We start from the raw sequence: 72,089 nt of genomic DNA on the forward strand, positions 1-72,089 counted from the left end.
AAGAGCGATATAGTAAGTGGGCCTTACCCGCAACTTAAACAATTCTTTAAAATAGTTTCTAGCTGGTTCAGCTACCTTCATCCTCCCCAGTGCTGATTTAATCATCTTTTTTACTTACACACCACACCAGGTAACTTCACTTGAAGGCAGTCTACCTACGCGAAAACCAGAATGTGTTGGGATACAAGGCCACCACCGACGACGTTGTCTGTAGCCAGGAATCAAATCTAGCTCGCGGGGTTCCGAGCTGCACACATTTCTCAACTCTGCAAGCCATGCAAGCCAAAAATTGAGATTCATTTATTTCCTGTAACAAGCTATATTAAATATTCTTGTTTCTTTCGGTAAAGTCACGTAAAAGGGAAATAATAAAAATAAAACATAATAAAATAAAAATGAAATGTATTTTATTTTTATTTAAATAAAATTAAAATGAAATTTATTTTATATGTATTTTATTTTATTATGTCTTAGCTGTATTAAAACCAATAGCCCATCATCCATAAGCCATATGCCTGCAGGTATTGAATGTTTATGGGTATCAACATCACAAATCCCTATCATCACTGTCGCAAAGAAGAAGTTCTCCATTGTGCCAATTTAATCCCGACAGGTGCCGTTGGCCCAAATCTGTGAATCCGTTTAGAGTATTTGGCGGCTAAACGTTCCCACGCGCTAAGCCACTTCGTTGCGCTACCTACCATTTGTGGGCAGGTCGCTTCTGAAAGAGCGATATAGTAAGTGGGCCTTACCCGCAACCTAAACAATTCTTTAAAATAGTTTCTAGCTGGTTCAGCTACCTTCATTCTCCCCAGTGCTGATTTAATCATCTTTTTCACTTACACACCGCACCAGGTAACTTCACTTGAAGGCAGTCTACCTACGCGAAGCCCAGAATGTGTTGGGATACAAAGCCACCACCGACGACGTTGTCTGTAGCCAGGAATCAAATCTAGCTCGCGGGGTTTCGAGCTGCACACATTTCTCAACTCTGCAAGCCAAAAATTGAGATTCATTTATTTCCTGCAACAAGCTGTATTAAATATTCTGGTTTCTTTCGGTAAAGTCACATAGAAGGGAAATAATAAAATAATAAAAATAAAACATAAACTCAAAATGAAATTTATTTTATTTTTATTTAAATAAAATATAAATGAAATTTATTTTATATGTATTTTATTTTATTACGTCTTAGCTGTATTAAAACCAATAGCCTGTCATCCATTAGCCATATGCCTGCAGGTATTGAATGTTTATGGGTATCAACATCACAAATCGCTATCATCACCGTCGCAAAGAAGAAGTTCTCCATTGTGCCAATTTAATCCCGACAGGTGCCGTTGGCCCAAATCTGTGAATGAAGGCAAAAATGAATCTGGAACATTTCCAAATTAACTGTTTTGGGGCCGTCCAGAAATGACGTCACGCACCTGGGGGGGGGGGGGGTCAGACATTTGTGACGATGTGTGACGACTGGGGGGGGGGGGGGAGTTTGATAAATGTGACGTCACATCAAAATGCGCAACTTTAAATATAGACAACACGTTCCACTTAATTAGACTTTTTAATGTTTTCTCCTACAAGATCAGAGTGCAGCGGCACATTAAATACGCACTACAATGACAACAATAGTTTAAAGCGATTTGAAGCGTGTTTTTTTTTTGCGGGGGGGGGGGGGGGTGAGGGGGGAGGGGGCAGAGCTTTGTGACGTCATATTTGAGGGCGGGGGGGGTCAAAAAAATCGTTCAGAATCACGTGATGTCATTTATGGACGGCCCCTTATGTGGCACCGCCGGGCTCTTTGGCCGGGTCACGCGCCGTCTATGACCAGCCGCGTCTCATTGCCCTGTGACTACCGACCCGGCTTCAACACTTGATTTTTGCACACAGCGTTTTAATAAGTTTTTTTTGTGTGGAATATTTGCTGGTTTATTCCAGAATGTTTCTGTTACGCGTTGTCGCTTTAAGATGTTCTGTGTTCAAATGTTGTTTGTTGCGGTTGCACCCGACTTAAGAGCCGCATGGCTCACAGGGGTATACCTAATAAATGAAACTTGAAACTTGAACACGCGCACGCACCGAAACCACGAACTTTTTCAGGTCAACGGGGTTAATCGCGCGTTCGTGTTGGCATAGCTGTCAACCCCTTATCAGTGCCCCTAGATTGTTACAGATCGATTCAAACCCTTATTGGTCACCCCCTGCCCTTATAAACATCAACGTTTAGCCAACGAGGTCCCGTTGCCAAGGGAGAAACGCAAACAGATGGACGAAACAATGTGTGCCCGTATTGAAACGGCTGTGCACCCAATAACCTTCGTTGAAAAATACTTGAAACCACTGCGACCCAGAACCAGCAAGAACAACAACCTCAGAACATTCGTGATTAAGCGGGTGACGAGTTGAAGAACTTTGCCCCAGTACAGCTAGAGGCGCCGGCCATAAATGACGTCGCGCGATTTTGGACGATTTTTGCCACCCCCCCCCCAAAAAAAAATATAAAACATGCTTCAAATCTCTTTAAACTATTATCATTGTAGCGCGTATTTAATGTGGCGCTGCACTCTGATGTTGTAGGTGAAAACATTTATTAAAAAGTCTATTTAATTAAGTAGAACGTTTTGATTTAAAGCTTTCGTGACTGCAGGGATCCATCTTATTGGTTCTTTCGGTAAAGTCACGTAGAATGGAAATAAAATAAAACATAATAAAATAACATTTTATTAAAAAATCAAATAAAGTAAATAATAAAACATAATAACATTTTATTGAAAATTAAATGTTATTGCTTTATTTTTATTATTTTATTTCCATTCTACGTGACTTTACCGAAATAACCAAGATAAGTAGAACGTGTTGTCTATATTTAAAGTTGCGAATTTTGATGTGACGTCACATTTCTCAACTCCCCACCGCCCCTCGTCACACATCGTCACAAATGTCTGACCCCCACGTGACGTATCAATGGCTGTTATTTTAAACATTTCTGGGCAATTCCCACTGAGATTAAGGACTCTCTTACAAATCCAGGTTAATTGAAAACGCAAAAGTACATACAGCAATCCAATACAATCATGATTTCATTTATTTCTTTTCATTTATTTTATTGATTTTTTTCACCTACGTGACTTTACCGAAAAAAAACCAAAGACTATCTTATTTGTCGTTTGAGCATCTTAACACCTCCTGTTTGATTGCCCTGAAAAGGGTCAAACCCCTCTTTAATACCCCCCCCACACATTGACCCCACGACACCCACACCAATCTGTCCAGAAGGCGACAACGTCGCCGACACGTTCACCTCCTCCTGGCAAACTTTCCCCAGTCCCAAGGCCTCCTCCTCCTCCTGCTGCTGCTGCTGCCCGAGCGAGTCGCCTGTTAGGACGACTCAAGCGGCTTCATTAAACCCCTAACCCGCAGCTTCGCGGTGTCCACAGTCATCCCGTGAACCACCCACCCCCACCCCCCAGTGCGTAACCTTTCGCCAAGACGACGGTGGAGTCGTCCGTGTTGATGTCACAGAGGATGCCCTCGTAGCGGATGCCCGCCATGGAGAGCAAGCTCATCCTGACGCCCATGCAGGCCGCCCAAGTGGCCATGGTCGCCGGCTCTGGCTACGGGCGACGAGAGGGGCTGGTGGGGCCGCCTTGGTGGGGCCGGGCAGGAGGAGGGGGGAACTTGGCCCGGATCGTGAGACGACGACGATGATGATGATGGTGTTGGTGGTGGTGTTGATGATGGTGATGATGGTGGTGTTGTTGATGGTGGTGTTGATGGTGGTGGTGTTGATGGTGGTGGTGTTGTTGATGGTGTTGATGATGTTGGTGGTGTTGATGATGATGGTCTTGTTGATGGTGGTGGTGTTGATGGTGGTGTTGATGGTGGTGGTGTTGATGGTGGTGTTGATGATGGTGGTGTTGATGATGATGGTGGTGTTTATGATGATGGTGTTGTTGTTGATGGTGATGTTGATGGTGTTGATGATGATGGTGGTGTTGTTGATGATGGTGATGATGGTGTTAATGATGGTGGTGTTTATGATGATGGTGTTGTTGTTGATGGTGATGTTGATGATGATGGTGGTGTTGATGATGTTGATGATGATGGTGTTGATGATGATGGTGTTGATGATGATGGTGATGTTGATGATGATGGTGGTGTTGATGATGTTGATGATGATGATGGTGTTGATGATGATGGTGTTGATGATGGTGATGTTGATGATGATGGTGTTGATGATGATGGTGGTGGTGTTGTTGATGATGGTGTTAATGATGGTGGTGTTTATGATGATGATGGTGTTGTTGTTGATGATGGTGGTGTTGATGATGTTGATGGTGTTGATGAGGATGGTGTTGATGATGATGGTGATGTTGATGATGATGGTGGTGTTGTTGATGATGATGATGGTGTTGATGATGATGGCAACAACTCACGGCGTATCCCCCACGTGTTCACGGACACGCCACTGGCACTGCAATGCACTCTGGGTAGCGCCAAGTGGGCGGGATTGTGGGGGGAGGGGGATTTGTTTCTCTTCCGCTCAACGTCGTGGGTTTTTTGCTTTGTGTTTCATTTTAGTCATTTTTTATTTAATTTTTATTTTCTATCTACGTGACTTTACCGAAAGAACCAGGAATGTGAACTGCATGAAATATAAAGCGGGTCACGTGCATGCCTCTCGACCAATAGAAATACGCGGCGTTTTTTTAAACCGAGGGGCATTTCCCCACCCCGCCCACCCTGCCCCCCGTCCACCCCGCCCCTTACACCCCCACCCCGCCCCCTTACACCCCGCCCCCTTGCACCGCCCCGCCCTCTTCCACCCCGCCCCGCCTCCTTCCACCACGCCCCCTTCAAACCCCGCCCCTCCTCCACCCACGTCTCTCCGTGACGGTTTGAAGGCCCAGTTCAGTTTTCAGTTTATTTTAGCCCTGTGAGCGATTCGGCTCTTGAATCGGGTGCAACCACAACAAACAAAAAAAACAAAAACACGAACAAGAAAAACATCTTAAAGTGACTATGTGACTGTGCAAACAGAAAATCCATGAAAAAAACAGCAAAATATTCCTGAAAAAAGTAGCCGTACACCAACGCTGTGTGCAAAAAATCCCAGTGGGATGCAAGTCAAACAACAACCACAAAAACTTAGATTAAGGCCATCAGTTTAACTCCGTACTACAACAAAACAAACATGTCCAAACCTCAGTTTAACACGTAGGCTTTCGCGACCAATATTATTCATAATAAAGGTTTTTGGGTTAGATCGCGTTTATTTATAAATGTGTCGTAACCCTCCACCACCCGACACGGCCAATCAGCAAAGAAAAGTGTCACGTTGACAAAAGACAAATAATTCACTACTTCAGCCCACCGGTGTGTTGAAGAGTTAATCCACATTTACAGTTTGAGTACGACGTTTCGCTGGTAAATACTTCCAGCATCATCGGGCAATTCGCCAGAATGGTAAAGCCCTCGCTTGCTCCCGGTTTTATATAGAGCAGAAGAGTGACGTCATCACTTAACTCATCAGGTGCAGTGATTAGAGGCGGAGGGGGGGGGGTAATGTAATTATATAATCGATTAGTAATCAGTCATTGGTTATGATTAGTAATGAGTTGTAGATTAGTAATTCTTTAAATCAAAATGTAATGTGTATTATTTAATAATACGCTTCCAGGCCGCACTGAGCCGGTAGCTGTCAGAGCGATTAAAGTTATTCTTGTTCCTCTCAATTTCAATGGATTCTCTAATTAGTCTTTGCCAGTAATAATTAGTTTTACACACCACTGCAACATTGTCAAAATCAATTGAGTGTCCTTGTTGACAAGCATGTTCTGCCACTGCCGACAGTTGTGTTTGAGATAATTTAATATTTCTCTGATGTTCTTTTAGTCTTACGCTGATGTTACGTCCCGTCTGCCCAATGTAGCAGCTGCCACATGAACAATTAATCCGATATACACCTTCTGTTGATAGTTTAGGTAATGCGTCTTTAGTGCAAGATACTAGTTTTTGAATTTTGTGTACTGTACCAAATCTTACTGTAATGTTTTGCTTTTGCAAAACGCGGGCTAATTTGTCAGTTACTCCTGAGATATATGGAATTTTTATTGTTTTAACAATCTGGTCGCTTTCAGTAGTATTGCTTTGCGATCGTGATTTGGCATTCAGTGCTCTGTTAATTTGAGCATTATTGTAGCCATTCTGTCGTAGTGCGTCTTTAACGTGTTTAATCTCTCTCACTAGACTCTCACCATCTGACACTGTTTTCGCCCGATGCACGAGCGTCTTAATAAGAGAGGATTTTTGAGCTGGATGATGATGTGATTCTGCATTCAGATAGGCATCAGTGTGCGTTTGCTTTCTGTAAACGCTGTGTGTTATTTTACCGTTTAGGCCATGTCCAAGCAAAATATCTAGGAATGGGAGTGTATTATTCACCTCCATTTCCATGGTGAACTGGATGGCCGGGTTTTGTGCATTGAGATGATTTAGAAAATCATTAAGTGTATCTTTACCATGTGGCCAGACAACCAAAGTGTCATCCACATACCTAAACCAAAAGGATGGTTTTAATGTGCTCGAGGCAAGTGCTCTTATTTCAAAGTTTTCCATGTACAAATTTGCTATAGCAGGGGATAAAGGAGAACCCATTGCTGCTCCTTCCTTTTGTTTAAAGAAATCCCCTCTCCATAAGAAGTAAGTGTTATTTAAGCAATGGCCAGCAAGTTTCGGAATATCTTTTTGTAAACCGGTATTCTTTACTAGTGTATCAAGTAATTTAAGCGATTCGTCCACTGGAACCTTAGTGAATAGAGAAATCACATCAAAGCTTACCAGAATATCATCAGGAGTAAGTTTAATGTCTTTAATCACATTCACAAGATGTTCTGAATTTTTTTATGAATGAAGATGTCTTACCGATGTAGGGCTGTATTTGTTTGGTTATATATTTTGCTAATTGATATGTGGCAGAGCCAATTGTACTGACTATGGGTCGTAATGGGATGCCGATTTTATGAATCTTTGGTAGCCCATAGAGTCTAGGTGGTTTTGAGGCCCTTGGCTTAATTAGGTATTGCTCATTTTTAGGGATTAATGAATTTGCAATTATTGCAGTGGTCTTACGTTCTAAAGTATTAGTTGGATCTCGTTTAATTTTAATGTAGGTACTTTCCTCTAGTAAATTTCTAATTTTATTATCATAATCGGCTCGTGACATCAGTACAGTAGTGCGGCCTTTATCAGCTGCTAGGATTTGGATATCCTTATTTACACGCAGCTCTCTTAAGGCTTTTGCCTCGTTAGAGCTAATATTTACTTTTGGAACTTTGCTATTCTCAATTATTTTAGCAACCTCATGTCTAGTCATCTCTGCCTCATTATGTGGAAGGAGTCTAACTGCTGATTCTACCTCAGCAATTATCTCATCCACTGGAATTGTGCGTGGGGTAACGGCAAAGTTAAGGCCTTTAGAAAGGATAGAGACCATGTCACCGGTTAATACAGTGTTGGTCAAGTTCAGTACAGTTTTGTTTTTACATTTTTGGTTTTCAGTAGGGATTTGTTTATTATGTAGTCTAGAAAATTTATTAATTTGGTTAGTTTTTGTTAGTTTAAACACATTATCAGCCGATTGTTGTGTTATGTTATCGATTATATTCCAATAATGCATAGATATACTATTGCTTATATCTAAGTGTAACTGCTTTAGCGATTCCGAAATGTAAGATAATTCACTCCTATTGTGCTGTATTCTCTCTATTAATAATAATTCGCTAGCTTTGTGTAGTATTTGGTTAGCTTTAGAAGACTTTATGTGATGTGTTATTTTAACTGCGTTTGGTATTACCTTTGAATCTCTGCACCTTTTGAGGAACGCCAGTGAAGATATCAATTTCATCCGCTTAATGCGAAGCTTCTCCAATTTTCTGGTTTTAAGAAAAGTATCCTCCCCATAGAGGTTAGTCAGTTTAACACGTAGGCTTTCGCGACCAATATTATTCATAATAAAGGTTTTTGGGTTAGATCGCGTTTATTTATAAATGTGTCGTAACCCTCCACCACCCGACACGGCCAATCAGCAAAGAAAAGTGTCACGTTGACAAAAGACAAATAATTCACTACTTCAGCCCACCGGTGTGTTGAAGAGTTAATCCACATTTACAGTTTGAGTACGACGTTTCGCTGGTAAATACTTCCAGCATCATCGGGCAATTCGCCAGAATGGTAAAGCCCTCGCTTGCTCCCGGTTTTATATAGAGCAGAAGAGTGACGTCATCACTTAACTCATCAGGTGCAGTGATTAGAGGCGGAGGGGGGGGGTAATGTAATTATATAATCGATTAGTAATCAGTCATTGGTTATGATTAGTAATGAGTTGTAGATTAGTAATTCTTTAAATCAAAATGTAATGTGTATTATTTAATAATACGCTTCCAGGCCGCACTGAGCCGGTAGCTGTCAGAGCGATTAAAGTTATTCTTGTTCCTCTCAATTTCAATGGATTCTCTAATTAGTCTTTGCCAGTAATAATTAGTTTTACACACCACTGCAACATTGTCAAAATCAATTGAGTGTCCTTGTTGACAAGCATGTTCTGCCACTGCCGACAGTTGTGTTTGAGATAATTTAATATTTCTCTGATGTTCTTTTAGTCTTACGCTGATGTTACGTCCCGTCTGCCCAATGTAGCAGCTGCCACATGAACAATTAATCCGATATACACCTTCTGTTGATAGTTTAGGTAATGCGTCTTTAGTGCAAGATACTAGTTTTTGAATTTTGTGTACTGTACCAAATCTTACTGTAATGTTTTGCTTTTGCAAAACGCGGGCTAATTTGTCAGTTACTCCTGAGATATATGGAATTTTTATTGTTTTAACAATCTGGTCGCTTTCAGTAGTATTGCTTTGCGATCGTGATTTGGCATTCAGTGCTCTGTTAATTTGAGCATTATTGTAGCCATTCTGTCGTAGTGCGTCTTTAACGTGTTTAATCTCTCTCACTAGACTCTCACCATCTGACACTGTTTTCGCCCGATGCACGAGCGTCTTAATAAGAGAGGATTTTTGAGCTGGATGATGATGTGATTCTGCATTCAGATAGGCATCAGTGTGCGTTTGCTTTCTGTAAACGCTGTGTGTTATTTTACCGTTTAGGCCATGTCCAAGCAAAATATCTAGGAATGGGAGTGTATTATTCACCTCCATTTCCATGGTGAACTGGATGGCCGGGTTTTGTGCATTGAGATGATTTAGAAAATCATTAAGTGTATCTTTACCATGTGGCCAGACAACCAAAGTGTCATCCACATACCTAAACCAAAAGGATGGTTTTAATGTGCTCGAGGCAAGTGCTCTTATTTCAAAGTTTTCCATGTACAAATTTGCTATAGCAGGGGATAAAGGAGAACCCATTGCTGCTCCTTCCTTTTGTTTAAAGAAATCCCCTCTCCATAAGAAGTAAGTGTTATTTAAGCAATGGCCAGCAAGTTTCGGAATATCTTTTTGTAAACCGGTATTCTTTACTAGTGTATCAAGTAATTTAAGCGATTCGTCCACTGGAACCTTAGTGAATAGAGAAATCACATCAAAGCTTACCAGAATATCATCAGGAGTAAGTTTAATGTCTTTAATCACATTCACAAGATGTTCTGAATTTTTTTATGAATGAAGATGTCTTACCGATGTAGGGCTGTATTTGTTTGGTTATATATTTTGCTAATTGATATGTGGCAGAGCCAATTGTACTGACTATGGGTCGTAATGGGATGCCGATTTTATGAATCTTTGGTAGCCCATAGAGTCTAGGTGGTTTTGAGGCCCTTGGCTTAATTAGGTATTGCTCATTTTTAGGGATTAATGAATTTGCAATTATTGCAGTGGTCTTACGTTCTAAAGTATTAGTTGGATCTCGTTTAATTTTAATGTAGGTACTTTCCTCTAGTAAATTTCTAATTTTATTATCATAATCGGCTCGTGACATCAGTACAGTAGTGCGGCCTTTATCAGCTGCTAGGATTTGGATATCCTTATTTACACGCAGCTCTCTTAAGGCTTTTGCCTCGTTAGAGCTAATATTTACTTTTGGAACTTTGCTATTCTCAATTATTTTAGCAACCTCATGTCTAGTCATCTCTGCCTCATTATGTGGAAGGAGTCTAACTGCTGATTCTACCTCAGCAATTATCTCATCCACTGGAATTGTGCGTGGGGTAACGGCAAAGTTAAGGCCTTTAGAAAGGATAGAGACCATGTCACCGGTTAATACAGTGTTGGTCAAGTTCAGTACAGTTTTGTTTTTACATTTTTGGTTTTCAGTAGGGATTTGTTTATTATGTAATAATAAACACCATGGAAATGGAGGTGAATAATACACTCCCATTCCTAGATATTTTGCTTGGACATGGCCTAAACGGTAAAATAACACACAGCGTTTACAGAAAGCAAACGCACACTGATGCCTATCTGAATGCAGAATCACATCATCATCCAGCTCAAAAATCCTCTCTTATTAAGACGCTCGTGCATCGGGCGAAAACAGTGTCAGATGGTGAGAGTCTAGTGAGAGAGATTAAACACGTTAAAGACGCACTACGACAGAATGGCTACAATAATGCTCAAATTAACAGAGCACTGAATGCCAAATCACGATCGCAAAGCAATACTACTGAAAGCGACCAGATTGTTAAAACAATAAAAATTCCATATATCTCAGGAGTAACTGACAAATTAGCCCGCGTTTTGCAAAAGCAAAACATTACAGTAAGATTTGGTACAGTACACAAAATTCAAAAACTAGTATCTTGCACTAAAGACGCATTACCTAAACTATCAACAGAAGGTGTATATCGGATTAATTGTTCATGTGGCAGCTGCTACATTGGGCAGACGGGATGTAACATCAGCGTAAGACTAAAAGAACATCAGAGAAATATTAAATTATCTCAAACACAACTGTCGGCAGTGGCAGAACATGCTTGTCAACAAGGACACTCAATTGATTTTGACAATGTTGCAGTGGTGTGTAAAACTAATTATTACTGGCAAAGACTAATTAGAGAATCCATTGAAATTGAGAGGAACAAGAATAACTTTAATCGCTCTGACAGCTACCGGCTCAGTGCGGCCTGGAAGCGTATTATTAAATAATACACATTACATTTTGATTTAAAGAATTACTAATCTACAACTCATTACTAATCATAACCAATGACTGATTACTAATCGATTATATAATTACATTACCCCCCCCCTCCGCCTCTAATCACTGCACCTGATGAGTTAAGTGATGACGTCACTCTTCTGCTCTATATAAAACCGGGAGCAAGCGAGGGCTTTACCATTCTGGCGAATTGCCCGATGATGCTGGAAGTATTTACCAGCGAAACGTCGTACTCAAACTGTAAATGTGGATTAACTCTTCAACACACCGGTGGGCTGAAGTAGTGAATTATTTGTCTTTTGTCAACGTGACACTTTTCTTTGCTGATTGGCCGTGTCGGGTGGTGGAGGGTTACGACACATTTATAAATAAACGCGATCTAACCCAAAAACCTTTATTATGAATAATATTGGTCGCGAAAGCCTACGTGTTAAACTGACTAACCTCTATGGGGAGGATACTTTTCTTAAAACCAGAAAATTGGAGAAGCTTCGCATTAAGCGGATGAAATTGATATCTTCACTGGCGTTCCTCAAAAGGTGCAGAGATTCAAAGGTAATACCAAACGCAGTTAAAATAACACATCACATAAAGTCTTCTAAAGCTAACCAAATACTACACAAAGCTAGCGAATTATTATTAATAGAGAGAATACAGCACAATAGGAGTGAATTATCTTACATTTCGGAATCGCTAAAGCAGTTACACTTAGATATAAGCAATAGTATATCTATGCATTATTGGAATATAATCGATAACATAACACAACAATCGGCTGATAATGTGTTTAAACTAACAAAAACTAACCAAATTAATAAATTTTCTAGACTACATAATAAACAAATCCCTACTGAAAACCAAAAATGTAAAAACAAAACTGTACTGAACTTGACCAACACTGTATTAACCGGTGACATGGTCTCTATCCTTTCTAAAGGCCTTAACTTTGCCGTTACCCCACGCACAATTCCAGTGGATGAGATAATTGCTGAGGTAGAATCAGCAGTTAGACTCCTTCCACATAATGAGGCAGAGATGACTAGACATGAGGTTGCTAAAATAATTGAGAATAGCAAAGTTCCAAAAGTAAATATTAGCTCTAACGAGGCAAAAGCCTTAAGAGAGCTGCGTGTAAATAAGGATATCCAAATCCTAGCAGCTGATAAAGGCCGCACTACTGTACTGATGTCACGAGCCGATTATGATAATAAAATTAGAAATTTACTAGAGGAAAGTACCTACATTAAAATTAAACGAGATCCAACTAATACTTTAGAACGTAAGACCACTGCAATAATTGCAAATTCATTAATCCCTAAAAATGAGCAATACCTAATTAAGCCAAGGGCCTCAAAACCACCTAGACTCTATGGGCTACCAAAGATTCATAAAATCGGCATCCCATTACGACCCATAGTCAGTACAATTGGCTCTGCCACATATCAATTAGCAAAATATATAACCAAACAAATACAGCCCTACATCGGTAAGACATCTTCATTCATAAAAAATTCAGAACATCTTGTGAATGTGATTAAAGACATTAAACTTACTCCTGATGATATTCTGGTAAGCTTTGATGTGATTTCTCTATTCACTAAGGTTCCAGTGGACGAATCGCTTAAATTACTTGATACACTAGTAAAGAATACCGGTTTACAAAAAGATATTCCGAAACTTGCTGGCCATTGCTTAAATAACACTTACTTCTTATGGAGAGGGGATTTCTTTAAACAAAAGGAAGGAGCAGCAATGGGTTCTCCTTTATCCCCTGCTATAGCAAATTTGTACATGGAAAACTTTGAAATAAGAGCACTTGCCTCGAGCACATTAAAACCATCCTTTTGGTTTAGGTATGTGGATGACACTTTGGTTGTCTGGCCACATGGTAAAGATACACTTAATGATTTTCTAAATCATCTCAATGCACAAAACCCGGCCATCCAGTTCACCATGGAAATGGAGGTGAATAATACACTCCCATTCCTAGATATTTTGCTTGGACATGGCCTAAACGGTAAAATAACACACAGCGTTTACAGAAAGCAAACGCACACTGATGCCTATCTGAATGCAGAATCACATCATCATCCAGCTCAAAAATCCTCTCTTATTAAGACGCTCGTGCATCGGGCGAAAACAGTGTCAGATGGTGAGAGTCTAGTGAGAGAGATTAAACACGTTAAAGACGCACTACGACAGAATGGCTACAATAATGCTCAAATTAACAGAGCACTGAATGCCAAATCACGATCGCAAAGCAATACTACTGAAAGCGACCAGATTGTTAAAACAATAAAAATTCCATATATCTCAGGAGTAACTGACAAATTAGCCCGCGTTTTGCAAAAGCAAAACATTACAGTAAGATTTGGTACAGTACACAAAATTCAAAAACTAGTATCTTGCACTAAAGACGCATTACCTAAACTATCAACAGAAGGTGTATATCGGATTAATTGTTCATGTGGCAGCTGCTACATTGGGCAGACGGGACGTAACATCAGCGTAAGACTAAAAGAACATCAGAGAAATATTAAATTATCTCAAACACAACTGTCGGCAGTGGCAGAACATGCTTGTCAACAAGGACACTCAATTGATTTTGACAATGTTGCAGTGGTGTGTAAAACTAATTATTACTGGCAAAGACTAATTAGAGAATCCATTGAAATTGAGAGGAACAAGAATAACTTTAATCGCTCTGACAGCTACCGGCTCAGTGCGGCCTGGAAGCGTATTATTAAATAATACACATTACATTTTGATTTAAAGAATTACTAATCTACAACTCATTACTAATCATAACCAATGACTGATTACTAATCGATTATATAATTACATTACCCCCCCCCCTCCGCCTCTAATCACTGCACCTGATGAGTTAAGTGATGACGTCACTCTTCTGCTCTATATAAAACCGGGAGCAAGCGAGGGCTTTACCATTCTGGCGAATTGCCCGATGATGCTGGAAGTATTTACCAGCGAAACGTCGTACTCAAACTGTAAATGTGGATTAACTCTTCAACACACCGGTGGGCTGAAGTAGTGAATTATTTGTCTTTTGTCAACGTGACACTTTTCTTTGCTGATTGGCCGTGTCGGGTGGTGGAGGGTTACGACACATTTATAAATAAACGCGATCTAACCCAAAAACCTTTATTATGAATGTCCAAACCTAAAAACGTTTTCCAAATCACCAAAAAATAAAGCCATAATTGCAGCGTAACAGTGATCACAGGGACTGTGACCGATTTTTTACAATTAACTACATAAATAACATGTAACACCAAATCCTAGAGCCATAGTTGGCTGCATGAGTTACTCCACAACAACAGATGCATCGGTCTGAGTATCAAATTACTCAATGTACCTTTAAGATCAGCACGCTAAATCAAAATACAGATAATACTTTGCAGCGTCATCCGGAGCGAAACATTTTATTTTATGTTACGCCAATGAATAGCAGTGGCAGCTAGGGGTGTACAACTCCTCGAGAGCAGTTTTGAGAGAAGATCTCATTGGTAGCGATTCAAGTTGCAGTTTATTGGCAATAGCATTCCAGACTCTGGGGGCATCAATAGCAAAGGCCCTTCCTACGGCAATAGGGAATGTGAAGCTGGTAAATGAGCGAAGACCTGAGGTCAAATTTGTTATTTGAAATAGAGTGGAGATCCAGCAAGTAGTCTGTGGATTTTTTTGTAAGTACATCGTGAATAAATAAGATCTGGTGCACAAGCCGTCGAACATTAAGAGACGTTAAGTTTGACCCAATGTAGAGATCACAGTGGTGAGTCCTATATGTGCAGTTCAATGTAAATTTTAAAGCCGAGTGATAGATGGAATCAAGCTTCTTCAGTACAGTACTTGGGGCTGATTTATACACGATGTCACAGTAGTCAAGTAGAGGCAGTATGGTAGCTTTTATCAATTCCAAACGGAACATTGGGGGGAAGCAGTGCTTGTGTCGATACAGAAAACCAATTTTTATTTTTGTCTTTTTACCAATATAATCAATGTGATCTTCAAAATTCAGTTTTGAATCCAGGATGACCCCAAGATACTTATAGATCTTGACTTGCTCTATTTTATAATTATTTAAGGAATGTAATTGGGGAAACATGACTTCCTGCTTTAGTCCTGGTGAGAAGCATAGCACCTTGGTTTTGTAGGTATTCAGGACTAGTTTAAGAGCAACTAGCTGATGTTGTAGTTTGATGAAATCACCCTGTAGCTTAGCAATCACGTCATCCGGAGAGCGGCCAGCAGTAATCACTATTGTGTCATCTGCAAAAAGATTTACCCTGGAATGATCCAGGTCAGTGCCCAAGTCATTGACATAAAGATAGAAGAAAAGGGGGCCGAGGATGGAACCCTGTGGAACCCCTTTTGTTATCTTAACACTGTTTGACCTCCAACCATCTGTGAATACTTTCGTGGATTGTCTGGAAACTAAATTCGTTTAATGTTTGGACAGGGGTGTAGGAATTTGCATGAGCAGAGGTGACTCCCAATACATTATAAAAAAAGATTACCAGCTTCAGAAAAATGAAGGTTAAAATTGTCAACTATTTTTTTGGGATCTGAAAAATATTCCCCATTTCGGTTAAGCTCAACGGGCAGATTGTCTGTTTTGGATGCCTTTTCGATATATTTGTTTTCAAGAAAATCCTGGCATTTCCATGTGATTCCAGGAGAGTGGAGGAAAAGTAGGCATTTTTTGCATGCCGTATTTTTTTGACGCATCTATTCCTTAAAATCCTGTATTCTAGCCAGTCATTGACCAAATTACTTTTCTCAGCACATGCCCAAGCCTTGTCCCTAGTTTTCATTAGCTTTGTAATCAAATGATCAAACCATGGTGGGCGGTTGCATTTAGTTTTAAATCTAACCAACGGAGCATGTTTGTTAAGAATTTGGAGAAACGTGTACCTGAAAGTCTCCCAAGCCGTAATCAGGTTGGGGATATCACAGACCTTGTCAATATCCGAGTGAAGCACATCATTAGCAAATGCCTGAGTGCTGAAGTGTCTCATAGAGTGCTTCTCAACCAATTTAGGGGGGCTTTGGGTCTGGCTGATGATCTCACTCCAAAAATGAAGGAGTGATCACTAAGGTTATTACCCAGAACACCAGTCAGTGTGAAATTGTGAGGGGCATATGTCAATAAGACGTCAAGCAGAGTTGACTGTCCCGAATATTTTAGGTTGGGTCTTGCGGGGACATTTATTAATTGAAACAGATTAAATTCATCTGCAAAATGTGTGGCCACGGCCGGCGGGTTTAGCCAATTCCAATTTAGATCACCCACTAAAACTATTTCACCTTTAGGGAGGCGCCCAAAAAGCTCTCTCAGTGCAGACGCAGCTTCAACATCCTTCCCACTAGGCGGTCGATAGCAGCACACTACCAATATCTGTTGATTATTTGGGAGCGTTATTTTGAGAGCGAGACCTTCAAAGCAACATTTTTTAAACAAGGAGTGAGCTAGTGAACAAGCTCCTCAGCCGCCACCATTTCAGTCTCCGACCGCCAGCGCTTCCTCTGCGTCTTCGCCATCAACAACTCCAAGTCCTTCGAGGACATCCACCAGTACAGGTGGGTCGGTGTGTGTGTGTCGGACTTAACGCATCCACAAGTACAGGTGGATGTGTGTCGGACTTAGTGCATCCACAAGTACAGGTGGGTCGGTGTGAGTGTGTCGGACTTAGTGAATCCACCAGTACAGGTGTGTGTGTGTCGGACTTAGTGCATCCACAAGTACAGGTGTGTGTGTCGGACTTAGTGCATCCACAAGTACAGGTGTGTGTGTGTCGGACTAAGTGCATCCACAAGTACAGGTGTGTGTGTGTCGGACTTAGTGCATCCACAAGTACAGGTGTGTGTGTGTGTCAGACTTAGTGCATCCACAAGTACAGGTGTGTGTGTGTATCGGACTTAGTGCACCCACCAGTACAGGTGGGTCGGTGTGTGTGTCGGACTTAACGCATCCACAAGTACAGGTGTGTGTGTGTCGGACTTAGTGCATCCACCAGTACAGTGGGTCGGTGTGTGTGTGTGTGTCGGACTTAGTGCATCCACCAGTACAGATGGGTCGGTGTGTGTGTCGGACTTAGTGCATCCACAAGTACAGGTGTGTGTTTGTGTGTCGGCTTAGTGCATCCACAAATACACGTGGGTGTGTGTGTGTCGGCGGTGGGTGGCTTACTGCAGCTACCATATCATGCGTCTTGTGCTGGAAGAAATAAAGCCTCCAGTTAAATTTTTGACTTGTTACACTGGTCTACAGCCAAAATGCTTTCGAGAAATAAACATGTAGTCCAACTTTACTAATTCTGTGTCACTGAGCTGTCCACTTGACACTGATGTTCCGGTGTGTCTGTTCCACCTGAAGAAGGAGACTTGTGTTGCCTCCGAAACGTCGTGATTTAATTTTCTTTTGTTTTATTTTATTTTACCTCCGTGACTCCACCGTACAAATTGATTCTCATTGTTTCGTGAGGAGTCGACTCCTTTTTAATCGCATAAGAATCGACTCCCATTGACTTGCACAGGGAATCGGATTGTAGATTGTCTTAGAAATCGATTGCTCATTGAATTGCATGAGGAATCGACTTAGCGTCTGAATCAATTCCTTGTCGACTTGTGTTTGGAACCGGTTCGTCGTGTGGAGTTGGATCCGGGTCCGGGGGGTTCAGCATCGCCTGGTGAGATTACACTCAACACTCACCACTACTCACCACTAGTACACTCACCACTACTCATCACTAGTACACTCACCACTACTCACCACTAGTACACTCACCACTAGTACACTCACCACTAGTACACTCACCACTCACCACTAGTACACTCACCACTAGTACACTCACCACTACTCACCACTCACCACTAGTACACTCACCACTAGTACACTCACCACTAGTACACTCACCACTACTCACCACTAGTACACTCACCACTAGTACACTCACCACTACTCACCACTAATACACTCACCACTAGTACACTCACCACTACGCACCACTAGTACACTCACCACTACTCACCACTAGTACACTCACCACTACTCACCACTAGTACACTCACCACTAGTACACTCACCACTTACCACTACTCACCACTTACCACTAGTACACTCACCACTAGTACACTCACCACTTACCACTACTCACCACTCACCACTAGTACACTCACCACTACTCACCACTCACCACTAGTACACTCACCACTAGTACACCCACCACTCACCACTAGTACACTCACCACTAGTACACTCACCACTAGTACACTCACCACTACTCACTAGTACACTCACCACTACTCACCACTAGTACACTCACCACTCACCACTACTCACCACTCACCACTAGTACATTCACCAATAGTACACTCACCACTACTCACCACTCACCACTAGTACACTCACCACTAGTACACCCACCACTCACCACTAGTACACTCACCACTAGTACACTCACCACTAGTACACTCACCACTACTCACCACTACTCACCACTAGTACACTCACCACTAGTACACTCACCACTCACCACTAGTACACTCACCACTACTCACCACTAGCACACTCACCACTAGTACACTCACCACTCACCACTAGTACACTCACCACTAGTACACTCACCACTACTCAACACTCACCACTAGTACACTCACCACTACTCACCACTACTCACCACTAGTACACTCACCACTAGTACACTCACCACTACTCACCACTCACCACCACTCACCACTAGTACACTCACCACTAATACACTCACCACTAGTACACTCACCACTAGTACACTCACCACTCACCACTAGTACACTCACCACTAGCACACTCACCACTCACCACTAGTACACTCACCACTACTCACCACTAGTACACTCACCACTACTCACCACCACTCACCACTAGTACACTCACCACTCCCCCACTAGTACACTCACCACTACTCACCACTAGTACACTCACCACTAGTACACTCACCACTACTCACCACTCACCACTACTCACCACTCACCACTAGTACACTCACCACTAGTACACTCACCACTACTCACCACTCACCACTACTCACCACTCACCACTAGTACACTCACCACTCACCACTACTCACCACTAGTACACTCACCACTACTCACCACTACTCAACACTCACCACTAGTACACTCACCACTAGTACACTCACCACTAGTACACTCACCACTCACCACTAGTACACTCACCACTCACCACTGCTCACCACTCACCACTACTCACCACTAGTACACTCACCACTAGTACACTCACCACTACTCACCACTAGTACACTCACCACTAGTACACTCACCACTAGTACACCCACCACTCACCACTACTCACCACTAGTACACTCACCACTAGTACACTCACCACTCACCACCACTCACCACTAGTACACTCACCACTCACCACTACTCACCACTCACCACTACTCACCACTAGTACACTCACCACTCACCACTACTCACCACTAGTACACTCAACACTCACCACTAGTACACTCACCACTAGTACACTCACCACTAGTACACTCAACACTCACCACTAGTACACTCACCACTACTCACCACTCACCACTAGTACACCGCTGTGTCTGTTCCACCTGAAGAAGGAGACTTGTGTTGCCTCCGAAACGTCGTGATTTAATTGTTTTCTTTTATTTTGTTTTATTTTACCTCTGTGACGCCACCGTATAAATTGATTCTCAACATTGTTTCGTGAGGAGTCGACTCCTTTTTAAACGCATTAAGAATCGACTCTTATTGACTTGCACGGGGAATCGGATTGAAGAGTTGTATTAGAATTCGATTGCTCATTGAATTGCATGAGGAATCGACTTAGAGTCTGAATCAATACCTTGTCGACTTGTGTTTGCAACCGGTTCGTCGTGTGGAGTTGGATCCGGGTTTGGGGGGTTCAGCATCGCCTGGTGAGTTTACACTCAACACTCACCACTACTCACCACTAGTACACTCACCACTAGTACACTCACCACTAGTACACTCACCACTACTCACCACTCACCACTAGTACACTCACCACTCACCACTACTCACCACTAGTACACTCACCACTAGGACACTCACCACTCACCACTAGTACACTCACCACTCACCACTACTCACCACTCACCACTACTCACCACTAGTACACTCACCACTAGTACACTCACCACTAGTACACTCATCACTACTCACCACTAGTACACTCACAACTCACCACTAGTACACTCACCACTACTCACCACTAGTACACTCACCACTACTCACCACTCACCACTAGTACACTCACCACTACTCACCACTACTCACCACTCACCACTAGTACACTCACCACTAATACATTCACCACTACTCACCACTAGTACACTCACCACTAGTACACTCACCACTAGTACACTCACCACTACTCACCACTCACCACTACTCACCACTCACCACTACTCACCACTAGTACACTCACCACTACTCACCACTCACCACTACTCACCACTCACCACTAGTACACTCACCACTACTTACCACTAGTACACTCACCACTCACCACTAGTACACTCACCACTAGTACACTCACTACTAGTACACTCACCACTACTCACCACTCACCACTAGTACACTCACCACTACTCACCACTCACCACTAGTACACTCACCACTACTCACCACTAGTGCACTCACCACTAGTACACTCACCACTAGTACACCCACCACTCACCACTAGTACACTCACCACTACTCACCACTAGTACACTCACCACTCACCACTACTCACCACTAGTACACTCACCACTAGTACACTCACCACTAGTACACCCACCACTCACCACTACTCACCACTCACCACTAGTACACTCACCACTAGTACACTCACCACTACTCACCACTAGTACACTCACCACTAGTACACTCACCACTACTCACCACTAGTACACTTACCACTAGTACACTCACCACTCACCACTAGTACACTCACCACTAGTACACCCACCACTCACCACTAGTACACTCACCACTAGTACACTCACCACTCACCACTAGTACACTCACCACTAGTACACTCACCACTCACCACTACTCACCACTAGTACACTCACCACTCACCACTAGTACACTCACCACTAGTACACTCACCACTACTCACCACTACTCACCACTCGCCACTAGTACACTCACCACTACTCACCACTCACCACTACTCACCACTCACCACTAGTACACTCACCACTCACCACTAGTACACTCACCACTAGTACACTCACCACTACTCACCACTACTCAACACTCACCACTAGTACACTCACCACTAGTACACTCACCACTAGTACACCCACCACTAGTACACTCACCACTACTCACCACTAGTACACTCACCACTAGTACACTCACCACTAGTACACCTACCACTCACCACTACTCACCACTAGTACACTCACCACTAGTACACTCACCACTCACCACTAGTACACTCACTACTCACCACTACTCACCACTAGTACACTCACCACTAGTACACTCACCACTCACCACTAGTACACTCACCACTCACCACTACTCACCACTCACCACTACTCACCACTAGTACACTCACCACTAGTACACTCACCACTACTCACCACTCACCACTACTCACCACTAGTACACTCACCACTAGTACACTCACCACTACTCACCACTAGTACACCACTAGTACACTCACCACTAGTACACCCACCACTCACCACTACTCACCACTAGTACACTCACCACTAGTACACTCACCACTCACCACTAGTACACTCACCACTAGTACACTCACCACTCACCATTAGTACACTCACCACTCACCACTACTCACCACTCACCACTACTCACCACTAGTACACTCACCACTAGTACACTCACCACTAGTACACTCACCACTCACCACTACTCACCACTCACCACTACTCACCACTCACCACTAGTACACCGCTGTGTCTGTTCCACCTGAAGAAGGAGACTTGTGTTGCCTCCAAAACGTCGTGATTTAATTGTTTTCTTTTGTTTTATTTTATTTTACCTCCGTGACGCCACCGTATAAATTGATTCTCAACATTGTTTCGTGAGGAGTCGACTCCTTTTTAAACGCATTAAGAATCGACTCCTATTGACTTGCACGGGGAATCGGATTGAAGAGTTGTATTAGAATTCGATTGCTCATTGAATTGCATGAGGAATCGACTTAGAGTCTGAATCAATACCTTGTCGACTTGTGTTTGGAACCGGTTCGTCGTGTGGAGTTGGATCCGGGTTTGGGGGGGTTCAGCATCGCCTGGTGAGTTTACACTCAACACTCACCACTACTCACCACTAGTACACTCACCACTAGTACACTCACCACTAGTACACTCACCACTACTCACCACTCACCACTAGTACACTCACCACTACTCACCACTAGTACACTCACCACTCACCACTACTCACCACTAGTACACTCACCACTAGTACACTCACCACTCACCACTAGTACACTCACCACTCACCACTACTCACCACTCACCACTACTCACCACTAGTACACTCACCACTAGTACACTCACCACTAGTACACTCACCACTCACCACTAGTACACTCACCACTACTCACCACTAGTACACTCACCACTCACCACTAGTACACTCACCACTACTCACCACTAGTACACTCACCACTACTCACCACTCACCACTAGTACACTCACCACTAGTACACTCACCACTACTCTCCACTCACCACTACCCACCACTAGTACACTCACCACTAGTACACTCAACACTCACCACTACTCACCACTCACCACTAGTACACTCACCACTACTCACCACTACTCACCACTCACCACTAGTACACTCACCACTAATACATTCACCACTACTCACCACTAGTACACTCACCACTAGTACACTCACCACTAGTACACTCACCACTACTCACCACTACTCACCACTCACCACTACTCACCACTAGTACACTCACCACTAGTACACTCACCACTCACCACTAGTACACTCACCACTAGTACACTCACCACTACTCAACACTCACCACTACTCACCACTCACCACTAGTACACTCACCACTACTCACCACTAGTACACTCACCACTCACCACTACTCACCACTAGTACACTCACCACTAGTATACACACCACTAGTACACCCACCACTCACCACTACTCACCACTCACCACTAGTACACTCACCACTAGTACACTCACCACTCACCACTACTCACCACTAGTACACTCACCACTAGTACTCTCACCACTCACCACTACTCACCACTAGTACACTTACCACTAGTACACTCACCACTCACCACTAGTACACTCACCACTAGTACACTCACCACTCACCACTAGTACACTCACCACTAGTACACTCACCACTAGTACACTCACCACTCACCACTACTCACCACTAGTACACCCACCACTCACCACTAGTACACTGACCACTAGTACACTCACCACTCACCACTACTCACCACTAGTACACTCACCACTCACCACTAGTACACTCACCACTAGTACACTCACCACTACTCACCACTAGTACACTCACCACTCACCACTAGTACACTCACCACTAGTACACTCACCACTCCCCCACTCCCCCTCCCTCCCCCCCAGGACGAGGACTTTGTCACCACCATGGCCAACGCGGCCTTCCTGTCTCACGCTCTGCGCCCTGACCCTTCTGCTGTCCCTGCTGCTGTTGCTGCCCCTGCTGTCCCTGCTGCCCCTGCTGTCCCTGCTGCCCCCGCTGTCCCTGCTGCCCCTGTTGCTGCCCCTGCTGTCCCTGCTGCTGCTGCCCCTGCTGCTGCTGTCCCTGCTGTCCCTGCTGTCCCTGCTGCCCCTGCTGCTGTCCCTGCTGCTGCTGCTGCCCCTGCTGCCCCCGCTGTCCCTGCTGTTGCTGTCCCTGCTGCTGCTGTCCCTGCTGTCCCTGCTGCTGTCCCTGCTGCTGCTGCCCCTGCTGTTGCTGCCCCTGCTGCTGCTGTCCCTGCTGCTGCTGCCCCTGCCGCCGCTGCCCCTGCTGCCCCTGCCGCCGCTGCCCCTGCTGTCCCTGCTGCTGCTCCTGCTGCTGTCCCTGCTGCTACTGCCGCACTGCCGCTTGGCTCCCCGCTGTGCCGCTGGTGGCTCGGCTTCCTGGGCGCTCTCAGACGCTGCTGCTGCTGCTGCACCACCACCAACACCACCGCCGCTGGCTGTGGTGTTGGTGGTGGTGTTGGTGGTGGTGTTATTGGTGGTGGTGTTGGTGGCGGTGGTGTTGGTGGTGGTGGTGTTGTCGGTGGTGGTGTTGGTGGCGGTGGTGGTGTTGGTGGTGGTGGGGGTGGTGGTGTTGGTGGTGGTGGCGGTGGTGGTGGTGTTGGTGGGGGTGGTGGCCGTGGTGGCAGTGGTGGTTGCGAGCAACCCGAGGAGTGGGCGGTGGCAGTGGTGAGGGCGGCTGGGACGCCGCGCTCACTCCTCACGCTGCTCACTGACCGTGAGGACGACGACCAGGTGAGACCACGGGTGGGGCGCACAAGGATATGTGTCTGTGTGTGTGTAGGTCGACTCAGCCTCAAATGAGTACCTGGAGGGATGTGTAAACATCGCCGCTAGGGAGACAAAGGCGGCCGGGCATGGTGCTGGCCACCCACCCCCTCGTGTGCTGTGCCGGCCTTTAAAGGCGCTCGCTAACAGCACTTGCCCCTACAGTCTGTTAAGGCTATACGGGGTATCTTTGTCTGTGCGCGGGACGGGCTAGAGAAGAGATGGAGTGACGTGGTACAAGAGGATGTGGAGCTGAGTCGACTTCCCGATGACTGGTACCAGCGGTGTAAAAATCGGCCTCTGTGGAGGAGGCTCGTGAAGGACGCTACTGGGCAGTTGGAGGCAGTCGCCCTCCAACAACAACGGAGGGCGGAGGAGCGACGCTCAGAACAACGAGCGGAGCGCCGGGTGGCTAAAGCACAGCAGGTTGGCACAGGAGGGGGCACAGGCGGTGCATCAGCCAGTCATCTCAGTCAGTCGACCCGTGGCACCTGGGTCTGTCCCTTGACCTTCTGCCAGCGGGCGTTCGACACTTCACGTGGCCTCAAGGTGCACATAGCCTGGCACAAGCGTCGTGGTGACATCACCGCCACTTGGTGGCGTATGGCGGTTGTTGTTTGTGCATCTCCTCATCTCCCCGTGCCCCCACAGGTGCGTGCATATGCATGTGAGGTGTTGCAAGTCCTCAGCTCCAACCATGTTGGCGCATTGGCCCTCTGCAACAATGGAGGCATCGCGGCCTTCGCCAGCCTGCTGGGACGCACTCACAACCCTCACACCCTGGAGAAGATCACCGGTAGCAACCCACCCACACTCACCACCCACTCTCGCCACCCACACTCACCACTCACCACCCACTCTCGCCACCCACACTCACCACCCACGCTCACCACCCACACTCACCACCCACACTCACCACCCATGCTCGCCACGCTCGTCACGCTCACCACTCTCACCACGCTCACTACTCTCACCAGGCTCACCACTCTCGCCATGCTCACCACCCACACTCACCACTCACACTCACCACCCACCCACCCTCGCCACCCCTACCCCAGGCACGCTGTGGAACCTGTCGTGCCACGAGCCTCTGAGGGCTGCGCTGGTGGAGCTCTGCCTCCCGGCGCTGGTGGAGCTCGTGCTGGTGCCAGAGAGCGGCTGGAGGAGCAACGTTGGAGACAAACCCTCCTCACCGTCCTCACCCAGCTCGCCCGTCTCACCCTCCTCACTCAGCTCGCCCGCCTCGCCTTCCGCGGCGTTCTGCAACGCCTTGGCGTGCCTGCGGTAAGGCGCGCCGAGACAGACGTGACGGGGACGTTGCGGTGGACGCGACGGGAATGTCGTGGTTGACGTGACGGGGACGTCAGGGTTCACGTCACGGCGGTGACGTTGCAGGGAGTTGAGCTTGGCAGACCCGGACAGGCGGCTGAGCATGCGGCAGTGCGAGGGGCTGGTGGACTGCGTGCTGCACTTCATCCGCACGGCACTCAAAGGGCACAACATCGAGACTCAGGTGACCCCCACACCAAGATGGGTAGTGGTAAAGTAGTGGTTAGCGCTACGAACCCGGCGACCCGGGTTCAATTCCCGCTCGTGGCCAACACCGGTGAAGATTATCTGAAATGGTCCTGGGCCTCCCCTAGGTGTACTCAGCCTCAATTGAGTACCTGGTGTGGTGTGTAAACATCGCCACTGAGCAGACAAAGGTGGTCGGGCGTTGTGCTTGCCACCAACCCCCTCATGTGCCATTCCGGTCTCTTCATAGGTGCTCGCTAACAGCACTTGCCCCTACAGTCTGTTGAGGCTATATGGAGGGTCTTTGTTTATGTATGTGTATGTATGTACACGTGTGTGGATGTATGTGTATGTGTATGTATGTCCGTGTGTGTGTATTGTCCGGCAAAAACAACCCCCTACCTCCTCGAGGTGCCGGACGGCAAAATTGTGGTGGGCAGTGCCGTGGGGGGAGGGCCAATTTAGATTGGCCTTTCCCTTCATGGCATTTGTTACCACCACAATGGCCAAAAGGGGGCTTTGGACCGGTGCGAGGGACTGGTAACCCCTCCACTTTCAATTAACTACCACTAAAATACGAGGTAATGCATTTATTAAGTTTGTGCCGGAGGCACCAGGGGTACGGGCGTCTATGACGTCTCCTGGCCAAACCCCATTTGGCGGAGCGAGGAGATTGAATCTTTATCCTCGGGGCTTCTTCAGAAACAACAAAAAGCCTCTACGGATGGCCACGTGGAATGTTTGAACGCTCATTGCGGAGGAGAGGCTTCCATTCTTTTGTTGGGAGCTGGACCGGTACCGCCTGCATCTCTATGGTATTCAGGAGGTCCAGGGGACCGGCTCTGGCTCCTGCCACCATGAGGGGTGGACAGTCCTTTACTCGGGGCAGGAGACTGCCAAACAACAGGGAGTGGCTCTTCTTCTGAACAAAAGAATGAAGGGGGCGTGGGAGTGTGGCGGTCAGGTGTGGGATGCTGTAATCCCCAGGCTACTTTGGGCTCGCCTTCCCATCAACCAGAGGCAAGGAGTGGTGGTCGTGGTTATGTATGCCCCCACTGAAGACGAACATCTGGAAGGATGCAGGCAAGGCCGATGAGTCAGATGGCTTCTATGACCTCCTGTCAAAGATACTGGCTAAAGTGGCCCCTCGGGATAGAGTCATCTTGTTGGGTGACTTCAATGCCCGAGTTGGTCATGATGCTAGCACCTGGTCTGGAGTGATTGGAGGGCATGGGCCAGATCAGCTCAATAACAACGGTAAGAGGCTGATAGATTTTTGTGCAGCCCATGGGCTTGTAATTATCAACACGCTGTTCCGGCATCGGCACATCCACACAACATCATGGATGCATGCCAGGTCCAAGTGTAACGAGTTCAACTGAGTCGCAGACGTTGTCTTGGGAGCAACACTTTATTCAGAAACTCAACGTAACATAACACAACCTACACTTGGGTGTTGAATGCTCATCTAGCCACGCTACGGCAGAACTAGACACGGTTCGCTATCCCGGCCCAGACCACAAGCTGGGTCCCGGACCACGTGGCTAGAGGCTTCTTCAACCCGACGTGGATCTTCATCACCAGTAACACGAAGAACCCCGAGCCCCTCCCGGGGCCCCCGTTATATCGGCCTGGGCTGGGGTTGGCTCCGCCCCTCGCCCCGCCCACCTTCCAGATCTCTCCGGCTCTTTCCCGAAGGCTCCTCGAGAGCTCTGCTATACCACGTGACCGCCCAGCGGCCCCCGTCCACCGGAGGCCCCCCTCCAATATCATCCGGTTACGTGTCGGCAGGCCAACCAGCGTATCATGCCCCAACGTAACCCTGGCTGGCTGACACTCCCTCTCGCTCCCTCACCGGGAGCCCGCACCGCACACCGCACATGGTGCCTCCACGCTGCACAGCGCTCACCCAAGCCCCGTGAGGGCTGGTACTTCGCCCAGTAAGCGGACTACACATAATGCCAAGACATTATCCGCTGCGGTTTCGTAAGCCCGGCACCACACAGTGACAATCACAGTCACTACACAAGCAAGACCATCTGCTGGACTACATTGTGATGGAACAGTGGATGCGGGCCCATGTCCTTGACACCAGGAGCTGATCTGCCCACTGACCATCGACTTGGCATCTTTAAGATGTGCCTGCCATTCTTCCACTCCGGTGGTGGGTGTACACCCAGGACCCCATTCAAACCCATAGTGGCATGGTCTCAGCTAGCTGATTAAAATTTCAAGCGAGAATTTAATCATCGCTTGCAGCTGGGGTTGGCATCATCCCAAACCTCCTCATGTCGAGGGGAAATGGGCGAGGTTTAGGACTGTGGCTTATGCAGCTGCAATGGCTTCTTTGGGTACACGGTCCAGACCTCCTCAGAGACCCTGGCTGACAAAGGAGGTGTTCAGGCTGGCTGAGAAAAAGCGACAGGCCCACTCTCATCATCTACAACATCCCATGTCAGAGAATGAGGAGGCTTACCGAAGCCTTCGCTCGGAGGTTCGTAGAGCCGTGAGGCGCCTTAAGGATGGTTGGTGGTTGCAGGTTGCTGAGGAGATGGAGTCTGCCCCAATGGCCTGTGATCACAAATTCCTATTTAACTCCATCAAAAAAGTAACCTGCAGCGCCACACCTATTACCATCATTAGGAGAAAGAACGGTGATCCAATCTCCGACCCCCAGGAACAGGTTTGCAGATTTGCTGAGCATTTTTGGGAGGTCCTGGGGGAGGGGAAATCCCCCAACCTGGAAAACATCGTGGCACAAAGTGAGGATGACCCTGCTGAGGCTGCGGTGCCTCATAGAAGAGGAAGTCACCCCCTGTGAGTGGCTGGCTGAGGTGCCATCTGTTGAAGAAGTACTGAAGGCGATCCGGAGTCTGAGACCAGGAAAGGCACTGGGTAGAGATGATCTCCCAAGCAAAATGCTGAGGGAGGGTGGCGTTTGTGCACAGACTGCCCTATATGACATCATAACAGCAGTCTGGACCACTGGACGGGTTCCGCAGGATTGGAAGGATGCCCTGGTGGTCCCCCTCTTTAAGAAGGGGGAACGCACAGACTGTAACAACTACAGGGGCATCTCATGCCTCAGTGTGCCGGGAAAGGTCCTGACAAGGATTATTCAACATCGCCTTGCCAGGCACGCTGAGGCGAGGCTTGCAGAGCCCCATTGCGGTTTCAGGAAAGGGCGGTCCTGCAAAGATGCCATATTTTCTATCGGTCTGCTACAGCAGAAGTGTAGGACATTCCACATCTCCGCTTTTTTGACCTGCTCAAGGCCTATGATACCATCAGTAGGCCTGGGCTCTGGGTTGTTCTTAGTGCTTTCGGAGTCCCTAACGCTCTGCTTATGATCATTAAGGACCTTCATGATGGTGAGCGGGCCCGGGTAGAACTTCGTGGCCGGGGTGCGACAGTGATGTCCTCTGGCTCCCACATTATTTAACATCTATTTTGACCACGTAGTTCGTGAAGCCTTCAATAGCTGTACCGGGGGAATCTCCATTTGGTACAGATATAAGGGAGGCTGATCGATGCCCAGGTGCAGTCAAGGGATGGCTCCCTATTGCTCAACCACGTTATGTATGCCGATGATTTGGTAATTGCTGCTCATTCAGAGGAGGAATTGGAGATGCTGGCTGCTGAGACTGGAGCGTGCCACTAAGAGATGGGGCCTTACCATCACCCCCACCAAAACTAAGCACCTGCCTGGGTATTTTGTACCATCGGACACTCCACCCCCACAACTCCCAATTGGTGATGGGGCAGTTGTGGAGAGAGTGGAGAGATTCCCATATTTATTTTTTACCTACGTGACTTTACCGAATAGAACCCAAGAGTATGAGTTTCCCATACCTGGGCAGTGTGCTTATGACCGGCTCCAGTTTAACAGCAGAGGTCTCACTCCGAATCAGTCGAGCAGCAATATCTTTTCATCGGTTGCGTGACGCTGTGTGGAAGCTACCTGGTCTATCGCTCCGCACTAAGCTTCAGGTCTTCTCGGCCACGGTCATTCCCTCCCTTCTCTACGCTTGCGAAACGTGGACCCCCCTAATGGAACATCTTCACTGGTTAGAAACAGTTAGGCTGGCCTGCCTACGATCCATCCTGGGTTTAACCAGACTAGATTGTGTGAGGAGCTCACAAATCCTTGAAAGATCTGGGCAAGGTCCCATCGGTGAGCTCCTCCGGCGGGCAAGGCTGCGATGGCTGGGTCATGTAGCCCGCATGCCCAGCCACCGCATGCCGAAACAGCTTTTGTTCGGCCGGATCGAGGGGACTAAACGGGCGCGGCACGGGCTAGAGAAGAGATGGAGTGATGTGGTACAGAAGGACGTGGAGCTGAGTGGACTTGTCGATGACTGGTACCACCGGTGTCAAGGTTGGTATCTGTGGAGGAGGCTCGTGAAGGACGCTACTGGGCAGTTGGAGGTAGTCGCCCTCCAACAACAACGGAGGGCGGAGGAGCGACGCTCAGAACAACGAGCGGAGCGCCGGGTGGCTAAAGCACAGCAGGTTGGCACAGTAGGGGGCACAGGTGGTGCATCAGCCAGTCATCTCAGTCAGTCGACCCGTGGCACCTGGGTCTGCCCCGTGACCTCCTGCCAGCGGGCGTTCGACACTTCACGTGGCGTCAGGGTGCACATAGCCTGGCACAAGCGTCGTGGTGACGTCACCGCCACTTAGTGGCGAATGGCGGTTGTTGTTGTTGTTGTCTGTGTGTGTGTCTGTGTGTGTGTGTGTCTGTGTGTGTGTCTGTGTGTGTGTCTGTGTGTGTCTGTGTGTGTCTGTGTGTGTCTGTGTGTGTGTATGTCTGTGTGTGTGTCTGTGTGTGTGTGTCTGTGTGTGTGTGTCATGATACTGGAACCTGGTCTGGAGTGATTGGAGGGCATGGGCCAGATCAGCTCAATAACAATGGTAGGAGGCTGCTAGATTTTTGTGCAGCCCATGGGCTTGTAATTACCAACACGCTGTTCCGGCATCGGCGCATCCACACAACATCATGGATGCATGCCGGGTCCAAGCAAGAACATCTGCTGGACTACATAGTGACGGACCAGCGGATGCGAGCCTATGTCCTTGACACCAGGACCTACCGTGGAGCTGATCTGCCCTCTGACCATCGACTAGTCATCTGTAAGATGCGCCTGCCATTCTTCCACTCCGGTGGTGGGTGTACACCCAGGACCCCATTCCGACCTAAAGTGGCCTGGTCTCAGTTATCTGATGAAAGTTGCAAGCGAGAATTTCATCATCGCTTGCGGCTGGGATTGGCATCGTCCCCGACTCCTCCTGATGTCGAGGGTAAATGGGCGAGGTTTAGGACTGTGACTCATGCAGCTGCAATGGCTGCTTTGGGTACGCGGTCCAGACCTCCCCAGACACCCTGGCTGACAGAGGAGTTGTTCAGGATGGTTGAGAAAAAACGACAGGCCCACTGTCATCGGCTACAGAATCCCACGTCAGAGAATGAGGAGGCTTACCGCAGCCTTCGCTCGGAGGTTCGGAGAGCCGTGAGGCGCTGCAAGGATGGGTGGTGGTCGCGGGTTGCTGAGGAGATGGAGTCTGCCTCAGTGGCCCGTGATCACAAATCTCTATTTAACTCCATAAAAAAAGTAACCTGCAGCGCCACACCTATTACCATCATTAGGGGAAAAAACGGTGATCCAATCTCCGACCCCCAGGAACAGGTTTGCAGATTTGCTGAGCATTTCTGTGAGGTCCTGGGGGAGGGAAAATCCCTCAGCCAGGAAAAAATCGTGGCACAAAGTGAGGATGACCCTGCTGAGGCTGTGGTGCCTCAAATATTGGAAGAAGTCACCCCCCGTGAGTGGCTGGCTGAGGTGCCATCTGTTGAGGAAGTACTGAAGGCGATCCGAAGTCTGAGACCAGGAAAGGCAGCGGGCAGAGATGATCTCCCAAGCGAAATGCTGAGGGAGGGTGGCGTTTGTGCACAGACTGCCCTATATGACATCATAACAACGGTCTGGGCCGCTGGACGGGTTCCACAGGATTGGAAGGATGCCCTGGTCGTCCCCCTCTTTAAGAAGGGGGACCGCACAGACTGTAACAACTACAGGGGCATCTCACTCCTCAGTGTGCCGGGAAAGGTCCTGGCAAGGATTATTCAGCATCGCCTTGCCAGGCATGCTGAGGAGAGGCTTGTGGAGCCCCAATGCGGTTTCAGGAAAGGGCGGTCCTGCACAGATGCCATATATTCTGTCCGTCTGCTACAGCAGAGGTGTAGGGAATTCCAACAAGACCTACATCTCTGCTTTATTGACCTGGTCAAGGCCTATGATACCATCAGTAGGCCTGGGCTCTGTGTTATTCTTCGTGCTTTTGGAGTACCTGACCGTCTGCTCACGATCATTAAGGACCTTCATGATGGTGAGCGGGCCCGGGTAAAACTACGTGGCCGGGAGTCAGAGCCATTCCCTGTACACCTTGGGGTGCGACAGGGATGTCCTCTGGCTCCCACATTATATAACATCTATTTTGACCACGTAGTTCGTGAAGCCTTCAATAGCTGTACTGGGGGAATCTCCATATGGTACAGATATAATGGGAGGCTGATCGATGCCCGGGTGCGGTCAAGGGATGGCTCCTACAGACACTTACATACCGACACTTACATACAGACACTGAGACACTTACATACAGACACTTACATACAGACACTTACATACAGACACTGAGATATTCACATACAGACATTTACATACAAACACTTAACATACAGACACTTGCATACAGACACTTACATACAGACACTTACTTAGACATTTACTTACAGACACTGAGACACGTAAATACAAACACTTACATACAGAAGCTTACATACAGACACTTACATACAGACACTGAGACACTTACATACAGACATTTACATACAGACACTGAGACACTTACATACAGACACTTACATACAGACACTTACAAACACACACTGACATACAGACGCTGAGACTTACATACAGACACTTACATACAGACACTTACATACAGACACTTACATAAAGACATTTACATACAGATACTGAGACACTTACATACAGACACTTACATACAGACACTTACATACACACACTTACATACACACTTACATACAGGCACTTACATACAGACACTTACATAGACACTTACATACAGACACTTACATACTGACACAAACAGACACTGAGACACTTACATACAGACACTTACATACAAACACTTACATACAGACACTTACATACAGACACTTACATAGAGACACTTACATACAGACCCTTACATACAGACACTTAGACACTTACATACAGACACTGACATACAGACTCTTACATAAAGACACTTACATACAGACACTTAGACACTTACATACAGACACTTACATAAGACTCTTACATAAAGACACTTACATACAGACAATTACATACAGACACTTACATACAGACACTAAGACACTTACATACAGACACTTACATACAGACACTTACATACAGACACTGAGACACTTACATAGACACTTACATACAGACGCTTACATACACTTACATACAGACACTGAGACACTTACATACATACACTTACATACAGACACTTACATACAGACACTTACAAACAGACACTTACATACAGACACTGAGACACTTACATACAGACACTTCCATACAGACACTGAGACACTTACATACAGACACTTACATACAGAAACTTACATACAGACACTGAGACACTTACATACAGACACTGAGACACTTACATACAGACACTGAGACACTTACATACAGACACTTACATAAAGACACTGAGACACTTACATAGACACTTACATACAGATGCTTACATACAGACACTTACATACAGACACTGAGACACTTACATACAGACACTTACATACAGACACATATAGACGCTGAGACACTTACATACAGACACTTACATACAGACACTTACATACAGACAATTACATACAGACACTTACATACAGACACTAAGACACTTACATACAGACACTTACATACAGACACTTACATACAGACACTAAGACACTTACATAGACACTTATATACAGACGCTTACATACACTTACATACAGACACTGAGACATTTACATACAGACACTTACATACAGACACTTACATACAGACACTTACATACAGACACTGAGACACTAACATAAGACACTTACATACAGACACTGAGACACTTACATACAGACACTTACATACAGACACTTACATACAGACACTTACATACAGACACTGAGACACTAACATAAGACACTTACATACAGACACTGAGACACTTACATACAGACACTTACATACAGACACTTACATACAGACACTGAGACACTTACATACAGACACTTACATAAAGACACTGAGACACTTACATAGACACTTACATACAGATGCTTACATACAGACACATACAGACACTGAGACACTTACATACAGACACTTACATACAGACACTGAGACACTTACATACAGATGCTTACATACAGATGCTTACATACAGACACTTATATACAGACACTGAGACACTTACATACAGACACTTACATACAGACACTTACATAAAGACATTTACATACAGATACTGAGACACTTACATACAGACACTTACACACAGACACTGACATACAGACTCTTACATAAAGACACTTACATACAGACACTTAGACACTTACATACAGACACTTACATAAGACTCTTACTTAAAGACACTTACATACAGACAATTACATACAGACACTTACATACAGACACTAAGACACTTACATACAGACACTTACATACAGACACTTACATACAGACACTGAGACACTTACATAGACACTTACATACAGACGCTTACATACACTTACATACAGACACTGAGACACTTACATACATACACTTACATACAGACACTTACATACAGACACTTACAAACAAACACTTACATACAGACACTGAGACACTTACATACAGACACTTCCATACAGACACTGAGACACTTACATACAGACACTTACATACAGAAACTTACATACAGACACTGAGACACTTACATACAGACACTTACATACAGACACTGAGACACTTACATACAGACACTGAGACACTTACATACAGACACTTACATAAAGACACTGAGACACTTACATAGACACTTACATACAGACGCTTACATACAGACACTTACATACAGACACTGAGACACTTACATACAGACACTTACATACAGACACATATAGACGCTGAGACACTTACATACAGACACTTACATACAGACACTTACATACAGACACGAAGACACTTACATACAGACACTTACATACAGACACTTACATACAGACAATTACATACAGACACTTACATACAGACACTAAGACACTTACATACAGACACTTACATACAGACACTTACATACAGACACTGAGACACTTACATAGACACTTATATACAGACGCTTACATACACTTACATACAGACACTGAGACATTTACATACAGACACTTACATACAGACACTTACATACAGACACTTACATACAGACACTGAGACACTCACATAAGACACTTACATACAGACACTGAGACACTTACATACAGACACTTACATACAGACACTTACATACAGACACTTACATACAGACACTGAGAAACTTACATACAGACACTTACATACAGACACTTACATACAGACACTGAGACACTTACATACAGACACTTACATAAAGACACTGAGACACTTACATAGACACTTACATACAGATGCTTACATACAGACACATACAGACACTGAGACACTTACATACAGACACTTACATACAGACACTTACATACAGACACTGAGACACTTACATACAGATGCTTACATACAGATGCTTACATACAGACACTTATATACAGACACTGAGACACTTACATACAGACACTTACATACAGACACTTACATAAAGACATTTACATACAGATACTGAGACACTTACATACAGACACTTACATACAGACACTTACATACACACACTTACATACAGACACTTACATACAGACACTTACATACAGACACTTACATAGACACTTACATACAGACACTTACATACTGACACAAACAAACACTGAGACACTTACATACAGACACTTACATACAAACACTTATATACAGACACTTACATACAGACACTTACATACAGACACTTACATACAGACCCTTACATACACACACTTAGACACTTACATACAGACACTTACATACAGACTCTTACATAAAGACACTTACACACAGACAATTACATACAGACACTTACAGACACTGAGACACTTACATACAGACACTTACATACAGACACTTACATACAGACACTGAGACACTTACATACAGACACTTACATACAGAAACTTACATACAGACACTGAGACACTTACATAGACACTTACATACAGATGCTTACATACAGACACATACAGACACTGAGACACTTACATACAGACACTTACATACAGACACTTAAATACAGACACTGAGACACTTACATACAGACACTTACATACAGAAACTTACATACAGACACTGAGATACTTACATACAGACACTTACATACAGACACTTAACATACAGATGCTTACATACAGACACATACAGACACTGAGACACTTACATACAGACACTTACATACAGACACCGAGACACTTACATACAGATGCTTACATACAGATGCTTACATACAGACACTTATATACAGACACTGAGACACTTACATACAGACACTTACATACAGACACTTACATAAAGACATTTACATACAGATACTGAGACACTTACATACAGACACTTACATACAGACACTGACATACAGACTCTTACATAAAGACACTTACATACAGACACTTAGACACTTACATACAGACACTTACATAAGACTCTTACATAAAGACACTTACATACAGACAATTACATACAGACACTTACATACAGACACTAAGACACTTACATACAGACACTTACATACAGACACTTACATACAGACACTGAGACACTTACATAGACACTTACATACAGACGCTTACATACACTTACATACAGACACTGAGACACTTACATACATACACTTACATACAGACACTTACATACAGACACTTACAAACAAACACTTACATACAGACACTGAGACACTTACATACAGACACTTCCATACAGACACTGAGACACTTACATACAGACACTTACATACAGAAACTTACATACAGACACTGAGACACTTACATACAGACACTTACATACAGACACTGAGACACTTACATACAGACACTGAGACACTTACATACAGACACTTACATAAAGACACTGAGACACTTACATAGACACTTACATACAGACGCTTACATACAGACACTTACATACAGACACTGAGACACTTACATACAGACACTTACATACAGACACATATAGACGCTGAGACACTTACATACAGACACTTACATACAGACACTTACATACAGACACGAAGACACTTACATACAGACACTTACATACAGACACTTACATACAGACAATTACATACAGACACTTACATACAGACACTAAGACACTTACATACAGACACTTACATACAGACACTTACATACAGACACTGAGACACTTACATAGACACTTATATACAGACGCTTACATACACTTACATACAGACACTGAGACATTTACATACAGACACTTACATACAGACACTTACATACAGACACTTACATACAGACACTGAGACACTCACATAAGACACTTACATACAGACACTGAGACACTTACATACAGACACTTACATACAGACACTTACATACAGACACTTACATACAGACACTGAGAAACTTACATACAGACACTTACATACAGACACTTACATACAGACACTGAGACACTTACATACAGACACTTACATAAAGACACTGAGACACTTACATAGACACTTACATACAGATGCTTACATACAGACACATACAGACACTGAGACACTTACATACAGACACTTACATACAGACACTTACATACAGACACTGAGACACTTACATACAGATGCTTACATACAGATGCTTACATACAGACACTTATATACAGACACTGAGACACTTACATACAGACACTTACATACATACACTTACATAAAGACATTTACATACAGATACTGAGACACTTACATACAGACACTTACATACAGACACTTACATACACACACTTACATACAGACACTTACATACAGACACTTACATACAGACACTTACATACAGACACTTACATACTGACACAAACAAACACTGAGACACTTACATACAGACACTTACATACAAACACTTATATACAGACACTTACATACAGACACTTACATACAGACACTTACATACAGACCCTTACATACACACACTTAGACACTTACATACAGACACTTACATACAGACTCTTACATAAAGACACTTACACACAGACAATTACATACAGACACTTACAGACACTGAGACACTTACATACAGACACTTACATACAGACACTTACATACAGACACTGAGACACTTACATACAGACACTTACATACAGAAACTTACATACAGACACTGAGACACTTACATAGACACTTACATACAGATGCTTACATACAGACACATACAGACACTGAGACACTTACATACAGACACTTACATACAGACACTTAAATACAGACACTGAGACACTTACATACAGACACTTACATACAGAAACTTACATACAGACACTGAGATACTTACATACAGACACTTACATACAGACACTTAACATACAGACACTTACATACAGACACTTACATACAGACACTTACATAGAAACTTACATACAGACACTTACATACTGACACTTACATACAGACACTTACATACAGACACTTACATACACACACTTACATACACACACTTACATACAGGCACTTACATACAGACACTTACATAGAAACTTACATACAGACACTTACATACTGACACAAACAGACACTGAGACACTTACATACAGACACTTACATACAAACACTTACATACAGACACTTACATACAGATACTTACATAGAGACACTTACATACAGACCCTTACATACAGACACTTACATACAGACACTTACATACAGACTCTTACATAAAGACACTTACATACAGACACTAAGACACTTACATACAGACACTTACATACAGACACTAAGACACTTACATACAGACACTTACATACAGACACTTACATACAGACACTGAGACACTTACATAGACACTTACATACACATGCTTACATACACTTACATACAGACACTGAGACACTTACATACATACACTTACATACAGACACTTACATACAGACACTTACATACAGACACTGAGACACTTACATACAGACACTTCCATACAGACACTGAAACACTTACATACAGAAACTTACATACAGACACTTACATACAGACACTGAGACACTTACATACAGACACTTACATAAAGACACTGAGACACTTACATACAGACACTGAGACACTTACATACATACACTTACATACAGACACTTACATACAGACACTTACATACAGACACTGAGACACTTACATACAGACACTTCCATACAGACACTGAAACACTTACATACAGAAACTTACATACAGACACTTACATACAGACACTGAGACACTTACATACAGACACTTACATACAGACACTTAACATACAGACACTTACATACAGACACTTACATACAGACACTTACATAGAAACTTACATACAGACACTTACATACTGACACTTACATACAGACACTTACATACAGACACTTACATACACACACTTACATACACACACTTACATACAGGCACTTACATACAGACACTTACATAGAAACTTACATACAGACACTTACATACTGACACAAACAGACACTGAGACACTTACATACAGACACTTACATACAAACACTTACATACAGACACTTACATACAGATACTTACATAGAGACACTTACATACAGACCCTTACATACAGACACTTACATACAGACACTTACATACAGACTCTTACATAAAGACACTTACATACAGACACTAAGACACTTACATACAGACACTTACATACAGACACTAAGACACTTACATACAGACACTTACATACAGACACTTACATACAGACACTGAGACACTTACATAGACACTTACATACACATGCTTACATACACTTACATACAGACACTGAGACACTTACATACATACACTTACATACAGACACTTACATACAGACACTTACATACAGACACTGAGACACTTACATACAGACACTTCCATACAGACACTGAAACACTTACATACAGAAACTTACATACAGACACTTACATACAGACACTGAGACACTTACATACAGACACTTACATAAAGACACTGAGACACTTACATACAGACACTGAGACACTTACATACAGACACTTACATACAGACACTGAGACACTTACATACAGACACTTACAGACGCTGAGACACTTACATACAGACACTTACATACAGACACTTACATACAGACACGAAGACACTTACATACAGACACTTACATACAGACACTTACATACAGACACTTACATACAGACACTTACATACAGACACGAAGACACTTACATACAGACACTTACATACAGACACTTACATACAGACACTTACATACAGAAACTTACACACAGACACTTACATACAGATACTTACATACAGACACTTACAGACACTTAAATACAGCCACCTACATACAGAGACTTACATACAGACACTTACATACAGACACTTACATACAGACACATACAGACACGTAGATACAGACACTTACATACAGACACTGAGACACATACAGACACTTACATACAGACACTTATATACAGACACTTACATATAGACACTTACATACAGACATTTACTGAGACACTTACTTACAGACACTGAGACACATAAATACAGACACTTACATACAGACACTTACATACAGACACTTACAAACACACACTGACATACAGACACTGAGACTTACATACAGACACTTACATACAGACACTTACATAAAGACATTTACATACAGATACTGAGACACTTACATACAGACACTTACATACAGACACTTACATACACACACTTACATACAGACACTTACATACAGGCACTTACATACAGACACTTACATAGACACTTACATACAGACACTTACATACTGACACAAACAGACACTGAGACACTTACATACAGACACTTACATACAAACACTTACATACACACACTTACATACAGACACTTACATACAGGCACTTACATACAGACACTTACATAGACACTTACATACAGACACTTACATACTGACACAAACAGACACTGAGACACTTACATACAGACACTTACATACAAACACTTACATACAGACACTTACATACAGACACTTACATACAGACACGTACATACAGACCCTTACATACAGACACTTAGACACTTACATACAGACACTTACATACAGACTCTTACATAAAGACACTTACATACAGACACTTACCTACAGACTCTTACATAAAGACACTTACATACAGACACTGAGACACTTACATACAGACACTTCCATACAGACACTGAGACACTTACATACAGACACTTACATACAGACACTTACATACAGACACTTACATACAGACACTGAGACACTTACATACAGACACTTCCATACAGACACTGAGACACTTACATACAGACACTTACATACAGACACTTACATACAGACACTTACATACAGACACTGAGACACTTACATACAGACACTTACATACAGACACTGAGACACTTACATACAGACACTGAGACACTTACATACAGACACTTAGATAAAGACACTGAGACACTTACATAGACACTTACATACAGACGCTCACATACAGACACATACAGACACTGAGACACTTACATACAGACACTTACATACAGACACATACAGACGCTGAGACACTTACATACAGACACTTACATACAGACACTTACATACAGACACTTACATACAGACACGAAGACACTTACATACAGACACTTACATACAGACACTTACATACAGACACTTACAAACAGACACTTACATACAGAAACTTACACACAGACACTTACATACAGATACTTACATACAGACACTTACAGACACTTACATACAGCCACCTACATACAGAGACTTACATACAGACACTTACATACATACAGACACTTACATACAGACACATACAGACACTTACATACACACACTTACAAACAGACACTGAGACACTTACATACGGACACTTAAATACAGACACTTACATACAGACACTGAGATATTTACATACAGACACTTACAAACAAACACTTATACAGACACTTACATACAGACACTTATATACAGACACTTACATAGAGACACTTACATACAGACACTTACTTAGACACTTACTTACAGACACTGAGACACTTAAATACAGACACTTACATACAGACACTTACATACAGACACTTACAAACACACACTGACATACAGACACTGAGACTTACATACAGACACTTACATACAGACACTTACATACAGACACTTACATAAAGACATTTACATACAGATACTGAGACACTTACATACAGACACTTACATACAGACACTTACATACAGGCACTTACATACAGACACTTACATAGACACTTACATACAGACACTTACATACAAACACTTACATAGACACTTACATACAGACACATACAGACACTTACATACAGACACTTACATACGGACACTTACATACAGCCACTTACATACAGCCACTTACATACAGACACTTACATACAGACACATACAGACGCTGAGACACTTACAGACACTTACATACAACAACAACAACAACCGCCATTCGCCACTAAGTGGCGGTGACGTCACCACGACGCTTGTGCCAGGCTATGTGCACCCTGAGGCCACGTGAAGTGTCGAACGCCCGCTGGCAGGAGGTCACGGGGCAGACCCAGGTGCCACGGGTCGACTGACTGAGATGACTGGCTGATGCACCACCTGTGCCCCCTACTGTGCCAACCTGCTGTGCTTTAGCCACCCGGCGCTCCGCTCGCTGTTGTGAGCGTCGCTCCTCCGCCCTCCGTTGTTGTTGGAGGGCGACTGCCTCCAACTGCCCAGTAGCATCCTTCACGAGCCTCCTCCACAGAGGCCGATCTTGACACCGCTGGTACCAGTCATCGGCAAGTCCACTCAGCTCCACATCCTCCTGTACCACATCACTCCATCTCTTCTCTGGCCCGTGCCGCGCCCGCTTAGCCCCCTCAATCCGGCCAAACAAAAGCTGTTTCGGCATGCGGTGGCTGGGCATGCGGGCTACATGACCCAGCCATCGCAGCCTTGCCTGCCGGAGGAGCTCACCGATGGGACCCTGCCCAGATCTTTCAAGGATTTGTGAGCTCCTCACACAATCCAGTCTGGTTAAACCCAGGATGTATCGTAGGCAGGCCAGCCTAAATGTTTCTAACCGGCGAAGATGTTCCATTAGGGGGGTCCACGTTTCGCAAGCGTAGAGAAGGGAGGGAATGACCGTGGCCGAGAAGACCTGAAGCTTAGTGCGGAGCGACAGACCAGGTAGCTTCCACACAGCGTTACGCAACCGATGAAAAGATATTACCGCTCGACTGATTCGGAGTGAGACCTCTGCTGTTAAACTGGAGCCAGTCATAAGCACACTGCCCAGGTATGGGAAACTCTCCACTCTCTCCACAACTGCCCCATCACCGATTGGGAGTTGTGGGGGTGGAGTGTCCGATGGTACATCGACTAGTCATCTGTAAGATGCGCCTGCCATTCTTCCACTCCGGTGGTGGGTGTACACCCAGGACCCCATTCCGACCTAAAGTGGCCTGGTCTCAGTTATCTGATGAAAGTTGCAAGCGAGAATTTCATCATCGCTTGCGGCTGGGATTGGCATCGTCCCCGACTCCTCCTGATGTCGAGGGTAAATGGGCGAGGTTTAGGACTGTGACTCATGCAGCTGCAATGGCTGCTTTGGGTACGCGGTCCAGACCTCCACAGAGACCCTGGCTGACAGAGGAGGTGTTCAGGATGGTTGAGAAAATGTGACAGGCCCACTGTCATCGGCTACAGAATCCCACGTCAGAGAATGAGGAGGCTTACCGCAGCCTTCGCTCGGAGGTTCGGAGAGCCGTGAGGCGCTGCAAGGATGGGTGGTGGTCGCGGGTTGCTGAGGAGATGGAGTCTGCCTCAGTGGCCCGTGATCACAAATCTCTATTTAACTCCATAAAAAAAGTAACCTGCAGCGCCACACCTATTACCATCATTAGGGGAAAAAACGGTGATCCAATCTCCGACCCCCAGGAACAGGTTTGCAGATTTGCTGAGCATTTCTGTGAGGTCCTGGGGGAGGGAAAATCCCTCAGCCAGGAAAAAATCGTGGCACAAAGTGAGGATGACCCTGCTGAGGCTGTGGTGCCTCAAATATTGGAAGAAGTCACCCCCCGTGAGTGGCTGGCTGAGGTGCCATCTGTTGAGGAAGTACTAAAGGCGATCCGAAGTCTGAGACCAGGAAAGGCAGCGGGCAGAGATGATCTCCCAAGCAAAATGCTGAGGGAGGGTGGCGTTTGTGCACAGACTGCCCTATATGACATCATAACAACGGTCTGGGCCGCTGGACGGGTTCCACAGGATTGGAAGGATGCCCTGGTCGTCCCCCTCTTTAAGAAGGGGGACCGCACAGACTGTAACAACTACAGGGGCATCTCACTCCTCAGTGTGCCGGGAAAGGTCCTGGCAAGGATTATTCAGCATCGCCTTGCCAGGCATGCTGAGGAGAGGCTTGTGGAGCCCCAATGCGGTTTCAGGAAAGGGCGGTCCTGCACAGATGCCATATTTTCTGTCCGTCTGCTACAGCAGAGGTGTAGGGAATTCCAACAAGACCTACATCTCTGCTTTATTGACCTGGTCAAGGCCTATGATACCATCAGTAGGCCTGGGCTCTGGGTTATTCTTCGTGCTTTTGGAGTACCTGACCATCTGCTCACGATCATTAAGGACCTTCATGATGGTGAGCGGGCCCGGGTAAAACTACGTGGCCGGGAGTCAGAGCCATTCCCTGTACACCTTGGGGTGCGACAGGGATGTCCTCTCGCTCCCACATTATATAACATCTATTTTGACCACGTAGTTCGTGAAGCCTTCAATAGCTGTACTGGGGGAATCTCCATATGGTACAGATATAATGGGAGGCTGATCGATGCCCGGGTGCGGTCAAGGGATGGCTCCTACAGACACTTACATACAGACACTTACATACAGACACTGAGACACTTACATACAGACACTTACATACAGACACTTACATACAGACACTGAGATATTCACATACAGACATTTACACACAAACACTTAACATACAGACACTTGCATACAGACACTTACATACAGACACTTACTTAGACATTTACTTACAGACACTGAGACACGTAAATACAAACACTTACATACAGAAGCTTACATACAGACACTTACATACAGACACTGAGACACTTACATACAGACATTTACATACAGACACTGAGACACTTACATACAGACACTTACATACAGACACTTACAAACACACACTGACATACAGACGCTGAGACTTACATACAGACACTTACATACAGACACTTACATACAGACACTTACATAAAGACATTTACATACAGATACTGAGACACTTACATACAGACACTTACATACAGACACTTACATACACACACTTACATACACACTTACATACAGGCACTTACATACAGACACTTACATAGACACTTACATACAGACACTTACATACTGACACAAACAGACACTGAGACACTTACATACAGACACTTACATACAAACACTTACATACAGACACTTACATACAGACACTTACATAGAGACACTTACATACAGACCCTTACATACAGACACTTAGACACTTACATACAGACACTGACATACAGACTCTTACATAAAGACACTTACATACAGACACTTAGACACTTACATACAGACACTTACATAAGACTCTTACATAAAGACACTTACATACAGACAATTACATACAGACACTTACATACAGACACTAAGACACTTACATACAGACACTTACATACAGACACTTACATACAGACACTGAGACACTTACATAGACACTTACATACAGACGCTTACATACACTTACATACAGACACTGAGACACTTACATACATACACTTACATACAGACACTTACATACAGACACTTACAAACAGACACTTACATACAGACACTGAGACACTTACATACAGACACTTCCATACAGACACTGAGACACTTACATACAGACACTTACATACAGAAACTTACATACAGACACTGAGACACTTACATACAGACACTTACATACAGACACTGAGACACTTACATACAGACACTGAGACACTTACATACAGACACTTACATAAAGACACTGAGACACTTACATAGACACTTACATACAGACGCTTACATACAGACACTTACATACAGACACTGAGACACTTACATACAGACACTTACATACAGACACATATAGACGCTGAGACACTTACATACAGACACTTACATACAGACACTTACATACAGACACGAAGACACTTACATACAGACACTTACATACAGACACTTACATACAGACAATTACATACAGACACTTACATACAGACACTAAGACACTTACATACAGACACTTACATACAGACACTTACATACAGACACTGAGACACTTACATAGACACTTATATACAGACGCTTACATACACTTACATACAGACACTGAGACATTTACATACAGACACTTACATACAGACACTTACATACAGACACTGAGACACTAACATAAGACACTTACATACAGACACTGAGACACTTACATACAGACACTTACATACAGACACTTACATACAGACACTTACATACAGACACTGAGACACTTAGATACAGACACTTACATACAGACACTTACATACAGACACTGAGACACTTACATACAGACACTTACATAAAGACACTGAGATACTTACATAGACACTTACATACAGATGCTTACATACAGACACATACAGACACTGAGACACTTACATACAGACACTTACATACAGACACTTACATACAGACACTGAGACACTTACATACAGATGCTTACATACAGATGCTTACATACAGACACTTATATACAGACACTGAGACACTTACATACAGACACTTACATACAGACACTTACATAAAGACATTTACATACAGATACTGAGACACTTACATACAGACACTTACATACAGACACTTACATACACACACTTACATACAGACACTTACATACATACACTTACATACAGACACTTACATACAGACACTTAAATAGACACTTACATACAGACACTTACATACTGACACAAACAAACACTGAGACACTTACATACAGACACTTACATACAAACACTTATATACAGACACTTACATACAGACACTTACATACAGACACTTACATACAGACCCTTACATACACACACTTAGACACTTACATACAGACACTTACATACAGACTCTTACATAAAGACACTTACACACAGACAATTACATACAGACACTTACATAATGACACTTACATACAGACACTGAGACACTTACATACAGACACTTACATACAGAAACTTACATACAGACACTGAGATACTTACATACAGACACTTACATACAGACACTTAACATACAGACACTTACATACAGACACTTACATACAGACACTTACATAAAGACACTGAGACACTTACATACAGACACTTACATACAGACACTTACATACAGACACTGAGAAATTCACATACAGACACTTACATACAAACACTTAACATACAGATACTTACATACAGACACTTACATACAGACACTTACTTAGACATTTACTTACAGATACTGAGACACTTAAATACAAACACTTACATACAGACACTTACATACAGACACTTACAAACACACACTGACATACAGACACTGAGACTTACATACAGACACTTACATACAGACACTTACATACAGACACTTACATAAAGACATTTACATGCAGATACTGAGACACTTACATACAGACACTTACATACAGACACTTACATACAGACACTTACATACACACACTTACATACAGGCACTTACATACAGACACTTACATAGAAACTTACATACAGACACTTACATACTGACACAAACAGACACTGAGACACTTACATACAGACACTTACATACAAACACTTACATACAGACACTTACATACAGATACTTACATAGAGACACTTACATACAGACCCTTACATACAGACACTTACATACAGACACTTACATACAGACTCTTACATAAAGACACTTACATACAGACACTTACATATAGACACTTAGACCCTTGCATACAGACACTTACATACAGACTCTTACATAGAGACACTTACATACAGACACTTAGACACTTACATACATACACTTACATACAGACTCTTACATAAAGACACTTACATACAGACAATTACATACAGACACTTACATACAGACACTGAGACACTTACATACAGACACTTACATACAGACACTTACATACAGATACTGAGACACTTACATAGACACTTACATACAGACGCTTACATACACTTACATACAGACACTGAGACACTTACATACAGACACTTACATACAGACACTTACATACACTTACATACAGACACTGAGACACTTACATACAGACACTTACATACAGACACTTACATACAGACACTGAGACACTTACATAGACACATACAGATGCTTACATACAGACACTTACATACAGACACTGAGACACATACATACAGACACTTACATACAGACACTGTGACACTGACATACAGACACTTACATACAGACACTTACATTGAGACACTTACATACAGACACTTACATACAGACACTGAGACACTTACATAGAGACACTACTTACAGACACTTACATACAGAATCTTGCATACAGACACTTACATACAGACACTGAGACACTTACATACAGACACTTACATACAGACACCGAGACACTTACATACAGACACTTACATACAGACACATGTAGACGCTGAGACACTTACATACAGACACTTACATACAGACACTTACATACAGACACGAAGACACTTACATACAGACACTTACATACAGACACTTACATACAGACAATTACATACAGACACTTACATACAGACACTAAGACACTTACATACAGACACTTACATACAGACACTTACATACAAACACTGAGACACTTACATAGACACTTATATACAGACACTTACATACACTTACATACAGACACTGAGACATTTACATACAGACACTTACATACAGACACTTACATACAGATACTTACATACAGACACTGAGACACTAACATAAGACACTTACATACAGACACTGAGACACTTACATACAGACACTTACATACAGACACTTACATACAGACACTTACATACAGACACTGAGACACTTACATACAGACACTTACATACAGACACTTACATACAGACACTGAGACACTTACATACAGACACTTACATAAAGACACTGAGACACTTACATAGACACTTACATACAGATGCTTACATACAGACACATACAGACACTGAGACACTTACATACAGACACTTACATACAGACACTTACATACAGACACTGAGACACTTACACACAGATGCTTACATACAGACACTTATATACAGACACTGAGACACTAACATACAGACACTTACATACAGACACTTACATACAGACACTTACATAAAGACATTTACATACAGATACTGAGACACTTACATACAGACACTTACATACAGACACTTACATACACACAATTACATACAGACACTTACATACAGACACTTACATACAGACACTTACATACAGGCACTTACATACAGACACTTACATAGACACTTACATACAGACACTTACATACTGACACAAACAAACACTGAGACACTTACATACAGACACTTACATACAAACACTTATATACAGACACTTACATACAGACACTTACATACAGACACTTACATACAGACCCTTACATACACACACTTAGACACTTACATACAGACTCTTACATAAAGACACTTACACACAGACAATTACATACAGACACTTACATAATGACACTTACATACAGACACTGAGACACTTACATACAGACACTTACATACAGAAACTTACATACAGACACTGAGATACTTACATACAGACACTTACATACAGACACTTAACATACAGACACTTACATACAGACACTTACATACAGACACTTACATACAGACACTGAGACACTTACATACAGACACTTACATACAGACACTTACATACAGACACTGAGAAATTCACATACAGACACTTACATACAAACACTTAACATACAGACACTTACATACAGACACTTACATACAGACACTTACTTAGACATTTACTTACAGATACTGAGACACTTAAATACAAACACTTACATACAGACACTTACATACAGACACTTACAAACACACACTGACATACAGACACTGAGACTTACATACAGACACTTACATACAGACACTTACATAGAAACTTACATACAGACACTTACATACTGACACAAACAGACACTGAGACACTTACATACAGGCACTTACATACAAATGCTTACATACAGACTCTTACATACAGACACTTACATAGAGACACTTACATACAGACCCTTATATACAGACACTTACATACAGACACTTACATACAGACTCTTACATAAAGACACTTACATACAGACACTAAGACACTTACATACAGACACTTACATACAGACACTAAGACACTTACATACAGACACTTACATACAGACACTTACATACAGACACTGAGACACTTACATAGCCACTTACATACACATGATTACATACACTTACATACAGACACTGAGACACTTACACACAGACAATTACATACAGACACTTACATAATGACACTTACATACAGACACTGAGACACTTACATACAGACACTTACATACAGAAACTTACATACAGACACTGAGATACTTACATACAGACACTTACATACATACACTTAACATACAGACACTTACATACAGACACTTACATACAGACACTGAGACACTTACATACAGACACTTACATACAGACACTTACATACAGACACTGAGAAATTCACATACAGACACTTACATACAAACACTTAACATACAGACACTTACATACAGACACTTACATACAGACACTTACTTAGACATTTACTTACAGATACTGAGACACTTAAATACAAACACTTACATACAGACACTTACATACAGACACTTACAAACACACACTGACATACAGACACTGAGACTTACATACAGACACTTACATACAGACACTTACATACAGACACTTACATAAAGACATTTACATGCAGATACTGAGACACTTACATACAGACACTTACATACAGACACTTACATACACACACTTACATACACACACTTACATACAGGCACTTACATACAGACACTTACATAGAAACTTACATACAGACACTTACATACTGACACAAACAGACACTGAGACACTTACATACAGGCACTTACATACAAATGCTTACATACAGACTCTTACATACAGACACTTACATAGAGACACTTACATACAGACCCTTATATACAGACACTTACATACAGACACTTACATACAGACTCTTACATAAAGACACTTACATACAGACACTAAGACACTTACATACAGACACTTACATACAGACACTAAGACACTTACATACAGACACTTACATACAGACACTTACATACAGACACTGAGACACTTACATAGACACTTACATACACATGATTACATACACTTACATACAGACACTGAGACACTTACATACATACACTTACATACAGACACTTACATACAGACACTTACATACAGACACCGAGACACTTACATACAGACACTTCCATACAGACACTGAGACACTTACATACAGAAACTTACATACAGACACTTACATACAGACACTGAGACACTTACATACAGACACTTACATAAAGACACTGAGACACTTACATACAGACACTGAGACACTTACATACAGACACTTACATAAAGACACTGAGACACTTACATAGACACTTACATACAGATGCTTACATACAGACACTTACATACAGACACTGAGACACTTACATACAGACACTTACATACAGACACATACAGACGCTGAGACACTTACATACAGACACTTACATACAGACACTTACATACAGACACGAAGACACTTACATACAGACACTTACATACAGACACTTACATACAGACACTTACATACAGACACTTACAAACAGACACTTACATACAGAAACTTACACACAGACACTTACATACAGATACTTACATACAGACACTTACAGACACTTAATTACAGCCACCTACATACAGAGACTTACATACAGACACTTACATACAGACACTTACATACAGACACATACAGACACGTAGATACAGACACTTACATACAGACACTGAGACACATACAGACACTTACATACAGACACTTACATACAGACACTGAGATATTTACATACAGACACTTACATACAAACACTTAACATACAGACACTTATATACAGACACTTATATACAGACACTTACATAGAGACACTTACATACAGACATTTACTAAGACACTTACTTACAGACACTGAGACACATAAATACAGACACTTACATACAGACACTTACATACAGACACTTACAAACACACACTGACATACAGACACTGAGACTTACATACAGACACTTACATAAAGACATTTACATACAGATACTGAGACACTTACATACAGACACTTACATACAGACACTTACATACACACACTTACATACAGACACTTACATACAGGCACTTACATACAGACACTTACATAGACACTTACATACAGACACTTACATACTGACAGAAACAGACACTGAGACACTTACATACAGACACTTACATACAAACACTTACATACAGACACTTACATACAGACACTTACATACAGACACATACAGACACGTAGATACAGACACTTACATACAGACACTGAGACACATACAGACACTTACATACAGACACTTACATACAGACACTGAGATATTTACATACAGACACTTACATACAAACACTTAACATACAGACACTTACATACAGACACTTATATACAGACACTTACATAGAGACACTTACATACAGACATTTACTGAGACACTTACTTACAGACACTGAGACACATAAATACAAACACTTACATACAGACACTTACATACAGACACTTACAAACACACACTGACATACAGACACTGAGACTTACATACAGACACTTACATACAGACACTTACATAAAGACATTTACATACAGATACTGAGACACTTACATACAGACACTTACATACAGACACTTACATACAGACACTTACTTAGACACTTGCTTACAGACACTGAGACACTTAAATACAGACACTTACATACAGACACTTACATACAGACACTTACATACACACACTTACATACAGACACTTACATACAGGCACTTACATACAGACACTTACATAGACACTTACATACAGACACTTACATACTGACACAAACAGACACTGAGACACTTACATACAGACATTACATACAAACACTTACATACAGACACTTACATACAGACACTTACATACAGACACTTACATACAGACCCTTAAATACAGACACTTAGACACTTACATACAGACACTTACATACAGACTCTTACATAAAGACACTTACATACAGACACTTAGACACTTACATACAGACACTTACCTACAGACTCTTACATAAAGACACTTACATACAGACACTGAGACACTTACATACAGACACTTCCATACAGACACTGAGACACTTACATACAGACACTTACATACAGACACTTACATACAGACACTTACATACAGACACTGAGACACTTACATACAGACACTTCCATACAGACACTGAGACACTTACATACAGACACTAACATACAGACACTTACATACAGACACTTACATACAGACACTGAGACACTTACATACAGACACTTACATACAGACACTGAGACACTTACATACAGACACTGAGACACTTACATACAGACACTTACATAAAGACACTGAGACACTTACATAGACACTTACATACAGACGCTCACATACAGACACTTACATACAGACACTGAGACACTTACATACAGACACTTACATACAGACACATACAGACGCTGAGACACTTACATACAGACACTTACATACAGACACTTACATACAGACACGAAGACACTTACATACAGACACTTACATACAGACACTTACATACAGCCACATACAGACACTTACATACACACACTTACAAACAGACACTGAGACACTTACATACGGACACTTAAATACAGACACTTACATACAGACACTGAGATATTTACATACAGACACTTATATACAGACACTTACATAGAGACACTTACATACAGACACTTACATAAAGACACTGAGACACTTACATACAGACACTGAGACACTTACATACAGACACTTACATAAAGACACTGAGACACTTACATAGACACTTACATACAGATGCTTACATACAGACACTTACATACAGACACTGAGACACTTACATACAGACACTTACATACAGACACTTACAGACACTTACATACAGCCACCTACATACAGAGACTTACATACAGACACTTACATACAGACACTTACATACAGACACATACAGACACTTACATACACACACTTACAAACAGACACTGAGACACTTACATACGGACACTTAAATACAGACACTTACATACAGACACTGAGATATTTACATACAGACACTTATATACAGACACTTACATAGAGACACTTACATACAGACACTTACATAAAGACACTGAGACACTTACATACAGACACTGAGACACTTACATACAGACACTTACATAAAGACACTGAGACACTTACATAGACACTTACATACAGATGCTTACATACAGACACTTACATACAGACACTGAGACACTTACATACAGACACTTACATACAGACACATACAGACGCTGAGACACTTACATACAGACACTTACATACAGACACTTACATACAGACACTTACATACAGACACTTACATACAGACACTTACAAACAGACACTTACATACAGAAACTTATACACAGACACTTACATACAGATACTTACATACAGACACTTACAGACACTTAATTACAGCCACCTACATACAGAGACTTACATACAGACACTTACATACAGACACATACAGACACGTAGATACAGACACTTACATACAGACACTGAGACACATACAGACACTTACATACAGACACTTACATACAGACACTGAGATATTTACATACAGACACTTACATACAAACACTTAACATACAGACACTTACATACAGACACTTATATACAGACACTTACATAGAGACACTTACATACAGACATTTACTAAGACACTTACTTACAGACACTGAGACACATAAATACAGACACTTACATACAGACACTTACATACACACACTTACATACAGACACTTACATACAGGCACTTACATACAGACACTTACATAGACACTTACATACAGACACTTACATACTGACAGAAACAGACACTGAGACACTTACATACAGACACTTACATACAAACACTTACATACAGACACTTACATACAGACACTTACATACAGACACATACAGACACGTAGATACAGACACTTACATACAGACACTGAGACACATACAGACACTTACATACAGACACTTACATACAGACACTGAGATATTTACATACAGACACTTACATACAAACACTTAACATACAGACACTTACATACAGACACTTATATACAGACACTTACATAGAGACACTTACATACAGACATTTACTGAGACACTTACTTACAGACACTGAGACACATAAATACAGACACTTACATACAGACACTTACATACAGACACTTACAAACACACACTGACATACAGACACTGAGACTTACATACAGACACTTACATACAGACACTTACATAAAGACATTTACATACAGATACTGAGACACTTACATACAGACACTTACATACAGACACTTACATACACACACTTACATACAGACACTTACATACAGACACTTACATACAGACACTTACATAGACACTTACATACAGACACTTACATACTGACACAAACAGACACTGAGACACTTACATACAGACATTACATACAAACACTTACATACAGACACTTACATACAGACACTTACATACAGACCCTTACATACAGACACTTAGACACTTACATACAGACACTTACATACAGACTCTTACATAAAGACACTTACATACAGACACTTAGACACTTACATACAGACACTTACCTACAGACTCTTACATAAAGACACTTACATACAGACACTGAGACACTTACATACAGACACTTCCATACAGAGACTGAGACACTTACATACAGACACTTACATACAGACACTTACATACAGACACTTACATACAGACACTGAGACACTTACATACAGACACTTCCATACAGACACTGAGACACTTACATACAGACACTAACATACAGACACTTACATACAGACACTTACATACAGACACTGAGACACTTACATACAGACACTTACATACAGACACTGAGACACTTACATACAGACACTGAGACACTTACATACAGACACTTACCTAAAAACACTGAGACACTTACATAGACACTTACATACAGACGCTCACATACAGACACTTACATACAGACACTGAGACACTTACATACAGACACTTACATACAGACACATACAGACGCTGAGACACTTACATACAGACACTTACATACAGACACTTACATACAGACACGAAGACACTTACATACAGACACTTACATACAGACACTTACATACAGACACTTACAAACAGACACTTACATACAGAAACTTACACACAGACACTTACATACAGATACTTACATACAGACACTTACAGACACTTACATACAGCCACCTACATACAGAGACTTACATACAGACACTTACATACAGACACTTACATACAGACACATACAGACACTTACATACACACACTTACAAACAGACACTGAGACACTTACATACGGACACTTAAATACAGACACTTACATACAGACACTGAGATATTTACATACAGACACTTACAAACAAACACTTATACAGACACTTACATACAGACACTTATATACAGACACTTACATAGAGACACTTACATACAGACACTTACTTAGACACTTACTTACAGACACTGAGACACTTAAATACAGACACTTATATACAGACACTTACATACAGACACTTACAAACACACACTGACATACAGACACTGAGACTTACATACAGACACTTACATACAGACACTTACATACAGACACTTACATAAAGACATTTACATACATATGTAGGGGTGCTATGGGGAATAAACACATGACACGGGAAGGTGTGGTTCACCCACACCTTGGTGGCTACAACAACGTCCGCTAAGGCTCCAGTGGGTATAAAGTGCGGGGAGCCAGGGAGCTCGGGGCAGAGTGTGGGGCCCGAGGCTGAAGCAACCAGTGAAGAAAGAAGGCCAGCTAGGTGAGACCCTGGAACTCCTGTGACCGCTGCCCTTTTCAGGGCCGGCACAGCAAGCCAGTGGTGCGGCCCCAGAGCCCCAGAGTCAGAGTCCTTCTAAGGGCCGGTCTGGTCGGCGGGGTGCCGAGATCTGTGCCTAACCAGGGCCGGATCTGATAGCCTCCCTTAGAGCCCTACCAGGAGGAACTGGGAGCCTAGAGCTTAGGCCAGAGAGCCTGGGGTGTGTTCCTGAGTTATACGGGTGGAGGGGCCGCTACCCCTTCTAGTGTAACCCTTGTTAAGGTTTAAATAAATAGTGCTGCTTCTATTCTGCCGTCTCCGTGTCCTGGAACCCACTACAACTGGTGTCAGAAGTGGTCTTAAAATGGACACAAGGAGTACAAACCGATCACAGGAACCCCAGGAGGAGGACGGCTCGCCTGGGATTGCGCCAGAGGCCGCGGCCGACGATCCTGGGATGTCCCAGACGCCCCAACAGCAGCCGCCGCTGGAGGAGTGGCCGCCGATGGAGGACGGGTTGCAGGCGGCTCACTCTCGACTGGCTGAGCTGCTGTATGCCGCGGCTTCCACGCTGGAGGAAATCAACCGCGCGGGGCTGCGGGCGCAAAGGCGGCAGAGAGACGAACGCCGTTCAACGGCCATTCCCGCCGAAACACAGCCACCAGATTTCGGATTTTCTGCCATGACAGTGTCCGCCACGGCGATTGGAGGGTCGCAGCGCCACGTGGACGCTGTGGGCCAATCAGCGGTGGTGACGTCATCACCAACGGACGCCCGCTGTCAGGACCAATCGGCGGGCGCATCGTCATCACCTGCGCGACCGCCGATGGGTGTCCCCAGCCCCTCAGACACCGGTGGAGAGGCCGGAAATGGCGCGCGGCACCTCTCAGAGACGAAGCCATCGTTTCAACAACGCCTGCCGGTGTTGAAGGAGTTCGTTTCAGACGGCGGCGACTGGGGGGCCTTTCAACGCCGCTTTCTCGCTCATCAAGAGATGGCCGGCTGGACGGACAACGAGGCGTTGAGTGCGCTACCGGCCATGCTGGACGATGACGCCCTTGCTACGCTCATCACAGCTCCCAGATCAACGCGATCTACGCTACAGTCGGCGCTCCAGGTCCTCACCATAGTCTACGGGCCATCGTCGGACTGCCGCAAACTCTTCCACGAGCGGTGCAGGGGCCAGAAGGAGCCACCGCTGGCGTATCGCACGGCTCTCCTGGCCCTCGCAAAAGCGGCTTTCCCGCGGATGGACGGCGAAGGGGTGGACGCGATGGTGACGGAGAAGCTCCTGGCGTTGGCCCAGGAGCTACAGATCGTCATCGTCGCAGAGGACGACGCGGACATGTGCTCCTTGCGGGCAGCAAGACACATCCACGCGCACCTGATAGCGCAGCGTCGATCACCTCTCGTCCCCAAGGGCGCAGCTGCGGTGTGCGCTGGGACGCCGACCATCCCCCCCTCCGAGGAGGTCTTCGCGGCGGGTCGCCCGGTGGAGTAGAGATCCGGAGGGAGGCCGGCTCGGACCACACCGGATCGCCAGGAGCACCCCAAGGCGCTCATCACGTGCTACAACTGTGGCCGCAAGGGCCACGTGGCTGCGGAATGCCGGGCGCCTCGTCAACGACAGCCGGGACGGTCGGACGGCGCTCCAGCCTACAGGCCTCCGCATCGCAACCCGGCAAGTCGCGGCACCCCACATGCTCGGCCTGTGCACACACCTGTCCCCACCTCGCGCGTTTCGGTGTACGGGCCTCGGGGTACGCCCATTGGTTTGTTGGGTGGCGGCGGGGTCGAGAGGGTGCTCGGGCCGGGGCAGTGGACGGAATTGGCCCACCGCATTGTTGCTGCGTCGGCAGGCTCGTCCGTGGTCGCGGGTCGCATTGACGGGGTCGAGGTGCGTATCCTCGTCGATACGGGAGCTTCGGCGACCATTGTGTCAGACTTGATTTATAATATTCTTCCCGTTCAAAGCCGCCCCTTGCTCCCAGTCACCGTTCCGTGTTACGCAGCGAACGGGGGTTCGCTGGGTATCATAGGCCAAATTCGAGCACAAATTTGCATTGGCGATATCAAACTCTCCGGGCCGATATTAGTCTCGTCCTCGCTGGCGGTTCCGTGCTTGTTGGGGACGGACTTTTTGGGCAAAATGCCGATTAAAATTCTAATTGATCAGGGTTGCATCGAGCTTCCCTCGGGCCGACGGGTAACATTCCTGCCTTCCCCTGTCACCTCAAGGGCAGCGTGCGCGTCGATACAAGCGTTCGTCACTCGGACGGTGCGTGTACCTCCCGGGGCGCAAATGCTCGTGCCCCTTCGCTTGCGTCGGCCTTTCGTGCCCGGTGTTCTGGACCAGGGAATTCTGTTAGGGCCCTCGAGGGCTGGGGAAAACGGGCTGGATCTGGTGGCCGCTCAAACGCTCGTTAAGGGGAGCGATGACCCGTTTATCCTCGTCCTTAACGTTGGCGTACAGACGGCCGTCGTTCCTCAGGGAACTGTGCTCGCGCACGCGACACCGGTCCCCGTGGTAGACACGGTTATGGGTAATGTGGGGACCGATCCTCTGGCTCAACCGCATTCTGAGGGGGACGATAGTTGGATGGACACACTATGTTCGGGCACGAGTGATCTGTCCGACTCCCAGCGTGCCGGCCTACGCACCCTTCTGACGGAATTTTCCGATGTTTTTAGTAAACACAAATATGACATTGGGTGCACGAAATTGTTGCGTCACCACATTGACACGGGTGACAATGCCCCGGTACGCCAGAATCCTTTTCGGTTAAGTCCGGCCGAAAAAGATCATGTCAAATTGGCAGTGGATGACATGCTGGCTGCAGACATTATAGCCCCTTCCACCAGTCCATGGGGAGCACCCATAGTGCTTGTCAAAAAGCACGATGGGTCCTTGCGATTCTGTGTGGATTTTCGCCGCCTTAATAAGATCTCCGTGGCCGACGCGTATCCACTTCCCCGGATGGACGAATCTCTGGATGCTCTGGCTGGCGCACGTTTTTTTTCTACGTTGGACTTGTTATCCGGATTTTGGCAACTCCCATTGGATGATGAGTCCAAGCCAAAGACTGCGTTTCGCACACCACACGGCCTATTCCAATTTAACCGGTTACCTATGGGATTACACTCCGCTCCGGCGACATTTCAGCGCCTTATGGAACTGGTTTTGGCTGGCTTACAGTGGAACGTCTGTTTGATCTATCTGGATGACGTCATCGTGTTCAGCAAGACATTTGACGAACACCTTTTGCGCTTGCGCGCCGTGTTCCTCAAAATGCGTGCTGCGAATTTGAAATTTAAGCCGCAAAAGTGCCACCTGCTACGGGAATCCGTACGCTATTTGGGGCACATCGTCAGCCGCTCGGGCATATCCACCGATCCCGCAAAGACGCAGTGTGTCAACTCCTGGCCAACCCCCACCTCGGTGGCTGAGGTCAGGAGTTTCATTGGATTTGCGTCTTATTACCGGCGGTTCGTCGCGGATTTCGCGACCATTGCTAAGCCCTTACACGCTCTGACGGCGAAGGGAGTGAAATTTCACTGGGGCCAGGAGGAGGAGGTCGCTTTTTGTTCCCTTCGCGACGCTCTCGTGCGGGCCCCTCCATTGAGCTACCCCGATTTTTCAGAACCCTTCCTGCTCGATACAGACGCCAGCAATACGGGCATTGGGGGTGTGCTCTCACAGGTGATCTGTGGTGTGGAACGCGTCGTGGCTTATGGCAGTAGGGTTTTGTCTCCGGCGGAACAGAGATACTGCGTCACGCGTCGGGAACTCTTGGCTATTGTATTTTTTATGCAACAGTATCGCCCATACCTGTACGGTCGGCATTTCACTGTCCGTACGGACCATGCGGCATTACAATATGCCTTGCGGGTGACACAGCCTTCGGGGCAATTGTCCCGATGGCTCGAAATCCTTCAGGATTATGATTTCACGACCACATATCGGAAGGGTGCTCGGCACACTAATGCGGATGCGCTGTCTCGCCTGCCGCCCGCCTCAGATTGCGCTTGTCTCAGGGGATCGGGGCGTTGTAAGCCGCCAGAGGATAGCCCCCCCTTAGATATCCCGGTTCTCGCTGCTGCCACTGAGGACCCCTTGCCTGAGGGTCCTGTCGGGGAGGGAGGTGCGGACTCCTTGCTGGGGTTGTCCGTTGCTGAATGGGGGCGCCTCCAGATGGAGGACGCATCCCTCCTCGCGTTGCGTCGTCGCGCAGGGGGTTCCGTGCGGGGGGTCGCGGGGATTGATTCATACGGGCTGCTCCAGGGGCTCCTAATGCATTGGGATGGGAGGGCCTGCCGTCACAGGCTTGTGGTGCCATCCGCTTTGCGGGGTAAGGCCGTTTGGGCCGCACACGAGCGACTTTTGCACCTGGGGACCCACAAGACCCTTGCCGTGCTCCAGCTTGATTTCTTCTGGCCGGGTATGGCAAGGGATGTGGATGACCTCCTGGGTGCATGCACTCAGTGCGCCCAACGAAAACCACCAGCGAAAGGCGCCTGCCCACCGCTACAATCTATCACGGTCTCTCGGGTTAACGAACTCGTCGCACTCGATATATTGGGGCCCTTCCCTGCGACCCCTAGGGGTAACAAGTACCTGCTGGTTGGCGTGGAATATTTCACCCGATGGCCTATGGCATGGCCTCTTGCTAACCAGTCAGCAGCAGCCGTTGCCGAGGCCTTTGTCCAGGGCTATGTCCTCGACAAGGGTGCTCCCGAACGGCTGCTGACTGACCAAGGGAAGAACTTCTCGGGCGTCCTTCTGCACGAGGTGTGTGCGCTTCTTGGTACGAAAAAGATTCGCACTTCCCCCTATCACCCACAAACCGATGGCATGGTGGAGCGGCTGCATAGGACGCTCACATCTATGTTGTGTCACCAGGTGTGTGACTCCCAGACCGATTGGGACCTTCACATTCCGGGGGTTTTGGCCGCCTATAGAATGGCTCCTCACGCGGCAACCGGCTTCTCGCCGTTCTTTTTGATGTACGGTCGCGACGTTGACCCACCAATTGCGAATCAGCTCCGCGTCTCGGAAACCAGCAGAAAATCGAAATTGGCCGACCACGTTAAATTTAATATCCTGAGGTTGACCGAGGCGCGGGAGGCAGCGGCCCAAAACTCTTCCTCTCGGCAGAAGGCCAACGAGAGGTTGCGATCGCGCCAATCACGCACACATGCGTGGAAGCCAGGCGATCAAGCCTGGCTGCACTGCCCTCAGGTGCCGTTGGCGACCTCGGCGAAATTGTTGCGGCCTTGGAGGGGCCCTGTGGTTATTGTGAAGGTTATGCGGCCGCAGTGCGTTCGTATCCAGTGGGGGAAACGCCGCTGGTACGTACACCCCTCGCGTCTGAAGCCGTTTGTGGCGCCGCGCGTCCCTCCACCACATTACACAGGCCGAGCATGTGATGTCTCCGCTGACTCCCGGACGGCGTCTTCGTCACCTGCCCTTGATGCTTCGCTAACTGTTCCACCTTCAGGCGCCTCAAGAATGACGGCTTCCAGCGCGCCTGCGCCACCCGGTGGGGACGGAGTTTGCCCTTCCGGGGTGACGGAAGACGGTGCACCTGCACAGCCGGTGCCCACTGCCGGGCCGACCGGACCCTCCCCCTACGATGGACCCGCAAATCGGACTCGCGCCAAAATGCGCCGCTTGTTGTAAAAATGGTTCTTGTTACTCTTGTTGTTCACTGTTAAGTTTTCTTGCTGCGTTGATGGGGGGGGCGGGTACAATGTATATGTGTATATAGTGTAATTTTGTATAGGTGGGTTGGGTTATTTATTGGGGTGTTCGTTCTTATGAGGCACGCACGGGTGGGGGTTTGTTGTGTTTATTGTTCGAGTATTGTTGCAGCCGGGACGGCTGCGGGTTACACGGGAGGGGGTGATGTAGGGGTGCTATGGGGAATAAACACATGACACGGGAAGGTGTGGTTCACCCACACCTTGGTGGCTACAACAACGTCCGCTAAGGCTCCAGTGGGTATAAAGTGCGGGGAGCCAGGGAGCTCGGGGCAGAGTGTGGGGCCCGAGGCTGAAGCAACCAGTGAAGAAAGAAGGCCAGCTAGGTGAGACCCTGGAACTCCTGTGACCGCTGCCCTTTTCAGGGCCGGCACAGCAAGCCAGTGGTGCGGCCCCAGAGCCCCAGAGTCAGAGTCCTTCTAAGGGCCGGTCTGGTCGGCGGGGTGCCGAGATCTGTGCCTAACCAGGGCCGGATCTGATAGCCTCCCTTAGAGCCCTACCAGGAGGAACTGGGAGCCTAGAGCTTAGGCCAGAGAGCCTGGGGTGTGTTCCTGAGTTATACGGGTGGAGGGGCCGCTACCCCTTCTAGTGTAACCCTTGTTAAGGTTTAAATAAATAGTGCTGCTTCTATTCTGCCGTCTCCGTGTCCTGGAACCCACTACACATATACTGAGACACTTACATACAGACACTTACATACAGACGCTTACATACAGGCACTTACATACAGACACTTACATAGACACTTACATACAGACACTTACATACAAACACTTACATAGACACTTACATACAGACACATACAGACACTTACATACAGACACTTACATACGGACACTTACATACAGCCACTTACATACAGCCACTTACATACAGACACTTACATACAGACACTTACATACAGACACATACAGACGCTGAGACACTTACATACAGACACTTACATACAGACACTTCCATACAGACACTAAGACACGTACATACAGACACTTACATACAGACACGAAGACACTTACATACAGACACTTACATACAGACACTTACATACAGACACATACAGACACTTACATACACACACTTACAAACAGACACTGAGACACTTACATACGGACACTTAAATACAGACACTTACATACAGACACTGAGATATTTACATACAGACACTTATATACAGACACTTACATAGAGACACTTACATACAGACACTTACATAAAGACACTGAGACACTTACATACAGACACTGAGACACTTACATACAGACACTTACATAAAGACACTGAGACACTTACATAGACACTTACATACAGATGCTTACATACAGACACTTACATACAGACACTGAGACACTTACATACAGACACTTACATACAGACACTTACAGACACTTACATACAGCCACCTACATACAGAGACTTACATACAGACACTTACATACAGACACTTACATACAGACACATACAGACACTTACATACACACACTTACAAACAGACACTGAGACACTTACATACGGACACTTAAATACAGACACTTACATACAGACACTGAGATATTTACATACAGACACTTATATACAGACACTTACATAGAGACACTTACATACAGACACTTACATAAAGACACTGAGACACTTACATACAGACACTGAGACACTTACATACAGACACTTACATAAAGACACTGAGACACTTACATAGACACTTACATACAGATGCTTACATACAGACACTTACATACAGACACTGAGACACTTACATACAGACACTTACATACAGACACATACAGACGCTGAGACACTTACATACAGACACTTACATACAGACACTTACATACAGACACTTACATACAGACACTTACATACAGACACTTACAAACAGACACTTACATACAGAAACTTACACACAGACACTTACATACAGATACTTACATACAGACACTTACAGACACTTAATTACAGCCACCTACATACAGAGACTTACATACAGACACTTACATACAGACACATACAGACACGTAGATACAGACACTTACATACAGACACTGAGACACATACAGACACTTACATACAGACACTTACATACAGACACTGAGATATTTACATACAGACACTTACATACAAACACTTAACATACAGACACTTACATACAGACACTTATATACAGACACTTACATAGAGACACTTACATACAGACATTTACTAAGACACTTACTTACAGACACTGAGACACATAAATACAGACACTTACATACAGACACTTACATACACACACTTACATACAGACACTTACATACAGGCACTTACCTACAGACACTTACATAGACACTTACATACAGACACTTACATACTGACAGAAACAGACACTGAGACACTTACATACAGACACTTACATACAAACACTTACATACAGACACTTACATACAGACACTTACATACAGACACTGAGACACATACAGACACTTACATACAGACACTTACATACAGACACTGAGATATTTACATACAGACACTTACATACAAACACTTAACATACAGACACTTACATACAGACACTTATATACAGACACTTACATAGAGACACTTACATACAGACATTTACTGAGACACTTACTTACAGACACTGAGACACATAAATACAGACACTTACATACAGACACTTACATACAGACACTTACAAACACACACTGACATACAGACACTGAGACTTACATACAGACACTTACATACAGACACTTACATAAAGCCATTTACATACAGATACTGAGACACTTACATACAGACACTTACATACAGACACTTACATACACACACTTACATACAGACACTTACATACAGACACTTACATACAGACACTTACATAGACACTTACATACTGACACAAACAGACACTGAGACACTTACATACAGACATTACATACAAACACTTACATACAGACACTTACATACAGACACTTACATACAGACCCTTACATACAGACACTTAGACACTTACATACAGACACTTACATACAGACTCTTACATAAAGACACTTACATACAGACACTTAGACACTTACATACAGACACTTACCTACAGACTCTTACATAAAGACACTTACATACAGACACTGAGACACTTACATACAGACACTTCCATACAGAGACTGAGACACTTACATACAGACACTTACATACAGACACTTACATACAGACACTTACATACAGACACTGAGACACTTACATACAGACACTTCCATACAGACACTGAGACACTTACATACAGACACTAACATACAGACACTTACATACAGACACTTACATACAGACACTGAGACACTTACATACAGACACTTACATACAGACACTGAGACACTTACATACAGACACTGAGACACTTACATACAGACACTTACCTAAAAACACTGAGACACTTACATAGACACTTACATACAGACGCTCACATACAGACACTTACATACAGACACTGAGACACTTACATACAGACACTTACATACAGACACATACAGACGCTGAGACACTTACATACAGACACTTACATACAGACACTTACATACAGACACGAAGACACTTACATACAGACACTTACATACAGACACTTACATACAGACACTTACAAACAGACACTTACATACAGAAACTTACACACAGACACTTACATACAGATACTTACATACAGACACTTACAGACACTTACATACAGCCACCTACATACAGAGACTTACATACAGACACTTACATACAGACACTTACATACAGACACATACAGACACTTACATACACACACTTACAAACAGACACTGAGACACTTACATACGGACACTTAAATACAGACACTTACATACAGACACTGAGATATTTACATACAGACACTTACAAACAAACACTTATACAGACACTTACATACAGACACTTATATACAGACACTTACATAGAGACACTTACATACAGACACTTACTTAGACACTTACTTACAGACACTGAGACACTTAAATACAGACACTTACATACAGACACTTACATACAGACACTTACAAACACACACTGACATACAGACACTGAGACTTACATACAGACACTTACATACAGACACTTACATACAGACACTTACATAAAGACATTTACATACATATACTGAGACACTTACATACAGACACTTACATACAGACGCTTACATACAGGCACTTACATACAGACACTTACATAGACACTTACATACAGACACTTACATACAAACACTTACATAGACACTTACATACAGACACATACAGACACTTACATACAGACACTTACATACGGACACTTACATACAGCCACTTACATACAGCCACTTACATACAGACACTTACATACAGACACTTACATACAGACACATACAGACGCTGAGACACTTACATACAGACACTTACATACAGACACTTCCATACAGACACTAAGACACGTACATACAGACACTTACATACAGACACGAAGACACTTACATACAGACACTTACATACAGACACTTACATACAGACACATACAGACACTTACATACACACACTTACAAACAGACACTGAGACACTTACATACGGACACTTAAATACAGACACTTACATACAGACACTGAGATATTTACATACAGACACTTATATACAGACACTTACATAGAGACACTTACATACAGACACTTACATAAAGACACTGAGACACTTACATACAGACACTGAGACACTTACATACAGACACTTACATAAAGACACTGAGACACTTACATAGACACTTACATACAGATGCTTACATACAGACACTTACATACAGACACTGAGACACTTACATACAGACACTTACATACAGACACTTACAGACACTTACATACAGCCACCTACATACAGAGACTTACATACAGACACTTACATACAGACACTTACATACAGACACATACAGACACTTACATACACACACTTACAAACAGACACTGAGACACTTACATACGGACACTTAAATACAGACACTTACATACAGACACTGAGATATTTACATACAGACACTTATATACAGACACTTACATAGAGACACTTACATACAGACACTTACATAAAGACACTGAGACACTTACATACAGACACTGAGACACTTACATACAGACACTTACATAAAGACACTGAGACACTTACATAGACACTTACATACAGATGCTTACATACAGACACTTACATACAGACACTGAGACACTTACATACAGACACTTACATACAGACACATACAGACGCTGAGACACTTACATACAGACACTTACATACAGACACTTACATACAGACACTTACATACAGACACTTACATACAGACACTTACAAACAGACACTTACATACAGAAACTTACACACAGACACTTACATACAGATACTTACATACAGACACTTACAGACACTTAATTACAGCCACCTACATACAGAGACTTACATACAGACACTTACATACAGACACATACAGACACGTAGATACAGACACTTACATACAGACACTGAGACACATACAGACACTTACATACAGACACTTACATACAGACACTGAGATATTTACATACAGACACTTACATACAAACACTTAACATACAGACACTTACATACAGACACTTATATACAGACACTTACATAGAGACACTTACATACAGACATTTACTAAGACACTTACTTACAGACACTGAGACACATAAATACAGACACTTACATACAGACACTTACATACACACACTTACATACAGACACTTACATACAGGCACTTACCTACAGACACTTACATAGACACTTACATACAGACACTTACATACTGACAGAAACAGACACTGAGACACTTACATACAGACACTTACATACAAACACTTACATACAGACACTTACATACAGACACTTACATACAGACACATACAGACACGTAGATACAGACACTTACATACAGACACTGAGACACATACAGACACTTACATACAGACACTTACATACAGACACTGAGATATTTACATACAGACACTTACATACAAACACTTAACATACAGACACTTACATACAGACACTTATATACAGACACTTACATAGAGACACTTACATACAGACATTTACTGAGACACTTACTTACAGACACTGAGACACATAAATACAGACACTTACATACAGACACTTACATACAGACACTTACAAACACACACTGACATACAGACACTGAGACTTACATACAGACACTTACATACAGACACTTACATAAAGCCATTTACATACAGATACTGAGACACTTAAATACAGACACTTACATACAGACACTTACATACACACACTTACATACAGACACTTACATACAGACACTTACATACAGACACTTACATAGACACTTACATACAGACACTTACATACTGACACAAACAGACACTGAGACACTTACATACAGACATTACATACAAACACTTACATACAGACACTTACATACAGACACTTACATACAGACCCTTACATACAGACACTTAGACACTTACATACAGACACTTACATACAGACTCTTACATAAAGACACTTACATACAGACACTTAGACACTTACATACAGACACTTACCTACAGACTCTTACATAAAGACACTTACATACAGACACTGAGACACTTACATACAGACACTTCCATACAGAGACTGAGACACTTACATACAGACACTTACATACAGACACTTACATACAGACACTTACATACAGACACTGAGACACTTACATACAGACACTTCCATACAGACACTGAGACACTTACATACAGACACTAACATACAGACACTTACATACAGACACTTACATACAGACACTGAGACACTTACATACAGACACTTACATACAGACACTGAGACACTTACATACAGACACTGAGACACTTACATACAGACACTTACCTAAAAACACTGAGACACTTACATAGACACTTACATACAGACGCTCACATACAGACACTTACATACAGACACTGAGACACTTACATACAGACACTTACATACAGACACATACAGACGCTGAGACACTTACATACAGACACTTACATACAGACACTTACATACAGACACGAAGACACTTACATACAGACACTTACATACAGACACTTACATACAGACACTTACAAACAGACACTTACATACAGAAACTTACACACAGACACTTACATACAGATACTTACATACAGACACTTACAGACACTTACATACAGCCACCTACATACAGAGACTTACATACAGACACTTACATACAGACACTTACATACAGACACATACAGACACTTACATACACACACTTACAAACAGACACTGAGACACTTACATACGGACACTTAAATACAGACACTTACATACAGACACTGAGATATTTACATACAGACACTTACAAACAAACACTTATACAGACACTTACATACAGACACTTATATACAGACACTTACATAGAGACACTTACATACAGACACTTACTTAGACACTTACTTACAGACACTGAGACACTTAAATACAGACACTTACATACAGACACTTACATACAGACACTTACAAACACACACTGACATACAGACACTGAGACTTACATACAGACACTTACATACAGACACTTACATACAGACACTTACATAAAGACATTTACATACATATACTGAGACACTTACATACAGACACTTACATACAGACGCTTACATACAGGCACTTACATACAGACACTTACATAGACACTTACATACAGACACTTACATACAAACACTTACATAGACACTTACATACAGACACATACAGACACTTACATACAGACACTTACATACGGACACTTACATACAGCCACTTACATACAGCCACTTACATACAGACACTTACATACAGACACTTACATACAGACACATACAGACGCTGAGACACTTACATACAGACACTTACATACAGACACTTCCATACAGACACTAAGACACGTACATACAGACACTTACATACAGACACTTACATACAGATACTTACATACAGACACTTACATTCAGACACTTACATACATACACTTACATACAGACACTTACATACAGACACTGAGATATTCACATACAGACACTTACATACAAACACTTAACATACAGACACTTACATACAGACACTTATATACAGACACTTCCAAACACACACTGACATACAGACACTGAGACTTACATAGAGACACTTACATACAGACACTTACATACAGACATTTACATACAGATACTGAGACACTTACATACAGACACTTACATACAGACACTTACATACACACACTTACATACAGTCACTTACATACAGACACTTACATACAGACAC

General features: G+C 43.8%; 1 protein-coding gene across 1 annotated transcript; it reads left to right on the top strand.

Moving 5' to 3' along the window:
* The first annotated feature begins 20,083 nt into the window (after positions 1–20,083).
* On the top strand, positions 20,084–28,194 carry LOC142915632 (uncharacterized). The gene is made up of 6 exons (XM_076061353.1): positions 20,084–20,129; positions 23,833–24,702; positions 25,387–25,531; positions 25,794–26,019; positions 26,131–26,248; positions 28,153–28,194. The coding sequence occupies exons 2-6, from the start codon at positions 23,854–23,856 to the stop codon at positions 28,192–28,194; spliced, it is 1,380 nt and encodes a 459-aa protein (XP_075917468.1). The 5' UTR covers positions 20,084–20,129; positions 23,833–23,853.
* The last annotated feature ends 43,895 nt before the right edge of the window (positions 28,195–72,089 follow it).

Source organism: Petromyzon marinus, unplaced genomic scaffold (assembly GCF_048934315.1).
Source record: "Petromyzon marinus isolate PM22_M1 ecotype Great Lakes invasive population unplaced genomic scaffold, UKy_Petmar_22M1.pri1.0 PM_G_Scaffold_33, whole genome shotgun sequence".
Classification (NCBI taxonomy): domain Eukaryota; kingdom Metazoa; phylum Chordata; class Hyperoartia; order Petromyzontiformes; family Petromyzontidae; genus Petromyzon; species Petromyzon marinus.

Bases quoted from the DNA above. Each gene is read 5' to 3' on its own strand.
- LOC142915632 (XM_076061353.1), top strand. From the start codon at position 23,854: ATGGCCAACGCGGCCTTCCTGTCTCACGCTCTGCGCCCTGACCCTTCT. The intron at 24,703-25,386 runs GTGAGACCACGG...GTGCCCCCACAG, and splicing joins ACCGTGAGGACGACGACCAG to GTGCGTGCATATGCATGTGA. The intron at 26,020-26,130 runs GTAAGGCGCGCC...GTGACGTTGCAG, and splicing joins AACGCCTTGGCGTGCCTGCG to GGAGTTGAGCTTGGCAGACC.